Here is a 72,089-nt window from a genome sequence, read left to right on the forward strand (position 1 = left end):
CATCAATTTCTTTACCTCATATTGTAATCCGTAGAGAAATTGACTCACAAGTGCGGCATCATCCCACTTGATATCAGTTGCAAGTTGTCGAAATTGCGAAGCATATAATGTTACTGATCGATTGCCTTGTCGCAAAATACGGATCTTGTTGGTTGCAACACGAATTGCATCATGTTCTCCAAACATGGATCGAAACTCCGCCAAAAAAGCCTCCAGATTATCCAATATTGGATCTCGTCGTTCAAGAAAAGATGAAAACCATGACAATGCTGAACCTGAAAGGAGTGTACCAATGAATCTAACTTGTGACCCTGGAGTTGGATAGCTCTGGGGTTGAAGTTCAATTACTAGTTGGACCTGATTGATGAATCCTCGAAACTTGGATCTGGTACCATCAAACTTCTCGGGCAAGGCAACTCTCGGTTCTCTAACACTCGAAGGGTGTTCCATTCTGGGAGAAGGGACATGGTTTGGTGTAGATGTTGAAGCAGCCCCAATCATCTCTATATCTTCACTTCCTACCATTCTTGTTGCTCCTTGTGGTGGTAAATTGAGTTGATGCATCGCAAGCATTAACTCCCTCAATTGCTCTTGCATCTGTGCCATTGCACTCTTCATTTCAACAAGCTCTGCCATAGTAGCACTTAGAAAAGAGAAGATGTCTAATAACGCTCAAAACAAATAGAAGAGAGGAATTGATAACAAAGAAAATACTAAGAACAATATCAGTTTAAAAGAGGGTAATCCGCAACTTCTAATGCGCTTATGTCTTATCAAGAAAAAGGGGTAATCCACTCTTAATCAAGAAAAGACAAAGCTCTGATATTGTAAGTGTACTCTTGTCAATCTGTCAAGGACAAGAACTCGATGAAAGCTAAAGAGTAAGTGAGACTTTTCTCAAAAAGAAATAGGACAAAATAGAAATATGTATATTAAGAAAGAAACTGGAATGGCTATTGCCAAAATACAAGAAAACTAGAGACCCTTGAAACTTAGACTAGAAGCAAGAAAGGAGTTGACAAGAGTGAAGAGGGCTTCACTCTTGCCTCTATATATACTATCTAACTAGAAGCCACGTGGCGATGTTCTATAAGACCTCCAATATATGTTGACTTTCTAGGCCACATGCCTTTGCTTGCAAGGCAAGTTTTCTATGGATGGACCACGTAGTTAGCTTGTTCTTTAAGCTTCCAACATGTGTGGCACATGGCTAACTTGTTGACCAAGTTTCTAACCTAAAAGTCAACTATAGACTCCTATAAAGTCAAAGCAGCGTCTATGAAGCTTCTAAGAAGCTTCTCTAGAAGATATTACACAATTAACCTACTTTTATCTACTTTTACATACTTTTATCTATTCATATAGGTAATTATATGTATGTCCGTGACACAATAGACGGTCATGATAGCTACATAGCTTTTAACATAATTAAATCCTCGTCTAATCCAGTTATTTTAGGTTTATCCTGGCTAGAAAAATATAACCCTCAAATAGATTGGAATTCACGTAAACTTGACTTTTTCCAGAGCGTTAGTAATAGTTCTACCAAGCAAGTAAAAAATTATAAGTCTAGTATAGTAAAACCCGTACTGATAGGTGCAAAAGCATTTATACACGCAGCAAAAGAAGGATCAACTTTTGCTATTTATGCTGCACCTATTTCTGAAAACGTAAAGACTTCAAGTGGCATTCCAAGTCAATATCAGGAGTATCAAGACGTTTTTGAGAAAAAGAATGCAGATATTCTTCCTGAGCATCGTCCATATGATTGTTCAATCGACCTCAAGGAAGGAACTCAGCCACCATTTGGACCAATTTACAGTTTATCGCAAGATGAGATGGCTGAACTCAAGACATATATTGATGAGAATTTAGCAAAGAATTTCATACGCCATTCAAAATCTCCAGCAGGAGCTTCAATTCTATTCGTAAAGAAAAAAGATGGATCTTTACGAATGTGTGTTAATTATCGAGGACTCAACAAGATCACAATTAAGAACAGGTATCCATTACCTTTGATATCAGGACTCCTTGACCAGTTGAATCAAGCTAAGATCTATACAAAAATAGATCTAAGAGGAGCATATAATCTAGTACGGATCAAAGAAGGAGATGAATGGAAGACTGCGTTTCGAACCAAGTATGGACATTTCGAATATAATGTCATGCCCTTTGGACTCACGAATGCACCAGCTGCTTTTCAACATCTCATGAATGATGTATTTCGTGAATTCTTAGACAATTTTGTCGTCTGCTATCTAGACGATATCCTGATCTATTCTAAGAACGTCGAAGAACATGAAATACATGTTCGTCAAGTATTACAAAAACTTAGAGATGCAAGATTGTACGCCAAGATGGAAAAGTGTGTATTTCACACTACTCAAGTTGACTTTTTAGGATACATCATTTCAAATGATGGTCTCATGATGGATTCTAAGAAAGTCCAAACAATCATGGATTGGAAGATTCCAAGGACAGTAAGAGATGTCCAATGTTTCTTGGGATTTACCAATTACTATTAGATCTTCATCAAAGATTTCTCACGAGTTGCAGCTCCACTTACACGCTTGACTAGTAAAGATAAATTCCAATGGAATCAAGAAGCGGAAGCAGCATTTGAAGCCTTAAAGACATCGTTTGTCTCTGCACCAGTCTTATATCGTGTTGACTTTTTCAAGGCATTTTTTATGGAAACAGATGCATCAGATTTTGCCTTGGGTGCAGTTTTATCACAAATGGGATTAGATGACAAACTTCATCCGATAGCTTTTCATTCAAGAAAATTCTCAGCGGTCGAGATCAATTATGAGATCCACGATAAAGAACTTCTTGCAATCGTGGATTCCTTTCAAGAATGGTGTCATTATCTAGAAGGTGCTTCTAGTCCAGTCACTGTGTATACAGATCACAAGAACCTCGAGTATTTCATGTCAACACACATATTGAATCGTTGTCAAGCTCGTTGGAGTATATCTTTGTCAAGATTCGAGTTCATTATCACTTATCGGCCAAGAAAACAACAAGGTTTGTCCGATGCCCTATCTAAACGTTCTTATTTTGCACCAAAAAAAGGAGATGCAGCTTTTGAGCAACAAAGAACGGTCTTCTTGAAACCGGAGCAATTTCATCTCCGAGCAATGAAATCAACATTGACTATTGATTCAACTTTTCTCAAGCAAATTCAGTCGAGTATGCCCTCAGACCCTCTTGTTCATGATATCATGAATAATTCTTCCAAGTCTCATGATCCTTCTAAATTCGAGTTCAAGAATAATCTATTATATTTTGAAGGACGCCTATATGTTCCAGAAGGAGAAGCACGTTTACATGTTCTTCAAGCACGTCATGACTTTCCAGCAGCAGGGCACTTTGGATATAATAAGACTTTGGAACTCATATCAAGAGATTTTTGGTGGCCACAAATGTGGAAGTCAATCAAAGACTTTGTACAATCATGTGATATTTGTTCAAGATCAAAAATTCCTCGTCATCGACCTTACGGACTTCTTCATCCATTACCTATACCAGAACAACCATGGTCTTCTGTTTCTATGGATTTCATCACAGATCTTCCAAGCTCAAGATCTTATGATTCTATATTTGTGATAGTAGATCGTTTCACCAAAATGGCACATTTTGTGCCATGTACAAAATCTATCACAGGTGAAGAAACAGCTAAGCTTTTCATTGATAATATCTATCGCTATCATGGATTACCTAAAGATATCATATCGGATAGGGGAACTCAATTTGTGTCAAGATTTTGGAGGACCCTTTTCAAGATTTTAAAAGTGGACATAAAGCTATCTTCGGCTTTCCATCCTCAAACTGATGGACAAACAGAGCGCGTAAACCAAGTCTTGGAGCAATATTTAAGGTGTACTATCAACTATCAACAAGATGATTGGACAACCCTTCTGCCATTGGGAGAGTTTGCTTATAATAATACGGTACATTCTTCCACGCAACAAATATCTTTCTTTGCCAATTATGGCTATCATCCACGACTTGATACTTTTGATTTTTTAAAAGTTGATAATCCTGTGGCAGAAGATATGGCAAATCGGTTGTCAGAGTTATATGCAATAATGAAGACGCAATTGAAGGAAGCTCAAGAACGACAAAAGATAAATACAGATTTATATCATAAAGAGCAACGACAACTCAACGTGGGTGATAAGGTATGGCTACTTCGTCGCAATATCAAGACTACTCAACCTTGTGACAAGTTGGACTATCGTAGGCTTGGCCCCTTTTCTGTTTCTGAACAAATCAACCCAGTTGCATATCGGTTACATCTATCGGAGTCAATGAAGATCCATCCTGTATTCCACGTGTCTTTTCTTGAATCATATAAGACAGTGGATATACAAGGAAGAAGACAAACGCCACCGCCTCCTATAGAAGTAGATAATAATGAAGAATTTGAGGTGGAAGAAATATTAGACTCAAGGCGGCGCCGAAATAAGCTGGAATATCTTGTTCATTGGCGCGGATATGATATTAGTGAACGCACATGGGAGCCATCCAGGAATCTAAGAAATGCATCAGCTAAAGTCAAAGTTTTTCATCAACGACACCCATCAAAACTAAGATGAAAATCTCTCTTATAAAAGAGACAAGATTGAGGCAAGATAATATTCAATTTTCTATCCTTGTTTGTAACTTCTTTGCATTTGTGACGCTAATTAGATGGAGAGCCAACAACCAGCGGATTCAACTCAAGAACCTTCGTTTGCTGACCTGCCGGACGAGACATTATGATTGTGACAACCTTCAAGATGACGCAATCGAGATGAAGATCTTCAAGAACGACATGTTCTTCCTTGAATAGATGGTAAGATACAACGCGTTTGGTATCACGATTTGGGAAGGGACTCCCGATGTTTGGTGATTTTGCTAGAGGTAGGAACAACTCTTGATGGTGTTCCAAATATTCTATTCGAAGGAAGTTACGAAAGCCTCAACAATGATCAAATAACTGGGTGGTCTTTCCGCCCTGGTATGGGACACTACCGATGGTTGAGAGGCCCTATCAATCATCTTCGAAGAGAACAGAGATCAGAGTATGTGGCGAATACAATTTGTCGCATCATAGATTTTCTCAACATATGATGACAGCTCCTCGTGGAACTCGTCTCTAGAAGGGGGGGTAATGTCATAGCCATAATTATGTAAGCTAATAATTACATATAGAAATAGGTAGAAGTAAGTAAAAGTAGATAAAAGTAAGTTAATTCTATAATATTTAATATAAAAGCTTCCTAGAAACTTCCTAGACACTGCTTTGACTTCATAGGTATCTTTAATTGACTTTTTGGATTAGAAACGTGGTCAACAAGTTGGCCATGTACCACACATGTTGTTAGCTTGAAGATCAAGCTAATTATGTGGCCCACACGTAGAAAAACTTGCCTTGTAAGTCAAGGCATGTATCCTACAAAGTCAACAAATATTGGAGGTCCTATAGAACGTCGCCACGTAGCCCTTAGTTAGATAGTATATATAGAGACAAGAGTGAAGGCTTCTTCACTCTTGTCAACTCCTTTCTTGCTTCTAGTCCAAGTTCAAGAGTCTTTAGTTTCTTGTCTTGTGGCAATAGCCATTTCTGTTTCCTTTTAATATACCTACTTGTTTATATTTTGACTTATTATATCGAGATAGCCTTTTTGTGTATATTTTCCCTCATCGAGTCTTTGTCCTTGACAGAAGGTCAATTGAGCAGTCATAGGGACGATGTTTTGAAAGACTATCCACATTTTTTCCATCTCAAATACATCTTAAAATTCTTGATATTAGCTCGGAATATCACTTGAAGTCTTCGCATTATTAGAAACAGGTGTGGCATAAATAATATAAGGTGATCCTTCTTTTGTAGCATGCAAAAAAGTTCTTGCATCTACAAACATAGGTTTAATTGTAGTAGAATTATGACTTTCTATGGGATTAATTTTACTCTTAATTATGCTTTTAGAGAAGTCAAGGATATGAGAAATCTAATCTATGCAAAGATTATACTTATTTAACCATGATAAATCTAAAATGAGTGGATTAGATGGAGATCTAATTATATTAAAGATTATGCAACTACTATGATCATTTATTGCTACATCTATAGGAAGTGTTTTATGAGTAACATTTCTAGAAGACAACGGACAACCATGTATGACTTCTACATGAATAGGTTTGGTTTTTTGTACTAACTGTATATTATGATTTTTAAAAAATTCTACAACTAAGAAACAAGCTGAGACTCTTGAATCTATCAAGGTGGAGGCTTTATTATTATTAGATTCTAAATGTAAATCTATTATGAAATAAAGAGAAGGTTGTGAGGAGAGGATAGGACCTTTATTAAAAACTGTACAAGATTCTAGCCGCACGGTCCTTATTATAGCTGGACAAATTTGTTTTATGATACATTGTCTTCTTTGACAGTTGTGCTCCTCATTTTGTGATTTCATTGCTTCTTTGGACAATGTTGATTAATGTGTTTAGATTCTCCACAATATAAGCACAATCCTTTTTGACAGCAATGAGTCTTTTGTTCCTCAATAAGAGGTTTAAAATGTACTGTATAAATTTGTATATCTTCTACTTGTGAATGTATGTATTGAGGAGATTTTGGTATTGCCATCGAATTGTATTAACATCAAGTCCCATTTGTGTGATTCTTAGATCAAAATTCAAAAAATCAACTATCGTATTTCACAATAAAGTCAATTTATTGATTCAATGTTTGAGGATCAAATAAATTGAGCATCAATTTCTTTACTTCATATTATAATTTATAGAGAATTTGACTAATATGTGCAGTATCATCCCACTTGATATTAGTTGCAAGTTATCATAACTATGAAGCATATAATATTATAAATCAATTACCTTATTGTAAAATATGGATCTTGTTGGTTGCAACATAAGTAGCATCATGTTTTTCATATATGGACTGAAATTTCACCAAAAATGCCTTGAGATTATCCAATATTGGATCTCGTCATTCAAGAAAAGATAAAAACCATGATAGTTCTAAACTTAAGAGAAGTATATCAATGATCTAACTTGTGATCTTGGAGTTGCATAGCTTTGAGGTTGAAGTTCAATCATAAGTTGTACTTGATTGATAAATCCTCAAAATTTAGATCTTGTACCATTAAACTTTTTGGACAAAGCAACTCTTAGTTCTCTAACACTTGAAGGATGTTCCATTGTGGATGGAGGGATATGATTTGGCACAAATATTGAAGTAGCTCTAATCATCTCTATATCTTCACTTTTTGCCATTCTTATTGATTCTTGTGGTGGTAAGCTAAGTTGATACATTGCAAGCACCAACTCCTTGAATTGCTCTTGCGTTTCTGCCATTGCACTCTTCATTTCAACAAGCTTTGCCATAATAATACTCAAAAAAATATCTAATACCACTCAAGATAAGTAGAAGAAAGGACTTGATGACAAATAAAATATTAAAAATAATATCATTTTAAAAGAGAATAATCCGCAACTTCTAATATGCTTATGTCTTATTATGAGAAAGGAGTAATCTACTCTTAATCAAGATAAGACAAGGCTCTGATATTGTAAGTGTACTCTTGTCAATCTGTCAAGGATATGAATTAAAAGATGATGCATAAATCAATGAAATCTGTGTCAAAGAAAGAGTAAAAAAATAGAAATAAAGAAGTACATATATTAAAAAGAAACTGTAATGGCTTATTACCAAAAGACAAGAAAACTTGAGACTCTTAAAATTAGACTAGAAACAAAAAAAGAGTTAACAAGAGTGAAGAGGGCTTTACTCTTCTCTCTATATATTCTATCTAACTAAGGACTACATGGCAATGTTCTATAGGACCTTCAATATGTGTTGACTTTGTAGGGCACATGCTTTGACTTACAAGGCAAGATTTTCTATGTGTAGGCGACATAGTTAGCTTCGTCTTCAAGCTAACAACATGTGTGGCACATGGCCAACTTGTTGATAACTTTTTTAACTTAAAAAGTCAATTATAGACACCTATAAAGTCAAAGTAGTATCTACGAAGCTTCTAAGAAGCTCTTATTGAAGATATTATAGAATTAACTTATTTTTATCTACTTCTATTTATTTCTACCTATTTATACAGGTAATTACTAGCTTATATATGTATGTCCGTGACATATAGTTACTTAGATAAGAATAATTAAAAGTAGGTTAAATTGTTAATATCTTGTTGAGAAGTTTTTTAAAAGATATGTGGATTTTATACTTCTTTATAAGTAATTATCATGGATATAGATCAGAAATAATAAAATCTTAAATATACTCTTATATCCCTTGAAAAGAATAGATATTCATTCAAAGATAATAATATATTAGAACTAAAATAGCTGTTGTCAAAAATAATAAGATTTGAGACTTTAGAAACTAGAGAATTTAGATTTTAATACCAAACACACTAAATCTCACCATCTATTTGAAAAAGAACATGTTCTTTTTGAAGCTCTTCATCTCTATTATATCATTATAAAGAATGTGACAATTTCAATGTATTGTTTGATAACTTAGCAAATAATAGCTCTTGAATTAAATTTGTTAACTATTCATTCTTCATCTCTTTCGTGCTACAAACACACAAAAATTATAAACAAAGATTAAGAATAAAATGTAATTTCTATTAAATCTCATTTTCTTTACAATAATAATGAATTGACTCTTCATCTTGGTTTTAATAGATATTGAATAATAGATATAAATATAGATAATAAAAAGTATTGAGCTTCTTTTGTGCATTTGCAAGATTTTTAGATGGCTCATGTGCATATTTAATAATATCATATCTATGCTAATATTCAAGATATTCCAACCTGTTATAATGCAGTCTTGAATCTAAAACTTCTTTGATCTCAAATTCTTGATTACTATCCACTTTTATAGAGGAGGTGGCAATTTTTATTCTAAAATTTTAAATTTTTTTTCTAGTATATCCATTATTTTAAATAGCTTAAAAAAAATATATGGAATATAGGATGAATCTTTATAAACTTTGATAAGTGTAGTTAATATACAACTAGATGTCAAAGACATAAAATTTAAAGAATTAAAAGATCAAGATACTCTTGTGTCACTCAAAAAGACTAAATAATTACTCAAAAATAATATAATATTAAATTAAAATAACTATTACCAAAAATAATAAGACTAAAAAGTCTTAAAATAAGACTAAGAACTAAAAAGGCATTGATAAGAATAAAGAAGGCTTTATTTTTGCCTCCTTATATACTATCTAACTAAAAACTATATAGCAATGTTCTAAAGGACCTCCAACATATGTTGAGTTTGCATAACACATATCTTAACTTGTAATGTAAGTTTTCTATATGTATGCCACATAGTTAGCTTATTCTATAAGCTATCAACATGTGTGATATATGATTAACTTGTTGATTAAGTTTTTAATCTACCAATCAATTACAAACATGTATAAAATCAAAATCACATCTATAAAGCTTTTTAAAAGTTTTTTTAGAAAATATTATAAAATTAATCTACTTTTACTTATTTTTATGTAATCATATAAGCAACTATTGGGATAAATATGTTTGTCTATGATACTAGATTGATCTTTTCACAAATAAAAAATGGTCTAAGTCTAATAATTTAATTTTTCATAAGATCAATTAGTCTTGATATTACAACAAAGTAATCATATTTTATTTTTTATATAAAATTTAAGTTATTTTTAAAAATAGATATCTATATTGATACTTTCTTATTCTTGAGCTTTCTTTAATTATGCCTTCATTTTTGCATTTAGCTCTGATAAATAAATTATCATATCTTTTGCCATAAAATTTTTAACTTTTAAGAAGTCAAAAACATCAAGTTGTAGATGATAATCATAATTTGCATAGAAAGGTGTTTGTTGAATAGAAGAATATATGGTGTTATTATAAATAAACTTTACAAATGGCAAAAGAGTTATTTAGTTGTCTTGATGGTGCTTGATGGTACATCTCAAATACTATTCCAAATATTGATTCACTTGTTCTATTTGTCCATTACTTTAAGAATGAAAATGTGAAAATAATTTTATTTCTATTTTTAAAATCTTAAAAAATATTTTTTAAACCTTAATACAAATTGAGTCTTTATATTCAATATTATATCCTTTGATAATCCATAATAGCCATAAATATTATGAAAATAAAATTTAATTATTTTTTTACTTGTGATTTATTTTATATATGATACAAAATATGACATCTTGATAAAATGATTTACTATTATAAATATGGAAACATAAAAATTTGATATTAGAAGATTTATGATAAAATTCATAAAAACAAAAGTCTTTAAAGTCAATAATGATGAATTTTTGATCTTAAATAAATATTACATGATTGTACAAAGTTTTTATTTTATTTTACATTTGAAGCCATCAAAAATATCTTCATATAAGCTCTAAAACATTTTTTTATTTAAAATATCATGCAATTGAAAAGTTGTAATGAACATCAAGAGTACATAATTATATTTTATCTTATAGAATATATAAATATTTTTTGAAATATATTAGATTATTTTTAAACTTGAACTTTAAATTTTAATGAGATTTAAATAGATTATTCTTAATATCATAAATATGAAGATATAAGGATATATTTAATTAAACTTGTTTAAAAAAACTTGAATCAATTGTCTATTGACTTAACTACTTGACGATAAAAGAGCTTTGGCTTCAAAAGAATAATTTTTTGTTGATCAAAAGCTTCATTTTTTTCTTTTGATACAAAATAAGAGCATCTAAAAAAGGCATCTAACAAACCTTGTTATTTTTTATCGATAAATAATTTTGAATTCAAATCCTCACAAAGACATGCTTCAATTGACTTGATAATAATTTTGAACATGTATTGACATAAAATATTTGAGGTTCTTTTTATCAATATACATAGTGAGTGGAATATAAGCACCTTTCAAATAATGGTGCCATTCTTGAAATGAATCTACAATTATAAGAAGTTATTTTTTGTTGTAAATTTTATATTTGATTTTGGTTGCTAAAATATTTTTCAAATAAAAAGCTATTATGTGAAGTTTGTTATTTGTGATAATACTATAATAAAAGCAAATTTTGATGTCTTTTTTTCTATAAAAAATGCATTGAAGAAATCAATATAATACAAGGTTGGTGTAGAAATAAAACTTATCTTCAAAGCTTCAAATGCCACTTTAGCTTCTTTATTCTACTCTACTTTGCTTTTACATACAATACAAATCAAATATATAAGCAGAGTTACAATTTAAAAAATGTTCTTCATAAAGATCTAATAATAATTGGCAAAGTCTAAAAAATATTGAATATCTTTTATTATTTTTAGGTTCTTCTAATCTATGATAATTTGAACTTTTTTAAAATCCATTATAAGATAATCATTTGAAATGATATATTTTAAGAAATTAACTTAAATTATGTGAAATATACACATCTTGGTATATAATCTTGCATCTCTAAATTTTTGTAATATACAACAAATATGAAGTTCATACTTTTATGTGTTTTTGGAATAGATTAAAATGTTGACTAGATAATAAATAATAAAATTATCTAAAAAGTTTTTGTAATATATAATAAATATGAAGTTTATAACTTTATGTGTTTTTAGAGTAGATTAAAATATTTTCTAAATAAAAAATAACAAAATCATCTAAAAAAAATTAAAAAATTATTTATAAGATATTAAAAAAGAGTTGGTACATTTGTTAATCCAAAAGGCATGATATTATATTCAAAATAACCATAACTAGTTTAGAATGTAGTCTTTTATTTATCTCATTTTTTATGTATATCAAATTATATGCTTATAATAGATCTATTTTGGTATAAATATTTAATTAATTTAATTTATAAAAAAGTTTTAAAATAAAAATTAGAAGATATTTGTTATTGATAGTAACTTTGTTTAGTCCTTAATATTTCACACATATCAATAGTGTTCCATCTTTTTTCTTCACAAATAAAATAAGAACTCATATTAAAATTTTAAAATATTATATATAATTATTAGTCTAATTCTTGTGAAGGTATATCTTTAGTACAGCCAACTTATTTTGTGATAAGCCATAGATTGGTCCAAATAGAAATTAAGCTCTTGCTTGAAGATCAATTGAACAATCATACGAACAATGCTTTGGAAGAATTTATGCATTCTCTTTTTCAAAAAAGTCTCAATAATCTTAATATTGGCTTGGAATGCTACTTAAAGTTTTTTATCATATAAAATAAATGTGGCATAAATAAATAAATAAATAACCTTCTTTTGTAGCATACATAAAAGTTCTTGTATCTACCAATAAAGATTTGGATGTATTAGACTTATGTCTTTTAACTTAAATAATAAAATTTTGAATTAAGTCACTTAGCTTGGTTTAAAAGTATTTTGATAGAACTACCTCCAAACTAAAATTAATAAATGAATGTTGTTATATGAACAGTTATCCATAAAGATGAGATTTGGGAAAAAATTGTCCCTACCTATTGCTCTCAAAGCTCACAAAACAATGTATAGGGACTAAAACAATTTTATGTGGACATAAGTCAAGATTAATTAGATATTAACAAATACTATAAATTATAGTTAGCAAGGTGGATAAGAATCCTCTCTCATAACGACTCAAATCTGATCTTGGATATTGGCAATTCATGTTGATTTGTGAATGTTGTTTGAACTCTAGCATAGTCACTTGGGCTCATCTCTCTTAGGCTGCCACGATCAACAAATACACCAAAGGATTTTGGATCTGCCCCACATTTAAATTTGGATGAGTACCTACCGTTACATTCATCCGCACTTGCATTCAGTATGTGGTAGTCTCTTGCTAGTCGTCTGACAGCCACCGCGCGACCAGACTAGCGGCGCTGAAACTGAGAGCGGGAGAGAGACAGGTGCGAGGCCTCGGCGCTACTGAACGATTCTTGCACAGGATTCCGAGCACCTCACCAGACGACGCGCAGATCCCCTCTTCTGCCCCCGAGCACCATGTGGGTGAAGCACGCCATCGCCCTCTCCACTCTCCCTCTCTCGCTTCCTCGCTCTGAACCCTCCGCTCTCCTGAATCTCGCACTCTTGCTCACCAGTTCGAGACCAAGTCGCCGCTTTATTCACTTCTCCCCCTATTTGTTTTTGTTTCATGTACTAGCTAATTTGGTCCCTACTGGTCACCCCATATTGTATTTTCCCCTTCTCTGCATTCTCTCCACGCTTTCACCTTGTTTCTCTTCTTCACCTACATTTTTGTAAAAATTCAAAATCCCAAGCGGTTCGAGGTCTGCTGTGCGATGTGCGAAGTGGATTGCCTTTGTTGCAGCTTTTGAGGTATGGTTGCAGCGATTGTGACGAGGGGTGTGAGGAATAGGCTGCCGATTTCATGGATCTCGGAGGTTGCCTGTGGGGATGGTTTTGATGTGGTAGCGATGTTGTAGTCAAGGGGAAGAGGGGAGGTCTGGGTGAGAGCCCAGAGGCCGGACAGATGACATTGTTCTGTGGCATCTCTTGGGGTCGAGTGAGTGGAATTCGCTCCAAAATATGAGCAGGCGAGGTGAAGGCGGTAAGCGACGATTGCCCCGTATAGTTGCCTGCGAAGCCTGATCCTCTTCGTTCTGAGGGACATCGCTGGTTTTGCATTGGTGCTGAGAGGATTCTGGGTTCACGATGAAGATGCTGTCAATGATACTATTGGCGGCATTCTTTGCCGTCGCAAGCTTTTTCGTGTTAATAAACTGGGACACAGGAACTATGGGCATGGAGACCATGTCGTTGCCGTCGGGCCAAGGCCACCGGGTGACGTCGGTTACCGACTTGTCTGACGGACGCGGCTTCATTCTAGACCTGGAGGTGATCGAGCAGACCACTCTCTTCGGCCCCGACATCAACAAGCTCCGTATGACTGTCAGGTGGGTGTTGCATCAGTGTTTGAACCTTGTTTTTGTGGAGAATGGCACCACGAAATGGCTTTGGTTTAAAATCAGGTTTAAAATGTTGGAATAATCTGTCGAAGGGTCAAGCTGGTCTTAATTGCCATTGAGTGCATTATCTCGACAATATTGATCTCAAGTTTCAAATTTCTGAGACCAAATTTTGCCTACAAGCTCCATCCAATTCTGTGCAGTCTCGGTTGAGCTCAGACGTGTAGTATAAGTAAAAACCTGCCGTCCATTTCACATTTTGGGAAATAAAGGACTATGATTGATTGACTACGATTCTTCCCACTTGTTATCCCCTAGAATTAAAAATGCGTTTCTAAGTACTCTTTCGGATGTCCAAGTGGGGATGATCTAGAACTCCTTTCATGTATAACGCCCGTAGTGACATCAATTCCAAGTCAAGGTGGTGAAATGTTTTCTTGTTGCTAGTAGGGGTCATAATCCAATACTGCTCTTGCTTTTCAGGCCGATCAGGTCCATTCTTCCTTTTGCGTCGCTGTTATTGGTGCGTGATCTATAAGAATAAAACTGAAGCAGAATATGCTTCGCAAGAGATATATCCTCCCGGTGACATTTTCGGTTGTGTCTAGCTTAGAAGCCTCCTATTCTGGATTACGGAGAGTGGATAGGCATTGAAATCGGAAGGACTGATTCTCAGTTGCTTGAACTAGGTTTATCGGAAGGATGTGGAGAATTCAGTGCTTGGGTTGGTTACGTTTCTCAAAACCAGCTACAATCTGTTGTTTGCAGAATAGAAGGCCAATTCCGAGTTCACGTGCAAATCTCGGACAGCAGCAAGCCCCGTTGGGAAATTCCCCTCTCTCTAGTCCCCCGCAATGAGCCCCTCGCAAAGAAGCCCAACAAGGACAAGGTCGAATTACCTGAAGAGCCCCTCATCAAGCTTACATACACTACCAATCCGTTTGGATTCGCAGTTACCCGCCTCGCCAACGATGAGGTGCTTTTTAACTCCACCCCGAGTGTCACGACCTCCATCGAAGGCCCCTCCTTCACCTCCTTCAACACTATGGTCTTCAAAGACCAGTACCTTGAAATCTCGACACGCCTCCCGAGTTCGGCGAAGTTGTTTGGTCTAGGTGAGAGCACCCGGTCAGATGGGCTACCTCTCGTCAAGGGAAAGACTTACTCCCTGTGGGCTACCGACATCGGTGCCATGAACGCGAACGTGGACTTGTATGGGGCTTACCCTTATTACATGGACGTGCGTGGGGGAGGGTTAACCCACGGCGTACTGCTGCTCAACAGTAATGGCATGGACATCGAGTACGGTGGCGATTTTTTGACCTGGCGCGTGATCGGGGGTACCTTTGATTTCTATTTCTTCGCTGGGCCGACGCCGCTCGACGTCGTGGATCAGTACACCCAGCTCGTGGGCCGCCCCGCACCGATGCCATACTGGTCTTTCGGTAAGTCTGCGGATTAGGGTGTGGTTCTAGGCGTTGCGAGTAATTAATTATTCTGCCTAAAATTGACCACTTAAATGCTGATTGTTGAGAGTTTCGTGCTGGATAGGTTTCCATCAGTGCAAATGGGGCTATAAAAATGTCTCAGAGCTGAGAAACGTGGTGGAGAATTTCAAGAAGGCCAATATTCCCCTGGATACTATATGGAATGATATCGATTACATGGAGAACTACTTGGATTTTACTACTGACCCTGTTAACTACCCTGAAGATCAACTGAGGGGATTCATTGAGGAGCTTCACGCCAATGGGCAGCAGTATGTGTTGATACTGGACCCAGGTGTGTACATTGTCGAAACCTTGCAGATGTGAATGACTTGCTCAGCTTTGGCGAGCTAATTGACATTTGCACGTTCTAAGGGTTCTTGTAAATGTCAAATAAGCGTCAAACTTTCTATAAATTAAGATTATAATGTAATTTTCAATCGCTGGCGCAGGAATCAGCACAGCGTATAACAATTACACCACTCTACAACGCGGGCTGGCACAAGATATTTTCCTCAAGGATGAGCAGAACAAGAACTACCTGGCGCAGGTGTGGCCTGGGCCTGTATTCTTCCCAGATTTTCTCAATCCTAAAGGGAAGGCGTGGTGGACCGAGGAAATCGCCGAGTTCCACAAGAAAGTTCCTTTTGACGGCCTTTGGATCGACATGAATGAAGTTTCCAACTTCTGCAATGGCAACCGTTGTAAATTCAGCGGCGTGGTTTATCTTAATAAGAACGAGTGCTATCTGGTGTGCAAGAAGCCGGCATCGCAATGGGATGACCCACCTTATAAAATGAAGCGTCAAGGCTCGTATGAGAACATTGGTGACAAAACCATTGCTTTGAGCGTCAAGCACTACGACGGGACTCTAGAGTACAATTCTCACAATCTTTATGGATTGTCTGAGACCATCGCCACCAATGAGGCACTCAAATCCATCCAAAAGAAACGTCCTTTCATTCTTTCAAGGTATGCAACCTATTGACCCCCGACCTTTCATGAATGATCACCTGTTCATTTGTCTAGTTCGTAATTAGAATCAAATTTCTTTAGCACAAACGTACCCTCACCTCACAAGGTTCACAAGTCATCTTGATGTCCAGATCTACTTTCTTGGGCTCTGGAGCACACACAGCCCACTGGACTGGCGATAACGCCGCATCTTTCAAGGATCTTGAATATTCCATTGCCAGCATGTTGAACTCTGGTATTGTAGGATTACCCATGGTAGGGGCCGACATCTGTGGCTTCGCCGGCAACACCACTGAAGAGCTTTGCAATAGATGGATACAGCTGGGGGCGTTCTACCCCTTCTCTCGATCTCACAGTGTCATCGACTCTGTCCCTCAAGAACCTTACGTCTGGCCCCAGGTTGCCGCATCAGCGAGATCTGCACTTGGCTTGCGGTACTCTCTTCTTCCCTACTATTACAGTCTCATGTTTGAGGCTCACAACAAGGGCGCCCCCATCGCCCGACCTCTTTTCTTTGAGTTTCCGGAAGATCCCAAAACTCTACATATAAGCAACCAGTTTCTGCTCGGAAGCGGCGTCATGGTCACTCCCGTCATCCAACCCGAAGTGACCACAGTGAACGGCTACTTCCCCAAGGGCACATGGTACAGCCTCTTCAATTATAAGTCTAAAGTGGAAAGCAACGGCAATTTTTTTGACGTCGCCGCCCCCTTAGATTCCATCAACGTCCACATTCACGAGGGCACAATCTTGCCAATGCAGGAGAACGCATCGACCACAGCTCAGGTTATGAAGTCCCCATTCACTCTCCTCGTGGCGTTCCCTGCTGCCAAGCCCTCCGGTTACGCCACAGGTAAGCTGTTTGTGGACAATGGCGATGACATTGAAATGGTGATTCGCAAGGGCAGGTCTACATTTGTGAGATTCATCGGACAGCAGTCGGAGGAGAGAGGCGTTATAAAAACCAAGGTCGTGAGCGGGGACTACGCTAACCAGGAAAGATTGGCTGTGGAGGTGATGATCATCTTGGGAGCCAACAGTGCACCCACTGAGATCAAAATTAACGGCGACCTGGTACCACCATCAGTTTCATCGACGTTCGATGCCGCCGTTCCTTCTCTCACCATTTCAGGTCTAGCCCTGTCTGTCGGTGATGATTTTGAGCTCCAGTGGTTCATGGATACCCGTTTGAGTAGCTAGAGATAATTGAACCTCGAGACTCACAGAAGTTTGGAACTTTCTTTTTATTGGCCATTCGTGGGAGTGGCTTGAAGTTTCTTCAGCAAGGTACTCAGGTGTAAATTGTAAATTATAGTACACTATTCTACAGCATTGTATGGGCTCGAACTGTATTATGACTTACATCACGTGTAATCCAGTGTATCGATTCATCGATCCAATGAGTCAATGCACAGTAAGAGATGCCGGGGGATTGCTTCTGCTGCAATCGAGCAGTGCAAGAGGCCAACGAATTGTAGGCAATACTAGTGCGATTTGGGTGCGATGGAGATAAACAGGATTGAACCTTTCGCTTCTTCGATCCGCATATAGCGAATTCATGTGGACTATGCTGCCACTATTATCAGACAAGAGTTTAAACGTAGTGAAATTTAGGCACTTGAGCCAATCGTATGCATCTTCACTGATTGCTTCTGGATTGTGTGGAGATCGCCAGGTCAGTGTACCTGGAGGTGCATGCAGTCCTAAAGCTGTTGGTTCAATACATCTAAGCTCAGGGCTGGCGGTACCATCACATGAGAGTGAACCAAAATCTGTTAGGAACTCTGCAAGTATTCTTTTCTGAACAAATTTATTTGAAGCTTAAGTGCGGTTTATTGATCAACTACTCCAATAAAGGGTGGCAGAGTCTGGAACAATGATTTCGAGGTAAGATAGGCCATGAAACACTAAAGGTGGGTGAGAGCTCAGATTGTATTTCAAGAGGATGTCTTGTAGATAGGTGTATCAATAGACATTTGTCCTATTAAAGGATTTGGATACGTCTAAAATCTTTCAGTTTATCTATGTTTCTTTGTTAGTTGATGAGCCTACAAGCGATAAGCCAAAGTGCAGGATATTTTGTCTCTGAAAAGTAGGAATAGGGGGAGAAAGGGAACAGTAAGTATCAACATTGACACTAGGAGCCAATTCAAAAACCATATTCACCATATAAACACTAGTCAATTGTTTATGCCCCTTTTTGAGGATTTAAAGTGCAAAATCGTACAAGGACATTGTTCATCCACATCACACTAGTTACAAGGTAAACACAAATTTTGTCAATGTGATGAAACACTTTATAGACATTTCCATTACTCATTTTATTACCAAGCCTATGTGGATGAGTTGTTGTAGTGAATTTAATGTTAGTATAATTGATACTTTTTTCAATATTGGTTGTGAATATTTCCAATTGGAATATGTTTAAGACTAAAGGTGTACACCTTTTTGTACACATCTTGGATGTGATTGTGTGATGTCAATAAAAGAATTTAATATATTGGTCTTTTGTTTACATGCAAAGATTTATATAATAAGTTTTTTGATACGCCTATCTATCAAAGACTTCTGTCAAAAGTTTCCTGCATTGTAAATCTTTTAAACGTGTTGGGTACTGTTAGAAATCCGTTATTTTTCATAAATGTATGTATGTATGTATGTATGTATGTATGTAATAGTTTAGAAATTCCCAGAGGTATGTATACAAAGAGTACGTAGTATAGTAAAAAACTGTAAGAAACATATTCAAATTAACCATTGCTTGACATTTCATTATTTTACTCAAAATTGTGAAGTACACATGGTTATGACAGCTGCAGAGCATGCTTAAGAATATATAAATTCAAAGTGTGTCTAATAATGACATTTGCATCTCGTAAGTTTGAAACCTCGTTCAAAAGAATGTGAAGTTATATGTATAAATTCCAGCATTGAGTTAAAAGCCGAAGTGGAAAAAATGAAACACTATGAATTAACATTAGATGTATTTGTACTTGAAATCCTTTCCAATGTCCCAAATGTGAATTCCACAGTCAAGTCAACAGTGGATGAAGCTCAGGTGGGTTCAATCTGTGAAAAACTTAAGATTTCTAGTTATCGAAAGGGACGTCAAAGAGATTCTTCAAACCTGAGTATTATTGAAAAAACTAGCATCAAACTCCAAAACAGTACCAACCTGAAACCCTAATCCAGACCCAGCCCTAACACTTTCGACTGCCTACTGGGACAAGAAGCAGAGATTATCTCTATACCTCGACGATCCCATAATCATTGCTGAAGTCCAGAGGGACTTCAAGTTACATAATACAGCTCGGATCTCTTGAGATATCATGTCTTTGAATAAACCCAAAGACTGCAGCAAAGTAAAGATATACTATTCCACGGGTGATGACACTTGGACCCAACCGGCTTCCCATATGCCGGATCCAACACCCTACAGTCTGACGTGGACCTTTCGACACAACACCGTTGTTCCGCACTGCCACTGCCACAGGTCTGTACGGCAAGCTGCTGTTAAATCCAAGTAGAGGCCCAACGTGACGAGGGTCATTTCACGATTAAGCGATGCGCCGGGCCAGTGTTGGCGTGGGAATCATCGCGCTACGACTTCTGTCACGATGTCTGTTGTTGCACGGTGTCTGAGATAAAATCTTCACCGAGAGTAATTAGCTGGGGATATTTGTACCACAATCTTAGGCGCCGAGGAAGTGTCTTCTATGCATCTCTAGCTGTGCCAGTTGCTGACCATTTCAAGTATGTGCTTTGGTATGATGGGTTTCCAACTATACAATGCAATGCAATGCATATTCCCGCTTCGAGGTGTGTGGTTCATGACGATCTAGATATCATGAGTGTGTGAGAACAGTACTACTGGAGATAACCTCTTGTTTCTTTTCTGTAGCTTTATTGATTGAGGTTCCCGTGTTAATGGTCAGATTCTGTTCGTCCTTATTCTAACAATTTAGCCTACAGTCTCTCGAAAGTTGCAAGGGGTTCTAGAGTGACGGGCGCACAGATTCCTGGCTTTGCTTCTCTTTTGCTACAAACTCGTGATGCCGTTCAATGTGCAATATGTTTACAAGCGCCCGAATTCTACAAGAGCCAGATCGAAATTGGTTCAGGTTGTCGTTGTACAGACTATGTCCGTGTCCTTGAATAAGGATTCCAGGATTATATGCAGAGATGGAGGCTGCCATTGTGGAATTATGTGTGGCTCAAGAGTCGGGTAAGCCTTGGTTGTGAAGTGGGTTATAAATGAACTAGTCTGGACTGGTTTAGAGCTACTATTTGTAGCTCAGAAATGGAGGCTGGGAAACAATGTAAAGTAGACGCGTGATCTGAGGAGGCTCCCCTTAGAATGGCTGTTTCTGATTATTCGTATTCCTTGATAGTTGGAACCAATGTGAGAAGTTCTTCTCCCTCTCTGAATGAAATGCTTGGATCGGAGGCAGTTGACAAGTGACATTTGGTTCAGTTTGCGTGTGGATCTATGATGCGATTCTCATTACCTTCAAGCAACTTGAATATTTTGCATATGATCACTGACTTTGAAAAGTAGTTGCTACCATTTTATGAATCAATACCTTAATTCTCTCGACTGTTTTTTAGCACTGTTATAATTGCATAGAAGCTTTCCCAACCGGGATACTCATATCAGTATTCTGCAAGCTCGAGCGTGCAAAGTCGCTCTTATTCCTCGTGAATTTATTGATTCTGATTCTTCCACCACGAATCAACAAATTCACACTCGGTGCCAGATGGTATAAATGCTTGCACTGTTTCGGGAACTACGTGAAGCTTGGGAGAAAGGTACAGCTATTTCTTAACGTAGGTACGGCGTGCAGGACATAAATATTCACACAATGTTAGACAAGCAAGCAAACTGAGGGCCACGCAGGGCACTGGTCACCGATAAAGCAAGGGCATCGTCATAACAAGATCAGACGCATCTCTTGTCTTCTACGTCCCACGTTCCTACTTTCAAATCTAGATAGTGAGAAATCAGGGTGTCGACGGTGTAGGGAAGCTTATTGATGTGGTTTTGACTGAATTGCATCCACGTGTTCAAGTAGGTGGGTCAATCCACTGGATCAGGTTGTACCACCACACAGGATCAGTCTGCACAAGACTAGTTTCAATTTTGGAGTTCATAAGCAACTCACCTCTTTGCTTTTCTTACAAGAGATGTGAAATATCCGGACCCCACTTTATCAAATCCTGGATGATTTGATTATAACACTAAAATACCTCTGGAAACTCAAATTAATTCGAATTTATTCAATGTAATTTATCTTAATGCAGGAAAAACATGTGTGTTCATGTGGATGATCCTCTTTGACAACAGTGGACAGCAGAAGAAAGCAAGAATGATTGATAGAAACACTCTTCAAAACCCATCATGCTTATTAAAATAAGTGAGTTGATGTTGTATTAAGTATAATTTCATGGTATTCTACATAGAATTAAATCATACAATGTTTGTATCAAAATTCTACAATCACATAGATTCGTAATTTGGAATAATTATTATATAAGCAACTTCAAGTTTTACATAATGCATACCTTCAAGTTTTATAATGTTATGTAATCTAAAATATATTGATGCTTAAACATATAATTATATTCATGATACTTGATTTTTTCAAAAAACACATTAATTTAGTGAAATTTTTAGTGTATTTTCTTGAAATGTGTGTGTTTAATTTCTAAATATACTTTTACTTCTATCAATAAATCAATACATATTTAATAACTTTGAATACTTATAAAAATTTATTATAAAATAAATTTCTTAATCTTCAAACTTGTATCTTTTTATAATACTAATTATTCTAAATTATTATTTATTTAAACATTTAAGAAAGAGTCTTTGTTTCCTACATCTTAATTTATATAAAATTAAAATTTTTTGCTATTAAGTAGTTTCTAAAAGGTTAGAAATATTCAAAAATAAATAAGTGAATAGAACATTCTTTTGAATTTTAAAGTAAAATAAATAAAAAAAAACATATCTAATACAACAACATAAGCTGATTCTTTAATTATTTCTTGAATTTTCTTTTCTTATTTCAGTTTCTACATAGTTGGAACAATACCTATTATCAGACTAACCAATTTAGTTTGTTAGTTTTTTAGTCTCATAAGAAATCAGTACATTAGAAAAGAAGTATAATTATGAATTACACAACTTAATACAATGATATTTAAAATAAGATTAATTTTCTTAGTAAAATGTTTCACTTAAACCTTGTGATTATATATTAATGTGGATTAATTAGATTTATAATATCTTTTATAAATGAAGATACTCAAGACTCAACTTATTTAACATATGGTAATATTTCTTCTATTACCACATTCTATTTCTTCTATTACCAGGTTTGTAAATAGGTGTACATAAGTTACAATTACCTATTTAACCATCTATTTGAATTGAATACAAACTTTCTCTTATTGTATGAGTCACATTCTTTAGCCACTAAAAATCACATTTTGAGTTTTTATGGACAATCATACAAAGTTTTAAAAGATTCAATTAATGTTAAATGTCAAAGATTATAATATTATTTATTATTATTTATTATTAATTCTAATTTACGTACAAATATATGATTATTATTTTATTTTTTTAATTAATGAATTAAACATCTCCTTTGGTTGTATTTTTTAAAATAAATTTACTTTTACATCATCTTATATGCAATAGTTTATACCATTATTTTATTTTTTATTCTCTTTTCAAAATAAATAATATTTTACACTAATATATAATTTATACAAGTAATAATTTAGATTATTTATGTATTTAACATATTCTTGGTTGTTCCACATATTAAACAATGCATCCATTTGTATAAATCCATCATCTTTAATTAGATTATTGTAGCAAAATAAATTTTATTAGACATAAATCTATTATCATATATTTTGTGTACATAATAGAATAAGTAATTGTAAGTTTTTTTTACATCATCATAAAAAAAATCTTAATCTTGAAAAAAGATATGTGTAATACATAAGGTTATCGCGATTTACATTGAGTCAAAAAGCTCTATATTATACATTTGACTAGACCTTTACATATCCATGTTATTTCTTTTTGAGTGTGTTTTAAGTTAGAATATTTTTGGAATGTGTTTTATTTTTATTCAGTATATGAGATTAATTTTTTACATATATTTTCTTTTGATACTTACTAAAGATGTAAGATTAAATGTGATGAAGACAATTGATAAAAAAAGATTTAGAAAAATGACTTAAAAATAAATACTTATATATTTTAGTTATTCTAATATTTTAATTTTATCTATTAGTATTGAGATTTTATGGATTCATCATTAAAAAATATTTTTTAGTTTCATTTAATTCTAATATTTTAAGTTTATCTATTAGTATTGAGATTTTATGGATTCGTCATTAAAAAATATTTTTTAGTTTCATTTAATTCTAATATTTTAATTTATTCTTTAGTTTTGTAATTTTTCTAAGCAATTATGTAACATCCTATTATCAATGATCAAAGTTATTTTGGAACATTTTAATTCTAATCTAAAGTGCATTAATCTAAGTGCATAGGTCTTTGACAAGATTTAAATAAATAAATAATAATAAAGGATATCTTTTTTAATATAGATCTAAAAAAACTACCGAATTGGTGTAAAGTTTTTCTACTTGTTTGTATACAATAACCTATACTACATATAAAAGATATGAAAATTTTGAATTAAGACTATTGTATGCAAAAAACTAACAAGATTAAGAATAGCTTTAATTTTGTATTAATGTACACTAGCTAATTCAAATAATAATGATAATAATAATAATAATAATAATAATAATGTGGAAGCTTCCAAATAACAATGAGACTCACATACTAAAAATCAAAGTTGTGAGAATTTTTATGATATCTTTTTAAATATAGATTTTTTTTAAAAAGACATTTCTATAACTCTATTATACATCTAAATATACTTATAGATCTATTCTATATTTCAAAAGCTTCTTAGATGTTTCTAAAGTAAAATTTTATCTACTTAAATTAGTACTATCTATTTCTATTTACTTCTATTTGTTTAAAAAGTCTAAGTATTTGCAACTACTTGAAGTATTTTATTTTTTATTTTCAGAGTTTTATAACTTGATGTTTTATAGAAATAATAGAAACTCAAGTTTTTTATTAATATATTTGATAGATATAATAAATCAATAATATTAATTTCTATTATTACTATAAAAAGTGAATTTACAATTTTTTATAGAAATATTATTAAAAAATTACATGCCATCTATCATGCATTGAAAAGAATTCAATTAATAAGTTAAGATAATAAAAATATCTTTAAGAAGGCTAAAATTTTAAGTTTGCAAAACATTTTGTGATAAAAAAAAAATTATTTCATATTTAGTGCAAATATTATTATCTGATATAATTTTAATAATTTTAATAATTTTATATAATTTTTATATTAAATATAATAAAATGTAATAAAATATATAATAGATATTTAAAATCTAAGATATTTTAAACTTTAAGTTTTTGATTTTTATCTAATTTAACTAGAAGTATTATTAATTTTTTCTTTTGCAAGATATTAAAATTAAATAATAATCCAATGTTTGATTTATATACTGAATTTTTCTACTACTTTAAAGATTAAAAAAACAACAATTAGATGCCTGTATTTAATATTATTAAGAATTGTTTTAGTTCTTTGATACAGAATAGAATCTCTAAACACCTATTATGTCAATCAAAAAAACCATAATATTATTAGATATCATCAAAAATATCTTCACTAAGTTTTTTATTAATGATAGTTTTTGATGATACATAAATATTCTATTTTGGTTAAAGAATCTATAGTTACAATAATGAAGTTCTAAAAATATTAATTTTTGAAGGAAAATAATTAATTTATTTTGATCTAAAATGGGAAAAAGTAAAGATATCTATATTGCTAAGTGGACGCCTTGTTTTAATTGCATGGACACCCCTTGTATTATTCACCCTTCATTCACATAATGTAACTTTTATTTAAACTAAGAAGTCTTAATGTATATTTATAGCAAAGTATTCTATAAATAGAACTAAAAAGATTTTAAAATTAAATCAAAGAAGTATATAAAAATTATTTTATATAAGAATTATAATAAAAAAATAAGATAAAACTAAAGAATGTGTCAAAAAATCGAATTTCAATGATTTCCATGTTTTTTCTATCTTTCTTTTAATATTTAGTGTTAAATAAGATATACATAGAAAATATGATGAATTATTATTACTTCTAATAATTATATATAATTTTCAAGAATTTCTATTTTATTAATAAAAAACATTAAATCTTAATTATTCTAATTTATTATAGGATTAATTTTTTGTTTTTTACAAAATAATTATACCTTATAACGAGCTTGGAACAAAGGCTGGTTTTTTTATCCAAACATGACTAAATTAGCTTTTTGTTATTTTTAAACTTCTTATTGTTGTGTTTTTATTATTTAAATATAGCATATATTTTCTACTTGTTAGTTGTTTCATTTATTGTGCTTTTAACTTAATTTGAAATTCAAACGTATCAAATCACAGATAACAAAATTAATTAGCTAAAAATATAATTTATTGAGTGAAAGAGGAACTTTTTTACTATAAAAAAATCCACTAATAAATAAAATAAAATAAAATAAAATAAAATTTTAACTGACTTAATAATACATAATGATAGATTAAAAATCGTTTTCAATTATGTAATTTTCATGTTGCTTTTTTTGTAGAATTAAGAACAGAAAATTAATGATAATATCACATTAAGTATAAGAGTATTAAAGATCATCTTTAAAAAAAATTGACACTGGTTATTTGATATAATATCAATTAAAATTACATAATACTAATATAAATATATCAGAACAAATAAATAAATTATAAAAAATAGCCTTTGTATAAAATATAAATTTTTCTGTTTAATTAGATAACCTAATATTTCAAAACCAGATTTATAAAATTCTAAAGTTTTGAGATAAAAAAAAAAATCCATAAAAGTTAAAAATATGGTTTTTTAAAAATAATTAAAGCTTAAATAATTCTACAAGATCAATAATATCAAATCTTTGTCGAAGAGTAGGTTTCATAATATTAAACAATTTTCTTTGATAGGTTTATACATCTAGAACTATAAAAATCTTTAAAGATGTGATCTAAATCTTTAATGAACTTAAAAGTTTCTAGTTTTTAGAAACGTATGTAGTGCTTGACCTTATAAATATATAAATATATTTATAATAATAATAAATAAATTTAAGATTATATTTTTTTGGAAATGTTACTTTTATTTTTTTCTATGTATGTATATATATATAGATATATAGATATATATATATATATATATATATATATATATATATATATGTATATATAGGTTAATTTTATAAAAATAAATAATTTCAATCAAAGTTATTGATTTTATGGCTCAAAGTTACTAATTTTTATTATATGCATCAGTTTTTATGTGGTCAGAAATGAATGTCAAAACCTACAAAAGAAGAATTATTTTATATATATATATATATATATATTCTAAAAAATATTAAAATTATTTATAATTATTATAAGTCTTAAATATATGAAAAGAAAATTTAAAATGATAATGTTATTTTATAGATAAAACTACATTAGTAAGTATTTTTTATTTTAGATTTAATTATTTATCTTAATACTTGAAAATTCCTTTCATTAAAAAGAATTAAATAAAAATCTATCATTTTCATGCATACTTAGTAAAATTAAAGCTAATGCAAGTTTTGATATATTTGATTTGTAAAAAAATATTTATAAATGTTAATACTATTGATAGTATAAATAGATGACTCATTTTGAAAAATAAATAATAAATAATAAGCAATAGTTTGAAATTCCTAAAAAATATTAAAAATTCTATGTAATTTATAGATTTTTTTTATCTATATTAATTTTCATCTTCTAAAAATTTAATTTTAAATTATCTTTTGAATTACTATTTCTTTAAAATTCCACTTGAATTTTGTAAAATACATATTTTTATCTTAACATTCATTTGTGTATTTCAAGTTTTCTATAATACAAGGCAAATGTGTTATTATTTATTATTATATATTTTTAGAATAAATGATATTTTATTTTATATAACATGTAATAAAAAATCAAAAATACAAATTTATAAAAAATATATCATTGCTTGAATTTTAAATTACATTTATAAGATTGAAAAGTCCAAAAGGCATGACATTATATTCAAAATAGCCATATAAATAATAAATTTATAATAGCCATATGCAACATAATTTTATAATAGTCAGAAAAAATATAAATTATAATAGCCATATAAAGTTCAAAGTATAATTTTTAATTCATATTTTTTCTTAATTAATTACAGATTATAGGTTCTTATTAGATATATCTTAGTGTAGATCTTAAGGTCACTTAATTCACCAATAGTCATAATATTGAAGACAAAGAGTAACACCACTCATCAGTAAATTTGTTAAACTCATAATAATTTTGACAAGTTTGCAAGGATATATATATATATATATATATATATATATATATATATTTGACATAAATTTAAAAAATCAAATAAAGAAATAACATTATTTCAAAAAAAAATTAATACGAATTTTTGCAAATAATCTAAACAATGGTTGAGCACTTTTTTTTTAAATATCTTTAATATTCTACTATAATCTCTACTTAAATTGTTTTTTAGTAAAACAAATTGTACTACAAAGAAAAAAAATATATTTTTATTATTATTATTATGGCTTATATAAATGTTATTGCTTTAAAAATTAGAAGTTTGAATTTTGTAGCAATAAAACATACTTCTCATTTTCATATTTTACTAGATGAATCAAAAAGAAATTTTTGACTACATGAAATGTAATCTATTTAATAGTTTTATTTTCAAACCATAATAGTTATAAAATAATAGAAATAGTTTAAAATTTTATAATATTAAATTCTAATAAAGTTTAGTTATCTTTTACAACTACTTCTACTAATAGGAATTTATAAGTGATATTTCTATAAGATAAAAACCAATCATTCATAACTTCTAAATATATGGATTTATTTTTTTGATCAATAATATCTTTTGATACTTAATAAATTTGAAAAATATATATATATAATCTTTTAAAATTATAATCATTCTTTTTTAATTTTATTTTTTTCAAAAAATATTGAATAATATTTTTTAATTAAATATAATATAAATACATATTTTCTTATTAATATTTTATTTTTTTATTATAAGAAATATCAATTATAAACCATGAATTTATATATCTTCTGTATTAATTTATGTCCAATGGTTGGGAGCAATATTTGTTATAAAAATATACAAGCATCGGAATGCTATTATATTACTTTCTAAATAAAACTTTAGAAATTATTTATTGCAATCAACAAAAAAATCAATTGTTTGCCTTAATACTTTAAAAATTATACAAGTTGGACTTTTTAATAATACTCATTAATTTCTAAAGACATAAAATAACAAGTATACCATCATACTACTTGATATTAAGTATCAATTATCAGAATTATAATGAGTATGCAAATATATACCAATTTTATTGTTGTACAATCTAAATTGTTTTACTTGAGTTCAAATTTCATCTTGTTTTCTATACATAGATTCAAATTATACTAAAAATATCTCTAAGCTCTTCAATAAAAAATCTTATTGTCTATATAATAATTGAAATAAAGAAAAAAACTATAGATTTGTTGGAAAAAAACTCTATAAACTCAATTTAAGATATTTAGATTAGACAAATATATTATTGACAAGTTATACTTGGTTGATAAATCTTAAAATCTAATTTTAGCAATATCAAACTTTTCCAAAAGAATGGCTATTGATTATCTTAAAAATGCAATTATGCTTCTATGAGTCATTTGAGATGGTATGGGTATTGAAGTAGTTTATGTGTATATATATATATATATATATATATATAATAAAAACATAATTTACTACTACTGATGTATTTTGATATTTTTAGAAAAAATAAGTTATTCATTCTTTGTTTATTCTTATTTTAGTCTTAAAAAATACATATTTATGTATGAACAAAAAAAATCAAACTGGAGAAAAATAAAGATATATATATATATATATATATATATACAAAATATAAAAATACAAAAAATATAATTGTTTAGTATAAAGAAATAGAGAGACTTGAACTTAGAATAGAATATAAGACATGAATTGAAAAGACTAGCAATAGCATTAATCTTACATCTACATATAATAGCTAAGAAAAATGCTATATAGGAAGTTTTTAAAAACCATAAGATTTGTAGAATTTTTATGTATATTATAGAATGCTTCTGTAGTATCTTCCTATCAATAGAAAAATAATTTTAAATTTTTTTAGAAATTCTATCATATTTTAAAATTAAGAAAAATTTTAAAATAAATATAAAATAATAAAATCAAATGGTCATATGGGCCAAAAATATAGTATATTGGTTGTGGAAGAAATAATATAAATATTCTATATTACACATATTATATCTGATACTCTAGATTTTGTTATAATATAATTTCTTTATTTGCAACTATAGTAAAGATGTGTTTTAACATTTTTTTTTGTCATATTTGAAATTTTCATATAATTGATATTCCTAAAAAAATATTTTATGTACATATATTCTAATTAAAAAAATCAAAGTATAAATATTTACATGATTCTTTATTATTTTATAGTTTTAAAAAAATTGCAATTTAGAAAGTAAAACTTATTATATATTTTTACAAAATTTAATAATAGATAATATGTTGGCTCTAAAATTGTGAATATGATAATAGTTAACTTAAAATAATGTTAAAAATCTAGATGAGTTTGATGTTTGCATAGAGATTTATATTTAAAGGAACTGAATCTATTTAAAATTAATGAGATTTTTATTTTAGATACAAAGTAGCTTAAAGTTAATTTAAAATAAAGCATAGAAGTACTTCTTTTTATATATAAGATATAATCTATTTTTTTAATATTCATCAAAACATAAGCTTAACTTACCAAAATAGATATTATTATTATTATTGTAGATACCAAAAATACCCAAAATTATTTTAAATATATAAATTATATTTTCAAAGAAAATTTTCTCATCTTATAACTTGCATATCTTGAGCTTTTTAAAAATACATGGTTACTAATTTACAAAAACCATATTCTTGACATTATGATTTCAATAAGAACTATTAATATCAAATTAATAACTAAAGATAGATGTATTGTTTCTACTAAATAAAATTTATTACTCTAAAATATAATAAATACTTTGTAAATATTTTGTCTATTTTTAAATTGTAAATCCAACACTCCACTTTTTCTTTTCCTTTAAATATTGTAAACCAATAGCAGCAGTGCGATATTAGTATGATAACATTGCCTTCCAGTACTAGGTCTCATTTTCCAGTCTATTTTGTCTGTCTATGCTCACAGGCATGAATCTTTCTGGGGGAGGCATTTTGAAAGCTCATGCCCTTTGCCATGCAAACCCAATCCAAATCAATAATAAAATAAAATAAAAAATAATCTACCAATCACCCAAAAGCATAAGATATAAAGAAGAAAGGTAGGGAGGTGGAGCTTTTATTGTATTATTTTCCTTCCTGAGGGGCAAGTGGGTGAGGCAAGGGAGCATCATGTTTTATAATACAAAAGATGATTGAAGATGGACCCACCCCAACCCTAACCCCACCCATTTCCATGTGGAGTGAAGTAAACCCATTCTAGGCTTCTTCATCCTCAATCTGGTTGCAGTTTTCACCACAAAAAAACTCTCAGGTGGACATGCAGGAAGGGCCAACAAAACCAAAAAAAAAACTAGGGCTAAATTACCACAAAACCGCATGTCACCTCATCCACCTCATCCTCCTGTGCTGTGGGCTTGGGACCTGGAACATGTGCCCACCCCCTCCCTCCCCCAAAAAGGGACTTCATTCCCACTTCTCTGCCCATCCCTCCCTCTCAGCAATATTACCGTAAAACAAGCCATGGAATTGTGCCCACAGGTTTAATGAGACCTATAACCGTTATATTCTGCTTCTGGTGGGCCAGGCTGTGTCTTTTCCTGCCTTTAAAAGGACCCCACCCTCCCATTCAGCAGAAATAGCTACAAAAGTCATGGAATTGTGTCCACAAGTTAAAGGGGACCTGTAACCGTTCCCCTTGATATCAGCGGGCCAGGATTTGAGGTCTACTCCTCCCTTTGAAAGGACCCCTCCCAATGGAATTGCCTTTTGCGATCCTCCTCTTCTCTACTTATGAACTTTATTCCTTTTCTTTCCACCTCAAGGAGAGAAGGAAAAGAAAAACCGAACATCAAACACCCTTCTTCTTTCTTTCTTTCTTTCTTTCTTTCTGCCTTTTATTTGTATTAGTATTATTATTATTATTTGTTTGTTTGTTTATGTTTCAGTTCATGATGGTGGCATGATGTCTGCAGTTTTAGAGAGTAGTGGTGTGTCAAGTGACTTTTTTGTTTCCTCCCCCCACCAGAATCCTTCATTGGTTCTCCACTGCCCAGGCTAAATATATTCCAGAATCATCTGCTTACTACCAATTTTGTGGAAATACCCAAAAACAATAAAAACAGCAAAAAATGAAAATAAATAACAACCATCAGTCTCTTTGCCTTCTGACCCAGAATTAATTTCTGGCTCTTCCTGCTCCATATTCACAAGAATGAACCATGATTCTAACATATCCCATGCACATAATGGTACTACTGTAGTTTTCAAAAATGCTTCTAACACCCACATGTAATTGTTATTATTATTATTAGTAGTAGTAGTAGTAGTAGTAGTAGCATGTGGGCAGGCTTTGTTGTCTCCTCCCCCTTGAATGTAGTTCAAATGAAGAGATATATGGTTATTATGATTATTATTATGATACAGTCTTTCTCTATCATTCAAAAAAATACGAGCCAAGCATTGGAATCAGATTACTCTTGGTCCAGTTACAATACTTTGAAGGGGTGCATCTCAGATGGCTCCAATTGTAGATACACTGGCATGGGAATAAAGAGGAGGTGGAGGTATTTGAGTGCCATTTATGAATAGTATGGCCATCCATATGTTGAGACACACACACACACACACACACACAAGCCCATTAAAAATACATTTAAAAGGTCTCTTTCTCTCTGTGAATGTGGTACCTTTGGAATCATTTTTGATGTCCCCAGTCTTGAGGCTGCCCTTGGGCTGCCTGTTGGGGGAAAAAAAACCTTGCCATCACCATTAAAATGTGATCTTGAGCCCCATTGGTGCCACTAACTAGATTCTCAACATCACACAACACATGCCAATTTCCAAATCATTTTTGGAAAGAAGTGTGAAAGGTAAAAACATGTTTGTATAATGGTGCAACTTGACTGTTGAATTCACAAAGTGAAAGAAAGAATTCTATTGTGAAAAAGTTTCCAGCAGAATTAAATATATACAAACTGGTGTCTGTGTTGTATAGAGTTTTTATTTTATTTTATTTTATTTTTTGGCCATGGAGTGTCCTCCTTTCTCTTGTGTTCTCCCTCTTTTTATTTTTTTAACTCTTTGTGAGAGTGATGATGTGGTTGTAAAGAGAACAATTGGTTGGTAGAGTCCTAGATAAATAGACAAGAATAAGCATGTCATCAAGGCTAATCTAAACATTGTTTGAATGAGTCCATTAGTGTGATGATATTATTTTGTGCACTGCAAAGGTTGGACCACAAGCCTCAGTGTTTTCCCAAATTGAAATTTTACACTTGAGGAGCAAAATGCTTCAATATATTGATGATTTTTATCTATTACCTTGAGGCTATTACTGAATGATATTAAAGCTAGTGAAATGTGATTAGGACATGATGATTAATAAAAGTGATGGAAAATAACGTGTTTATAACTACCAAAAGAAGCGTTTAGTTTAATTTTTTGTCATTTTTCTTTTAAAAAAATAGTTATATTTTTTAAGATTTAATTGGTCTTTCTAAATCAAGTAACACCATTGTATCATAAAATTTAATAATAAAAACTTAATAAAAAATTAGACTAAATCAGGTGTTCAATATATTAAAATAATTTTGCATTAATTTTATACATTTTGTATTTTTTATTTTTTTTAAAAAAAATAACTATAGATAAAGAAGTATGAGAGAAATAACATTCTTGGTTAGTAATAATATTAGATACAATTCTAAAAACAAGAAAATATTTAGATTTTTTAAAAATTTACAAGGGAAGTACTAAGGTTATTTTTCTTCATCTGGCCAGGTTTTCTCCAATACAGCAATTAGTTCTTTTGAAATCTTTAGAAAAATATTTTCAAAGATTATAATATCTCATTATTCTTGAGAATTTCCCATGAATTCTTTCAAAACTTAGTAGAAGATTATAGAAGCTTTTAGAATATTTTATATTTTAAAAAATTAAAAATAATCATTATAGAAAAAGATGTTCATACAATTAAAAATGAAAACATGATTTCTTGGTACAATTGAGCTCATTTCTGTAAATTTTTAAATATTAGACATTTAAATATCTTTAAAAGGTGGTCATTTAAAAATGTATTTTAATTTTTTAAACTTTTATTGATATAACCAAGACTTAGGCATATTTTTTTCTTTAAATTAGTACCAAAGTTATTTATTACGAGGTTGTACTTGATACTCACAAAGCCACACTTTGACTTGTAGGTGTTTAATTATTGGACCAATTTTAACTATTATTACGACTTTTATAATTATAAAAATAAAATAAAAAATCAAGTTTTTAATTTGTTTATATAAAAAATCCTCTAAATTAGCATATTAAAATCAAATAACATGGCCAAGATATATATATATATATATATATATATATATATATAATCATTCTACTAATATTCTTCAAGACACCCTTTCCTCCATTTTATGCAAGTCTTGACAATAAACCACTATCTAAAAGCTATTTTGTTGATATTATTTGCATAGTACAATTTTAAAATTTCCTACAGTTTTATTTTTATTTTTATTCCTGAACATACCATAGATATATATATATATATATATATATATATATTGACGTAGTGACATAATGGTTGGTTTAAGTAATGGCTATAGAAGCACATTGAAAAGTAAGATTATTGTTGTTATTATTATTAATATTCCAAATGTTTTCAACACTCTAGCATTTGAATTGTAAATTTAAGATTTTTATCATCCTCAAAATTTAATTTTCTTCTTCACTTGCTAATAAAATGAAGTATACATTTAATAAAGTACTTCTTACTTAAAGATGGTAATAGATAAAAAAATAAAATAAAATTATAGAATATGTGACTCATTATATTACTCTGATATATATATATATATATATATATATATATATATATATATTTGATAATTTGTAGGGACTTAAAATATGTTCATGGTATATTTATTTTTATTTTTATTTTTTTCTATATGAGTACTTTTTAATATCTAATAGTAGTCCAAGTTCGACTATGGTCAATTTTTGCATGAATGATGAGTTCGTTCCCTACTTGGTCATCTATTCGAGACCCCCCCTCCACTCTAAATATGAATGGGGCGAGAGAGTGAGTGAACGAGTGAGAGTGAGAGAGTGCTCATGAACGAACCGTGAGGGAGGGAGGGACCAGGCAGGCAATACGACAGGCAGGGAACTCCGTTCCCAAGCGGGAGGGGGCGAATGGGAACCAGGTGCCCCTCCGCCCCCATTTTCCTTTCTGCCATTCTCCAACTACCAGTTGTAGCATCAACAGCCGCGAGTCCACATCGCCGCGGCCATAGGTCATGCTACAGACAATACATGCGACATCTCCACTCGTCACCACCGTCCTCCACCTCCATGCTCACTCCTCGTTGTCGCCATGTGGCAATCTCGCGCCACGTTGCAGCTCTCACAATCGCCATCCCTTGATTGTGCAGCCATAGTAGATCGGTCTGCCAGACGGCGCTCGATATTCGAGCTCTGACGTCCATTCTGTCATGCATCGCAATTTCCGTTCTTTGACCGGAACCCGCACTACACTCAGCGGGTTCCCCCCCCTGTCCCGTACCCTTTTTGACTACATTTCATGGTTTCCTCCAGCTTGGCGGTGCCTTTTTCTCCATCGGAGCAGCCTTCACGGGTCTCGCTCACCGTTCATCCTCGGTCAGCCTTGTTCGTGGCAGTCTAAAAACGAGTCTAGAGCGGGTTTCACCCCCGAAGGTACAGAGTTGGATAGGAAAACTGACCGACTTTTTTCGGACCTTTCTGTCGGGCAGTCTAGGCGCCGAAGCCTCTGGAACTCAGTGGAATTTTACCCCCTAGAATCGTGCTCAGAATTTCTTCTTCTGGATATCACGAGAGAGAGGATCATAAGTGGAAATGTGTGCGTTGATGAAAAGGTACAAGTAGACAGTTTTTTGGGCGCTCTGTGCCTTCATCCGCGCAGAGTTGAAGAATTCATGTTACAGGGACCCTTGCTGTATTTTAGTTAGTGAAATTCGCGATCCAGTTGTGGTCATGGACTTTGAGCGAGTCTCGGACTTCCGCGGGGTGACAGTAGTCCCTTGATGTTGTTTACCGAGAGATCTTGTGAAGGTTTGTTTGTGGCAGCAGTGCAGGGGACTGACTGTACATTCGACAGCTACACAGAGTCAACGAATCAGTTTCGGTGTAGAATTACGCAAAAGTGGCACTAGTTCGCTTTAGAGCCATTCTTGATCGAGCCACAGTTTTGAGCTGTCACATATCACGCCGTGACTCAGGTCATTACAGTGTACTGTAAATTCGTTGACAATCTATGATCCTCAGTTCGTCATCATCGGTTCATTCCGTCTCCATTTCACTACAGCTCCGCTACCTCTTCGACTCTGTGCTCATTCAGCACAGTTAGCAACGTATGTGTTTACACAAGGGAGTTGAAGCTTTTCCGCCGTGACTTCAACATCAGAATGAAGGACTAATTGTCAGCTGATGTCTCCAAGCTTTTCAGTCCACCTTGTCCCTGAAGCATTGATGAAATAATTTTCAATTGAACAAAGTCCTCTGTGTTTTTTATTTTTTATTTTTTATTTTTGAATCTTTCATGTATATTCCCAGTGCCAATCCACACTCTGTGTTAATCATGTACAATAGTATATAAAAATCTAGTGTTTGGTTATTATTTGGTAAAAGGTCGGGTTTTGTGACGTTATTCAACAAATTGATGAGCTCTCATTCTTAAATTCTTTTTTCAAAAACACCAAAACATGTTTCAACTAACTGTCATTAAAATAATCTATCATCACATCCCAAAGTTTGGCAAACCGGTTTTTTTTAGATTTTGATTGAACCAGTAATAAAAAAACATTGTATATGTGTTACTAATCATGTTCTCACACAGACATAGTATATTCATTGCCATGTACTTGAGAATCTAATGACACATTATAAATAAGCGAAACATTTCCAATACTGTTCGGAATAAACCAAGAGTTCTCTCCATGTATTCAACATGAGACTTAGAAAATCAATTTGAAACACAATTATCACCTATTCTAAATAAGAATTGACGTGACATACATTGCAGCCACAATACTTATACTCTCCAGTAGTGTCTGTTAGAAAACACCTCGTACGTCACAAAAAAAAGCAACTAAAATAATCTACCAGTTAAGTTTACGTTTAAGGTGTTTTGAAAAATTCCTTCCAGTACCAGCATCCACGACTACATCAACAAAGAGAATGTGATTTGTTGATTTCTTCATGAGTCTCCGCTTTCCATAGCTTCCGCAAGAACCGAGCAGATGAGTCAAATGTACATCGAACACGGTTCCCCAACGCGAGGATTTAGATGGGAACATGTTCCCTAGACACGGATGCTATCACCGAGAGAACAGCAGTGGGAAAGGGAAAGGCAAAGGGCGAGCGAGAGAGAGAGAGAGGTCATGGGGGTAACAAAGGATATTAAGATTCCATCGCCCGTCCATCGCTTCCTTCTGGGCCGGATTCGCTTCCACCCGTCATCTTAGCAACCCTCCCCGCCTTCTCTCTTTTACTACACAAATTCTCCAACTACCAGGTTCGGGACGGTGCGGGTCCCACATACCCGTAGAGGGGTCTCGCCTTGGTCGAAGAGCCCACCATGCGTCCCCAGCCCGGCCGCCTTCTGCACATCTATGCCGCAATACGGTGTCACTGCATGGGGCTCCCGTTGCCATCCAACGGCAACGATGTCGCCAACACACTACCCGCTCGTAATCGTGCGGTCATGACAAATGATGATCCCAGGTCCATCCATAGAGGAGTAGGCAAGGATCTGACGTCCGTCCGTCCATGACAGTGAGCATGCTCTGCACTGCATCCTCACGCGCTTCGTTTCTTCTTGGACCGGGAACCATACCAAACGGGTTTGTTTCCGCCCCGTTTCTTTTTTACTATGCATGCTTCTCACCAGGCGAGGCAGTGCCGTTTCTGTATCAGAGTAGCTTTTTTGACGGGTCACACTCAGCGTTTGGCCCCTGGTCACCCCGAGCATCAACGAGTTCGGAGGCAGTTTCACTCCCGGTTTGAGAGTTGGGATCGGAAACCACCAACTTTTTTCCGACCTTGTCGTTGGGCATTCCAGGGTCGGAAGTCTCTGGAACTCGGGGGAATTTTACCTCTCTCGTATGTCGTCGTATTTTCTTGTCGGGGAGTTCACGAGGAGTGAGCATTTATAAGTGGCGAGGCTTGCATTGGTGAAACGGTGCAAGTAGACACAGTTTTCTTTGTTCTTTGGGCCTTCATCCGCGCAGTGTAGAGGAATTCATGTCATAAAGATCATTGCTGTATCTTAGTCGGTGAAGCTCGCGATCCTGTTGTGTTCACGAACCTTTGAGAGAAAGAGAGAGAGAGAGGGAGAGAGAGAGACTCAAACATTCGCGAGGTGACGACTGTCGTCCCCTGTTGTTGTTTACCGAGAAGACTTGTGGAGGTTTGTAAGTGGCAGCAGTGTAATTAGGAAACAAAAACTAGGTTCACATTCGACGACTCAATTAAGTCCACGAATCGGTTTTTGTGTAGAATTACGCTAAAAAAGCACTAGTTCGCTTTTGAGCCATTCTTGATTGAGCCACAGTTTTGCGCTTTCACGTGTCACGCAGTATTCAAGGTCATTGCGGAGTACTGTAAACTTGTTGGCAACCTGTGGAGATTCCCACTTCGCCATCACTGCTTCATTTCATCTCTGTTTCATTCAAGCGCCGCTATTGCTTCGACCCTGTGCTCATTTCGCACAGTTTGCAACATCTCCATTTGCGTTTACACAAGGGAGTTAAAGCTTTTCCGCCATGACTTCAAGAGTCAGGATGGAGGACTAATGGTCAGCTGATTTCTCGGCGCTTTTGATTCTGACTTGCCTCTGTTGAGGCTGCGAGTGTGGTGCCGCGGGAAGAAAATCTCCTCAGCCTTACCGCCAATTACTGTATGCTTACTTATTTCGACCACCTTCTGAGCTATCACTTGTCCCTTGGTAAGCCAACGATCTCAGACTTCGCCCCTCGGCTGTCTACTTACTGCCCAAACCTCCATTACGAATGTTAAGCTTGATTTTATGCACATTCCACAGTGATTGTCTTGGCCTTCCGGAGACGCGAACTTCTTCTCTTTGATTTTCTCTGTTTGCATTGTGGACCTGAATGTGTAATTCCGGAGGATGGTGTTGCTGTTCTCGTGACAATGTCCCCTTGCTCCCTTCGTGAAAATCGTGTTTTTACACTGGCTTGCGTGGAGCCAGGAGTAATTCACATACCGCAGGCTGACATCTTTCTTTGCTACCGTGCTTAAAATGTTTTGCCTCTCCGACTGTGGCCGCAGCTGTAATGTCGACTTCATTTTCAAAGATTTTAGTGAACTCTCTTGTTTATTGTGAGCTTCTGTATTTTCAAACCATAAGAGAACTGCTGCTGACTTCGTTTGGTTACAATATAGCTTCGATTTGTAATGAATCCTACCGGAGACCGTTCTTGTCCTTGTTGGCTAGAGTCGTAAATTTCCTTGTGTATTCCGAATGCCGCAGCTATTGAGGATCATTTAGTCTCCATGCACATCCTTAAGCCACCCATTATTTCTTAGGATTACTCTGTCGTAACAGAGATCATAGATTCTGGCTTCATTGTAGATCGTAGTTGGAGCTACTCGCCTTCTGTTGAGTCACAGTTTTTGCTAACTTGATTAGCAACATAGGTTACGTGCTAACACGAATTAATGATGGAGCAATTCATCGTACACAGGAGGCTGTTATGTTGGATAGGCATTTGATAATGACTACCGGATTCGAAGTTCCAAGATGGTACACGTGGTACCATCTATCCGCATGGCATGATACGCCTGTGAGAGAATCCCAACCTCCTTCCTTCCCAAATCCTGCCCTCACCCTCCCCTCAGAACACACTTGAACTCCAGTACCTACTAGCGCACTTGTACCAATCCAATTCGTTATGGTTTACAGATCAGTATGTTCTCATTTCCACGTGGGGTACAGATGTGAGTTACCGAAACAGCTTGTATTGAGTACCGTAAGATGTGAAGGAGCCAACTGTCCAGCAGTCCGAAACTTTTAATGTTTTGTTCACGGTTCCTGAGTATTGGTTTAATCGCTAACTTTTTCATGATCAATAGTGTGGGCAATCCTCCTACATCGCTCTCGTGAGGCCGGATCCGGGAAGATGCTGAAGGTCATGGCTTTGGGGTGGGCGTTGTTTCTGCTTACCCTGGTGTGTTCGATGGTCTCTGCTACCGAGGACCTCAACAGCGCAGGATACCGTGTGATCGAAATCAACGAGCTTGCGGATGGAAGCGGGATCGCGGCCCACCTCAAGCTAATCAGTGGGTGTGCGACTTACGGACCCGACTTGGAAGACCTCAGACTTATTGCCAGGTAGTTTTTATGGCTTAGTGCAAGGGGTTTTTTCTGACACTTCACTTCTTATTGTGACGTATTATTTGGAACTTGTCCTTCTGTTATTGTTTCGGCAACCGTTTCGCTTGTGCAGTGGTGAAATCAGATAGAATACGTCAAAGACATTGCTTGATTGTTCTTCTATGGTTACCAGGTATGAGGAAGGCGGCCGTGTGCACGTTCACATCACTGATGCATTCCGCCCGCGGTGGGAAATTCCTGACTCTCTTATCCCGCGCGATCGCGTGCAGCATGTCAGCGTTGGGCAGTCCACTGCATCGATTCAGGTCTCCGAGAGCTCCTTCACGCTAGCGCACGAGAGCTATGCGATTTCCTCTCATCCGCTCAAAATCATTTGGACTAAGGACCCTTTCAGTTTCGCCATCATTCGGAGATCCAATGGAGAGATTCTGTTCAACACACTTCCAGAAGCCGAGGGCAGCCCGCACGCCTTCAACTCTATGGTGTTCAAGGATCAATACCTGGAGATTTCTACCCGTTTGCCACAAAACTCATACCTCTACGGACTTGGTGAGTCCACTAGTCCGGATGGAATGCGCCTCTCACAGGGACGGACTTACACCTTGTGGGCGACGGATATCGGTAGCTGGAACGTGGATATGCCTTTGTATAGCATGTATCCTTTCGTACTGGATATGCGGAAGGGCGGGACAGCACATGGTGTGCTACTCCTGAATTCCAATGGCATGGACGTTGAGTACAAGAAGGGGGATTCGCTCACTTTCAGAGTGATAGGCGGCGTGTTTGACTTCTACTTCTTTGCTGGACCGTCGCCAATGGCAGTGGTCGACCAATACACGCGGCTCGTCGGGCGCCCTGCACCGATGCCCTACTGGTCTCTCGGTAGGGCTTTTCCTATGAATTGCATTCCTTCAAATTTTGTATTGCATAGTGGTTTCGGATTAGGTGGCGGGTTTACTGATGAAAGGAATAAGTCTCGATTGACTGAGTGTCGATTGAAATTGGAATAGGTTTCCATCAATCTCGCTATGGGTACAAGGATATAGGTGAGCTGGAGACAGTGATGGCGAAATATGAAGCCATCAATTTCCCTGTTGAATCGATTTGGTCCGACATTGACCACATGGACGGGTACAGAGACTTCACCTTGCACCCGGACCACTATCCCGAAGAGAGAGTGCGCAGTTTCGTGAAAGGTCTTCACGAGCGGGACCAGAAGTTCGTCATGATCATCGACCCAGGTACGCAATCAGCCAATCAATCATATGACTGCTCCTTCACTGTAACATCGTGGCACGGGCTTCTAGAGTGTTGATGAATTCATAGAATCTGCCGATGCTTACGTGACTGCTGGCACTTGCATCGACAGGAATCAAAATTGATGAGAACTATGCAACATTCACACGAGGTCGAGAGCTTGGAGTGTACCTCAAGAATGGAACTGGGGATGGTTATTACATTGCCCAGGTATGGCCGGGATTCACCCACATTCCTGACTTTCTGCATCCCAACGCGCTCGACTGGTGGACCAAGGAGCTGGAAGAGTTTCAAAAGACTGTTCCGTATGATGGTCTGTGGCTTGACATGAATGAGCCCGCGAACTTCTGCGGTGGATCCAACTGTTGGTACGATCCTGCTGTGAAATGTACCATCATCGACGTCTGCTGCATGACTTGCGACAACCACCCAGATGTGCTCACACGCTGGGACAACCCACCCTACGCGATCAATGGCTATGCAAACAAGTTGCCAATTTACAAGAACACTGTGGCTATGACTGCTGAGCACTACGATGGCAGTCGAATTTACGATACTCACAATATTTACGGCATGACGGAAGCGCTCGCCACTTACAATGCCCTGAAGAAGGTTTGTGGACTTGCAGTGCTTGCAGTTAGTAGATGACATTCGTTCTTTCCATATTTGTAAATTAGAATGTGCTGTGTACACTCAAATGTGAAATTTCGGAATGCAGATATCAAAGAAGCGGCCGTTCGTGTTGTCCCGGTCATGCTTCGTGGGCTCTGGTTCACACTCTGCACATTGGACCGGTGATAATGGTGCGACATGGACCGATATGAAATACTCGATCGCCAATCTCCTGAATTCTGGCCTATTCGGAGTGCCCATGGTGGGCGCCGATATATGCGGGTTCTATTTCGAGACAAACGAGGAGCTTTGCCAGCGCTGGTCTCAGGTTGGCGCATTCTACCCCTTCGCCCGCTCTCACTCCGACATCCACACAGGCCCCCAGGAGATTTATCTCTGGAAGTCCGTCACGGAGACGGCGTCTAACGTCTTCAACTGGCGGTACCGCCTCCTGCCCTTCTTCTACACGCTGCTGTACGAGGCGCACCAAAGTGGTGCCCCGGTGGCGCGACCCCTCTTCTTCGAGTATCCAGAAGACGCCGAGACGTGGACCATTGACACCCAATTCCTTCTCGGAAGTTCAATCCTCGTCTCCCCGGTCCTGGAGCGTGGCGAAACCTCGGTGCACGCTTACTTCCCGAAAGGAATTTGGTACAACCTCTTTGACACTTCTAAAATGATCCGCGCCGTGGACCACGGAGTCTGGGAGCACCTTCCAGCACCCATGGACACGATCAATGTCCACATTCGCCAAGGTTCAATTATCCCAATGCAGGACTTTGCCATGACGACCACGGCCGCTAGGAAGACGCCCTTCTCCCTCCTGGTGGTATTCGCGCCCGCCTCCGACTTCGCTGAGTTCTGTGCCGCACCTTATTCGATTGTGTGTCAAGGCAGCGATCGCGAATACGCCACGGGACACATCTTCCTGGATGACGACATCCAGCCCACCATGGACATCACTGAAAGGCGCGCTTCCCACATCAAGCTGGAGGCAAGTCGCACCGATGGGCATTACGTTCTTCGATCGATTGTGACCCAGCCGGACTACGCCATTGATCAGGGGCTCGTGATCAAGACTGTGTCCGTGCTTGGTGTGCAGTCTCAACCGTTCAGTGTGCGCGTGAATGGCCGACTTGCTGCTGCCCATGTCAAAGTAACTGCGAGCGCCTCTCTCATGGAGATATCAGAGCTGAACCTCCCCTTGGGTGAAGAGTTCGAGCTGATCTGGAACACAATGCCAAACGGAAGCAGTTCTCATTCAAGCTAGAGACAACTGCAGATTGAAATCCTAGCTTAAAACAATCCAATTGTGTACCATAGACTTCCATTTGCCAATTTATGCTTCGGCTGACTAACACTGATTTCATTCGATCTCCTTCTCTTTAGTGGATCAATTACAGATTGATTTGCCGAGCTTTTCTTAGGTAACCCAATCGTGCTACTAGATCATAGCCCGCCGCTTGCTGATCAATTCGACGTAACAGAATATCTATCCTTCTGAGGCGCAGACTGATAGCAAGTATTTGTCGTGGCAGCGCTGGCTTAACATTTTATTAAGAAATAAAGATCGAAACATCAGTTTTTTTTTTGCTGAAATCTTTTTTAAAGCTAATTTGGCATTAGCTTAAGAAATTAAGAACGAAACCTTAGGTGAATTGGCCCACAATAAAGAATTTCCAGCTCTGCCTGAAGGAAAATCTAGCACGGAGATAATGATTCTCTGATGTTTCACAAAAAAAAAAAAAAAAAAAAAAAAAAATTGGTAAAGTGGAACTATCTTTGTATTTTTCTAGGTAGATTAGAAAAAATTGACCTTAACTGGTATAGCAAAGCGCGGCTGCAATTGTCTTGTGCCCAGAAACTGATGTGAAAGATTGTGAAGAATTTTAGGATGAGCTTTCACTCGGTTATGTTGTCAACAATGAGCAATTCATCAATATGGTGATAGTTGAATTACTTTCAGGGATGTTGCTTTGGATAAGGTAATGTCAATTCAGTAGCAAACTCAACTAAAAATTAATTACCATGAAATCTAAAATTTGTGCAATGGGATTGAATTGATCAAATTTACAATCACAAAAGGTGAAAAGAAATAAAAGAGGAAAAACATATGTAAGAAATGAATCAATAAGCAAATTGCAATAAACAAGTCACAGGCTTGGAGTCTTTATATTATTATTTTTCCTATGAGTACCATCACTTTGGGTGGTTGATTATAACATTTTGCATTGATTCTATGGCTTTAAAAGATTGATTGATTTCAAAATAATTTGTTTGGATGTAAACAAAATCCTAATTTGTTTACATAAATTTTGTCTAAACAACAACTTGTTATTTAATTGTCATTTTTATCAAAAGAGATACATTACATGATTTTTCAACATGTATTTTAAATATTTTTAATGTTTTTCTTATATTCAAATAGTTTTAAAAGTTATTAAGAGTTGTGATTTCTACAGAAATCATTTCAAATATAAAACTTCATACCAAGCTTTGTATTTTTCCATTATCTGCCAATTCTAATGAAAGATGATTTTATTAATGTAAAATGATTGTCTTGAAATCATTAAAAACTGTATCTTATATTGAGAAAATAAGGTTTTTTTATTTTTATTTTTAAAAAATAAAACTTAGTACTGCAATTTTTGAGACAACAGAAAGTACTTATCAAGGTTTCAATCCAAAGTTGCCCCTCTTATTTATGTAGCTCTATTTACATTCACATTCTCTATTCACATTCAATTATGTCATATATGAAGTCTAATATAAAACAAGTAAGACAAGTTGTGTCCTATACTTCACTATGGTAGGACAAAATTTCCAATGTCCTACATTAGAAGGGTGTAGTCATGACACAATAGTAACAATCATAAATTTTGTGTGTCTTTTATTACTTATATATTTTTTTCATGACTTTGTTTGTATAAGATATAAAATCAAATCCACATCATTTAAATATAAAATAAATAAAATATTATTTAAACATATTACGACCAAACAAATGAATCAAATATATATATATATATATATATATATATATATATACTAGTAGAAACCCATGCAGCTAGCCACAAAAAGGTGGCCAATGGCAAATATTTCTTAGTTTATTGATTTGTTGGGAGTTCCATGCCTAGTGATCTCACAATGCTACTCTTAGCAATCTACAGCAAAAGCAAGCAGATTTTGATATTTGATTGATCAAAATTTGATTTATTGCTTCACTTTTGATGAAAACAATGAAATATATAGCTAATCAATTATGGTTTTTATTTATCCAAAATTTTCAAAACAAAAATTCAATAATAAAAACAATGAAATACATAGCCAATCAATGATGGTTTTTGTTTCTTTAGAATGTTCAAAATAAATATTCAATAATAATAAGAGAGAATCAAAAAAGATTTAATCACATTTTTTTGGCATATCATATCACATGGCATTCTAATTTGGAATGAAGGAAAAAGAAAAGAGTAGAAGGATGTCACCAATTAGGGTTTTCAGGCAACTCCTAGTGAGAGAGGCAGCTTTTCCACTATTTTTCTACAATCTTGATTGGCGAGATTGTTGTCAAGCATCGTATTGACATCACTCTTGTTTGCTTTGCTTGCTTTCTGTTGAGAGCATTAAATGTCACTTGTACTCTCAATGCTACTCATTGTAGTCTACAATATTTATTATAGCTATAGTGTTTGGAATGTAGTGGGGAGATATTATTTATCTTCTCCCCTTTTCTTTGTATAAAAGATATAGCCCTATCAATAAACTCACTTTTTATGTGTGTGTTTACATATGTGTGCATATTGTTAAGAATGTTTTAGAAAAAGAGAGACAATAGTAGCAAGAAGTAATATGCCCACATATGTAAATACATACAAATAAGAAGTGAGTTTATTGATAGGATTATATCCTTTATTTGAAAAGAAGGGGACAAGATAAATAGTATCTCCTCACTACATTCCAAATACTACAGCTACATTAAATACTATACACTACAATAAATAGTATGGAAATTGTCAATTATATTTAATGCTCTCAATACTCCTCCTTACTCGTCATAATATTTATATGTATAGAATTATGATCTATACTTTTTTGTAATCTTATAAGATCAGCAACTGCTGCCTCATTAAAACCTTATCTAGAAAAACCTTATTATATTTAAGAGCAAAACCATAGATGAAGGAAAAAGAGTACAACACTATCTCAAGAGTTCATTAATTTTCTTACTCTAGAAAAGCAAGTCTCCGCATGCCAATACCATAAGTAAGTAAGTGCTGGTTGTACAAAGGAAGAGCTTTGGTGATGAGATCAGCAAGGTTAATTGCATATTCAATTTTCTTGATTTTAAGTATTTGATCAGTAACTAAGACATGGATACAACTAAAATACTTTGGATCAATATGCTTTGTCCTATCCCCTTTAATGAAATCAATTTGCTTCTATGTAATACAAGCGCTATTATCATCATACAAGATAGTTAGAGAATCATCATATAAAAATTTACATGTTGTTTGAATGAATTTATTAATTAATCGCAACCAAATATAATCCTAACATGCTTCATGTAAGGCAATAATTTGATTTATTATTAGAGATTTTGTCATTCATATAAGCTTCTAAACCATCAATACTAATTAAATCTATTAGATGCATCCATAGTATGAACTTCATAAGCCTCAACTCAAAGTTTCTTATTTTCTTAGAACATTTGAGTAAAATATTTTGAAGTATGGCATGTATGTGCTAAATGTCCAATCATTCTACATTTATGGCAAGAATACATCTTTGATTTTTGTTTTTTATTATAATTAGTTATAGAACATTTAATCTTTCCATATAGGCAGAAATGGTCATGACCATGAGTGATCTAGTGCTTATGAGCATTTTTTCCATGTTTATATACTTGTTTCTTAGACTTTAGAATATTAAGTGAATGAGATTTTGGAATTGTAGATCCAATAGGACGAGCTTCTGCATTACGTAAGAGTAGCTCATTTTATTTCTCTACAAGAAGTAAATAGGACATGAGATCAAGATGACTCTAAAATTTCATATTCTTATATTATTGTGCAAGCACAATAGATGCAAGAAGAAATGTAGAGAGAGTTTTTTCAATCATTTCTTCTTTAGAGATGCTTTGTCCATACAATCATAGTTGTGAGATAATATGATATATTTCATTGTTGAAAGCATTTAAATTTGGAAAATCCAAGACATGTAAATGTGTCCAATCATGACATGCACATGGAAAGAAAATGGTCTTTTGATGATCAAATCTGGATTTAAGATTCTCTTAGAGCTTGGCTGGATCTTCCATTTTTAAATATTGATCTTATAATGCAGGTATAAGATGTCAACAAAGGAGAAGAAGTGCTTTCCAATGGATAGTAATAAGAATTGAAGTACTTACAGTAAGAGATTCTTCAAATAGAATTACATTAGATAATTGTTCTACAAATAAATTTACTTTTGCTATTTTTGTCTATAATAAATAATTATTTCCATTAGTAGCCAATGGTGGAAATAGAAGAGCTTGAAAATATTGGGATGTAATGGTGTTAGTTGGAAACATAACAGAGGAAGTTGGAAGATGTTGAAGCATTCATTATAAATAAATCTGTGAAGAAAAAAATAACAATTCAAGTAGATAAGATTGAATAAAATGTACCTTAGAATGTAAAGCCAAATAGAATGATAAAATTGAAACTTGAAATCAAAATGTTAAAAAAAATTAAGATACAAATATATATTTATATATATATATTTTCTACAAAAATAAGGATCTACGTTGGACTGCAACAAGGTATGGCAGTCGGTGATAGGATGTATCAGTCAATGGTAGGGCACGGTAGTCAACGACAGTCGACAGTTGTTGGCGGCAGTAGGCTATAGTTAGTGGTAGTCAGCGATAGTCAGTAGCAATCAACGAGAGTCATTGGCAATTGGTGGTAGTCAACAACACTCAATGGTAGCTACAGCAATAGTTGGCAGTAGTAGCACAACAGCATTAGCAGCAATAACAACAACGGCATAGGACTACAACAGCAGCAGCACAACAATAGCAGCAACAATAGAGGACAAGAACAACAACAGTGATAACAACAACAACAACAATAGCAGCATTTAATGTAATGCTACTGCTATTGTTATTCTATGTCACTACTGTTGTTGTTGCTGTCCTATGTTGCTACTGCTATTGCTGTAGCTACCATTGAGTGTTGTTGACTACCACCAATTGCCAATGACTCTCGTTGATTGCTACTGACTATCGCTGACTACCACTAACTATAGCCTACTGCCGCCAACAACTGTCGACTGTCGTTGACTACCGTGCCCTACCATTGACTGATACATCCTATCACCGACTGCCATACCTTGTTGCAGTCCAACGTAGATCCTTATTTTTGTAGAAAATATATATATATAAATATATATTTGTATCTTAATTTTTTTTAACATTTTGATTTCAAGTTTCAATTTTATCATTCTATTTGGCTTTACATTCTAAGGTACATTTTATTCAATCTTATCTACTTGAATTGTTATTTTTTTCTTCACAGATTTATTTATAATGAATGCTTCAACATCTTCCAACTTCCTCTGTTATGTTTCCAACTAACACCATTACATCCCAATATTTTCAAGCTCTTCTATTTCCACCATTGGCTACTAATGGAAATAATTATTTATTATAGACAAAAATAGCAAAAGTAAATTTATTTGTAGAACAATTATCTAATGTAATTCTATTTGAAGAATCTCTTACTGTAAGTACTTCAATTCTTATTACTATCCATTGGAAAGCACTTCTTCTCCTTTGTTGACATCTTATACCTGCATTATAAGATCAATATTTAAAAATGGAAGATCCAGCCAAGCTCTAAGAGAATCTTAAATCCAGATTTGATCATCAAAAGACCATTTTCTTTCCATGTGCATGTCATGATTGGACACATTTACATGTCTTGGATTTTCCAAATTTAAATGCTTTCAACAATGAAATATATCATATTATCTCACAACTATGATTGTATGGACAAAGCATCTCTAAAGAAGAAATGATTGAAAAAACTCTCTCTACATTTCTTCTTGCATCTATTGTGCTTGCACAATAATATAAGAATATGAAATTTTAGAGTCATCTTGATCTCATGTCCTATTTACTTCTTGTAGAGAAATAAAATGAGCTACTCTTACGTAATGCAGAAGCTCGTCCTATTGGATCTACAATTCCAAAATCTCATTCACTTAATATTCTAAAGTCTAAGAAACAAGTATATAAACATGGAAAAAATGCTCATAAGCACTAGATCACTCATGGTCATGACCATTTCTGCCTATATGGAAAGATTAAATGTTCTATAACTAATTATAATAAAAAACAAAAATCAAAGATGTATTCTTGCCATAAATGTAGAATGATTGGACATTTAGCACATACATGCCATACTTCAAAATATTTTACTCAAATGTTCTAAGAAAATAAGAAACTTTGAGTTGAGGCTTATGAAGTTCATACTATGGATGCATCTAATAGATTTAATTAGTATTGATGGTTTAGAAGCTTATATGAATGACAAAATCTCTAATAATAAATCAAATGATGCGCTCTTTGATTTTCCAACAATACATACTATCCTATAGCAGAGACATTTTTTTATTGAAAAATCTTCAACATGACAAACTAGAAATTTGATGACTATGGCTGGAATGAATGCGTTTTGTTTCCAAGAGGGAATAGCAATGGCAAAATTACATGCGAACTCTATCATAAAATGTAAACATGCAATTTTTGCATCCTCAGCACTTTGAAGTCTGATCGAGATGTGCATGCCCATGGTTATCACCTCTCAATTCCAATTCTAGATAGGTGAAAGGATTTTGGTTCTTCAATACAATCATAAAGTTGTAGAAAAAGCCTTTGCTGCGACAAATGGTTTATATTGGCTTGCAATTCGGCCTCTTATTATATTTAATTTTGCATCATCTATAATAGAGAGCTGCATTTTTCTTTGGCATAGACGATTGATACATCCAAGATCTATATTATTTTGAAAGATAATTCCATGTATAACTAGGTATAATTTAAGACCTGCAGATATAGATTCTATAGAATTATGTCGTGCATGTATGTAAGATTAGAGGATTGTTTGGCCTTCAATTTGAAAACTTTCACAAGAATTACCAACAATGCTTGAAAGATTGCATGGTAATATTTGTGGTCCTATTAATCCAATATTTGGACCATTTTGTTATTTTTTGGTCTTTATTGATGCATTGCCAAACAATCACATGTTTCATTATTATCATTTCAAAATATGGTATTTGCTAATCTTACATCTATGCTTATTTTTTTTTAGCACATTTTCTTGATTATCCTATCAAAACATTATGTATAGATGATGCAAAAGAATTTGCATCAAAGTCCTTTGAAGACTATTGTACTACAACATGGATTGAGTTGATATATTGTGTTCCATATGAACATGTTCAAAATGGACTTGCAGAGTTATTTGTAAAGCATATACAACTCATTACCCGACCACTACTTCTTCATGCAAATTTACCTGCATCTATGTGAAATCATGGAGTTTTGCATGTTGCAGTATTAATATGTGTCCATCCTTCTTCTCTTGAAATTATTACACCGCAAGAGCTTATTTCAAGTCGTCTTTAAAATGTATCTCACCTATGGGTTCCAATACTAGAACATCAATGGCATACCATTGGAACTTATTGACGAGAAGGCATATATGTTGGTTTTGATTCACCAAGGATTATTTATATAGTTGATCCATAAACTACCACATTATTACATGCACATTTTTAAAATTATCGTGTTGAAGAGAATGTATTTCCATCTCTTCTAAGAGGAGTATTTAATCAACAAAGAAATATAGTACTTGCATTTGGAGCATCAGAAACATTTACAATGAATCATGATCCTAAAACATCTTTAGCTGAAAGTGAAGTTACTAAGATTTTGTATCTAAAATGGATTATAAATGAAACACATCATGGCTTTAATGATGTGCCTCGGATTATAAGAATTCCAATTAATGAGGCTCAAAATGAATTTGTTCAAATTGTAATACCACTAGCAAATATACCTCAAGTTAAAATATCAGTAATTAAAAGGACTTATAGACCAGATAAGCAACCACGAAAGAAGAAAGCTATAACATGTGGTGATTCTAGTATTGTTTCTATGGAAGTTCCTACTAAACATATGAGACCATCAATTAGTGATAATATGTCAATGCACATTATACCTTTATCTCATGCTATAGAAAATTTTAAAATTAGAAGGAATAAAATCAAGTTGAGTACAAAATTATTTGTTCTATATTATATTACAAATAACCTTTGGAATAGACCATCTAATATAATAAATGAATCATTTGCATTTATGATGGCAGAAGTTCTTTCTTATGAGAAAGAGGATAGTAAACCTCAAAGCATTTACGAAGTGATGCGTCGCTTTGATTAGTTAAAATAGAAAACTGCCATCAAGGATGAGTATGCTTCTTTGCGTAAGAAGAAAGTCTTTGGTCCAATTATAGATACTCTTACTTCTTACCTTGTGGAATATAAGATGGTATTAATATGCAAGCAAGATGCTAAAGGTCAAATAATCTGCTATAAAGCTCGTCTTGTTGCTCAAGGATTTACCTAATGGTTTGGCATTGATTATGAATCTACATATTTTTCAGTCATGGATTCAGTTACATTCCGATATATTATTAGAATGGCAGTTCATGTCACCTTTAAGATGCATCTCATAGATGTGATAATTACATATTTGTATGATTCACTTGATGCAAATATTTACATGAAAGTTCCATCTGGTTTGGAAACAAGAATTCCAAAGGCACCTGCTCCATGATGATATTGTGGTATTAAATTACATAAGGCCTTGTATAGTCTAAAATAATCTGGATGCATGTAGTATCATGGTTTCCATGATTATTTAATTATAAATAAATTTATAAGTGATCTATTAATCCCTTGTTTATTTATCAAATGAGATAAAATTAGTTTTGTGATCATTGTTGTATATGTTGATGATCTTAATTTAATAGGTATTAGATCTACATACATTGTAGCTATTAACCTACTTGTACGTGAATTTGAGATGAAAATGCTAAAAAAATAACTTTCTGCATTGGACTTTAGATTATGCATCTCACATATGGTAGCATTTTTTTCTATCAACTAACATATATTAGAAGAATCTTACAGAGATTCAATATGATTGATGCTTATCTATTGTCCACACCAATAGTTGGATCTCGTCATGATGGTCATGATTCATACTGTCCATGCGAGGAGAAAGAGAATATATCATGAGAGTAATATCCATACCTCATAGTGATTGGAATACTTTTATATTTAGCCACATCTACCAAATCAGATATTACATTTGCAGTTAGTGTTCTTGCAAGATACAGTGCATGTCCAACACTATGATATTGGAATGGCATCAAACATTTACTACATTATTTAAAAAGCATTGAAGATTTGGGATTATATTATCTACAATCTACAGATCCAAAATTAGTTGGATATTCTAATCCAGGATATAAATCTGATATTGCAATAGCTAAATCTCAAATGGGCTATATATTCTTAAAAAATGGAGCTGTAATATCATAGAAATCAGTGAAACAAACTATAACTGCAACTTCATCCAACCATGCAAAAATTATTGCCTTACATGAAGCATCTCAACAATGTATTTGATTGCGATCAATTGATAAATTTATTCAAATAACATATAGATTTTAATGTGATGATTCATTAATTATCTTGTATGAAGATAATAGTGCTTGTATTAGTTAGATACAAATTGGTTTCATTAAAGGAGATAGGACAAAGCATATTGATATAAAGTATTTTAGTTATACCCATGTCTTAGTTACTGATCAAGTACTTAAAATCAAGAAAATTGAATATGCAATTAACCTTGTTGATCTCCTCACCAAAGCTCTCCTTTTCTGTAACCATTGCCGACTTACTTATGGCATTAGCATGTGGAGACTTGCTTTTCTAGAACAAGAAAATTAATAAACTCTTGAGATAATGTTGTACTTTTTTTCCTTCATCTATGATTTTGTGCTTAAATATAATAAGGTTTTTTCTAGATAAGATTTTAATGAGGCAACAGTTGTTGATCTTACAAGTTTACAAAAAAATATAGATCATAATTCTATACATATAAATGTTATGACAAGTAAGGGAGAATGTTGAGAGCATTAAATGTAGCTGATGATCTCCATACTATTTATTCTATTTATTTGTAGCTGTAGTGTTTGGAATGTAGTTGAGAGATATTGTTTATCTTCTCTCCTTCTCTTAAAGGATATAATCCTATCCATAAACTCACTTCTTGTTCTTAAGTGTGTACACATATGTGTGCATATTACTTCTAGCTACTATTGTCTCTCTTTCTCTAAAACATTCTCAACACTTTCTAGGCCGTTTCTGGTCTCGTTCGCTTGGTGTTCGCTCCTTTCTCCGACACTCATGGTCCTTACTGGTTCACTATGCCAGGGTTGGGAAGAAATTTTGTTTAATCTTATTCTGAGCAGTTTTGAGGTTTCCGAGCTATCGTTTTTCGTAGTGTCACGGAGTGAGGGTTGGGAGCTGAGTCGAGTTGAGTTGGTGGTGCTTGCAATAAATTAGACGCGATGTCGGATGACGAAATGAAGGAGGAGAAGGAGCCCGACCTGAGGTCGCCAGATGTCGTGACCAAGTACAAGTGCGCGGCAGAGGTTGCTAACAGTACGTAGTTTCACAGCCTAATTGATACGTTGCACATCATAGCTCGGAGGAAATGTTGTGAAGTTGTCGTGTACAGTCATGAACTTCATGCAGCTACTGCGCATGATCATCAGTACCCCGAGCTGCGTGAATGGCGTGAGCTCACTCTTTGGATTGACTGTAGTTGCGGGGAGATGGCATTGGGACCTTTGAAGGTATAATTGAAACTGTTGTATTTGCTTGCATGGTAATGTTTGTTATTAGTGGTCGAAATTATATTATAGAAAGGGGTCATTTGGGAGCTTATGCTTTGGAGCGAATGGTCCCTGCATAGGAGTACGTGTGCGGGGCTCTGCATGGTTCGAGCAAAACTGCTTTGATGATTCCTTAGATTGGAGAATGACTTTGGATTATTCGGTTCCGTTGCTACTGTAATTCCGCATAGGCCTTGCAAGCAGTGCTCGCAGATAGCTAACCGGGAGCGAAAATCGTTGACCTTTGTGAGAAGGGAGATTCTTTGATTCGCGAGCGTGTCGATTGGACCAGACTTGCTCCTTGTCCTGCTTCCTCCAATTTGAATGGCTACAAGAATGGATACTTCTTACTAGAAAATTACTATGTCACGTAACATGTGTGCACTATGGCCATTAGATGCAAGCCACTGAAATGAAGAATCGAGTTATTTGTCTGTGTGAATATGTGACTTTTGGACTATGTGGTTCCTTTTTGATCTGCAGAACTCGTTCGCTCTGAGCTACCGTTCTCAATTGTCAGCTTAGGCTGTATTCCTGCTGAGAAAAGCTCTTTACTGGCAGTCAAATAGCTCTAATATACAAAAACTCCAAGAAGAAAATTGACAAAGGAGTTGCCTTTCCCACTTGCGTGTCTGTCAACAACACTGTGTGCCACTTTTCGCCCTTGGCTAGCGACGAATCTGTTCTTGCAGCAAATGACATTGCAAAATGTAAGATAGAGAGAGGTGGAATTTCAATTCATTTAATTTTTGAAATACTACTTTTATTGAAAACTTTGATTTAAAATGGAACAGTGTACACAGTTTTCATGTGCGAAATCAGCGCCTCACCTTGGGCTCACAATCCATGACTCTTTGTGTCTCGCTCAACTTCTACGCACAGAGTTGCCGTTCCAGCCAATACAGAGTGTTTTGCTGTTTGTATTAACTAGGACAGATCAATTGAATCAGTGGCAGCTTATATATCTGGATTCGTTGGATTAGGAACTCCTTACCTTCAACGGTCTGAGTAGGTTACGTGTGTATGCATTATTGAGCAGAACTTTGTTGGTTTGCAGAGATATAGGCTGCCATGTCGACGGATTTACAGCCGTTGTCGCACATACACATGTGCTTAGCGAAGGACCTGTTACAGGTTGTGCCGCAGATGTTTTGGCTGCCGCTCATACAGCTGTAGAGGTTGCCCTTCGTCTAGTGAGACCTGGAAAGAAGGTCTGTCCTTGATTGTTTCCCTTGATACTAAATTTACAGGTTCAGGATTTCGCAATAACCCACCCTCGCTTTTATGGTACTGATGATGAAATAACTTTGTTTTGCAGAACAAGGACGTGACAGAAGCTATTCAGAAGGTAGCGTCGGCATACGACTGTAAGATTGCTGAAGGTGTGCTGAGTCATCAGCTGAAGCAGTTGGTCATTGATACTAATAAAGTAATTCTGAGCGTGTCCAACCCAGAGACGCGTGTAGATGATGCTGAGTTTGAGGAAAACGAAGTGTACGCAATAGATATCGTGACCAGCACTGGTGATGGAAAGGTAATTTTCTAAACATTCTTTTCAGCGATATCAACTTCTACCATATACGGTTACTAGGAGCATTTTCAACTGTTGTTTGAACAGAATGAGGTTTTGCTTCGTAGAATATGGTGCTCAGTTCGCATTTATATGTTGCATATGTTCTTTTGAGGGGAGCCCGTATGTTGTAGTTGTAAAGGAACATTGTGATATAATAATATAGTTTGCATGGCGTGGAACGTTTGTCTTCGTGCACAACAAATTTATGTCTGAATTCTAATTGGTAGTATCGTGCTATTTTGAGGTCCCCTAGACAGGTTTGTTACAACTATGAGTATGCATTATGTTTCCTGTCACATTGTTTTTTTTTCCTAAATTTATATCTTTGTATACGTGGTTTACTCTTTAATTTATACATGCTACTAACCCCTACACGTCGTCGTTATGATAGAATCCAACCAGAGTCTAGACAGGTTAGCTGACCGTCTTGAAATACGAAATGTTTAGCACACTTTCTTTCTTTGTTTTACCCTATCGTAGAGTCTGGTGATAACCAGGTATATAAGAGATATTGATCTTACAGCTCCCTTCTGCATACTTGTCCAAACTCACTGATATATTAACATTCAGCACTTCTTCGTTCTTTGTGTTGTTTATGCAGCCGAAATTATTAGACGAAAAGCAGACCACAGTGTACAAAAGAGCTGTCGACAAGAATTATCATCTTAAGATGAAGGCGTCAAAATTCATCCGCAGCGAGATTAATTCTAGGTTCCCACTTATGCCCTTCACTGCAAGGTGTGGCTTCCTTCGTGCTCAAAGAAAACTTATTTACTGTTATCACATATTTTCTGGGGCTTGGATGTCTCTGGATATTGAATTGGCCGATGGGTGCACTTTGAAATTTCTGTGTATTTCAACCTCTTATCTCCGTTCTTAATTGTTCTTTCTATACCTTCAGCTGGTAACGTGTGCTGTTATTTTATTGACATAATCAGAGCTCTAGAGGAGAAGCGGGCTCGTCTTGGTCTTGTGGAGTGTGTGAATCATGAACTGCTTCAGCCCTACCCCGTTCTTCATGAGAAGTCTGGTATAACTATTTTTCACCAACTGTAGAATAATCGAAGTTCTCAAAAATTCCATTAGCGAGCCTTTGGAAAAAAAAAATATATATCCTCATATGCTTTTTCTGTGGATGTGTTTTTTTTGCTCTCTTTTGTTGCTGCGATTGAAATGTAATGTGGCAAATTTATCTGACATAAGCCTAGTTCATTAATTTTGACGGGTGACTTCGTAGCTCGCATCAAATTTACTGTACTACTCATGCCCAATGGCTCCGACAAAATTACTGGTGTACCACTTCAAGAGTATCAGCAAACCAAGGTTCCAGATGACCCAGAGATTAAGGCCTGGTTAGGCATGGGGATCAAGTCCAACAGAAAGGGTGGTGGCAAGAAGAAGAAAGGCAAGAAGTAGCTTAGGCATTCCACGGACGCATTTACTTAAGCTCAGAAATGAGTCGACAACTTTCAGTTTCTTCAGGTGCTAGTAGCTGTGCCACTGACTTTTGGACACAGTAATTACGGACAATGTCTGTACATGTCGAATTCTGTTACACCAAGTCGAAGGTGACAAGTCATATGAATGATCAGTGAGTGAGAATGTTCAAACACTGCTGTAACATGATTTCTCAAAGGCCTCTGAAAATATTTGATTAACAACAATTTGATTGGTGAAGAAGTGCTATTTTCTTATCAATTATAGAGTATCAGATGTTCTGTATGATCTGAGAACCTCCACTTACCAAAAGTACATTCTCGTACAATAGTTCAGGAATGTTTGCCAATGTTGACTACATTTCCCTTTGAATTAGAAACCATAGAACATATCCTATTCAAATAGCATGGCTACATTCACCGTTAGATCCTAGTTTTCTTGTGTAGGATCTGGTCGACAACGGGCTTGTCTTTACCGTCAATGAAAAGAGTAACTCTGCACTACGAATAAGAATAATTACAAATAAAGAAGATCCCCAGTTTCTCTAAATCTCGCATTTACTGGGGCTGGCTCATGCACTAGACACAAGCCACACCAGTGTGCACGTGGTAATAATAAGTCCTCAATCATGATCATTTGAAGAGATTGCAAACTGGAAATGGAAATCTAATATCCTGTGTAGTTGAATATTACCGACATGGTTGTTAGGATCCTCTGTTTTGGAAGCCACAAATTATCAATCCTCAGATACGAGTCAAGATTATAAAACCGATGGCTGTTTTGCTTTTCTATTCTAGCATAAATGTGAAAGACTCCGAGGTTGCATTTAAGGAATGACCACTAAGACTACAATCCATCTGTCATAGCAATCCAATCACTATGAGTAATCCTGCAAGAACAAGCCAAACCATGTGCACCAGCTGCAACGACTGAGCCGCGTGCAATCCCAGATTTGCCTTGGTACCGCCGTTCCATATGTCACAATAGCCATCGTGTGCCACCTCCACTTTGGCGCACTTGGCTTCGGCCACGCCACACCAGTATGTAACACCATCAGAGCCGCAAACACTACACAGGAAATAGAAGAAGAAATCAGCTTTGTGCTGGAATTAGATTTCATTTCTGTTTCTATTCAAGAGCAAAGAATCCATCGAAAATTTAGGTTCACTTTCTAATAAGAGTGGACCATCAATTTGGAATTCATTACTCTAAAGAAGATGAGACTATCCACCAAGATATTTACATTGAGAGTGAAGGCTTCACGTTTTTAATTAACGCCCCGTTTATAACTTTTTTAAAGCACTTAAGTAAGGTTTAACACTAGGTTTAGAGTACATATTGTCTAATTTTTTCAAGCCAGCTCTCCACCTTCACATTGGGACATCCCTGAGCCCATTTTAAAGTTACATCAAATTGTCCATCAAGCATCTGATAGCTTAAAAGTTCGTTTGGTCATCAGCACTTAAAGAAGGCAGTACGTATGAAAGGACTTAAAGGCCTTCGAGTAATGTGATCGTATAAAGAGCGTTCAACTTACGGGTCAGCTCTGAAGCAGTTAACCGTGCACAAGGGCTCCTTTTCAATCGGTGGGTCACCTGTGGGTTCACCCAAAACAGAGACTAAATCGCATGAGTCGGATTCTGAAAGTGATTTGTGGGCTAACTCAGGCTCTCAACACATTTCAGAAAGACTCTCATAACCAGTGTCTGCAAGTTTTTGCGAAGTGCAAATAAATTACAAGTCGAGATCTACACCTACCTTCTGAAAGGATGTTAAAATCAGCTTCAAGTCCGCTGCTTTTAAAGTTATCCCCTTTCTCTTCTCCACATACCTGAAACCAAAATATTCATCAGTGATATGATCCTACGACGAGTTGCTCATCTCCATTCACAAGTGAAATAAATCAGCACTAAAGCTTCTACCTTGGAAACGAGCGGCAGTGTAAGTATGAACGTTTCATAACTTTTTTTTTAAATCCCAGAAATCAAAAAATCAAAAACAGAAAAAAGAAACCCGGTGACCAGGCAAGATTGTCAATGTTGCTTTGAAGCGGTTCGTGAGGACCAGCCTCCGTCCAGAGAGACTCGCACACAGTAATCACTCAACTAAATTACCGATCTGCGGTTTCACAAGCCCTTGCAATGGCAGTGTTGTTGTCAAGCCGTCACACCAAAGAGCTTAATTTCGTTACGGCACTGTTTTAGTGTAGGAATGTTACAACCAGCTCCATTATAATACTCAATCCCACATTTCGAACCGAAATGACATGAACTATTTCTCGCAAGAAGCTGATTGTTCGGCACCACCTTCGAAACTATACCAGACAATCCACAACATGAAGATGGAGGACCAGTTCGTGGTAGGAAGGAGATTACACACCAGAGAGAAGTGATCGCAAGGGGCGGCATGTTGCAAGGGGAGTTCCCATGCAGATCCCTGGTTCGGCTTGCCAAGGAAAAGCTCCTCTGCCGACACGGCGAACATCAAGCTCAGGGCCAGCAAGAGTAGAAGAACGGAGGACGGACACTCACGCACAGACTCCATATCTTCTTTTCCACCGACACCAAAGTCGAGCGCATCAGAGCCCCACCCGCAACCTTTCTGATAGCCTACATCAATATCCGTGCCTGCAGATCCATTACCATCTCGACCTGCGCATTCGTGGCGTCTCTCCAGCTCCCACGCAACTTCCTCTACAACTGTTCCTGTCGCCAATGCAGAGATACCATCAAGGAAATTTCCCCCCGCTCATTGAGAAATCGAGGCACACTCCACTTCATCACCAAAAGTATGATTTTTTTGTTCTTTCTGGGCTGTCAATATCTCATATTTTCAAAAGAACCAGAACCTACAGGAACACAGACTGCCCACCCGACTGCCGCCGCTGGTCACATCCAAGACACCACGCAGAAGACTATCTCAACATGCTCCCTTGCACCCCCAACAGCAAATAGGAAAGAATCCAACTGCTTAGTATGATGGCGCAAAGACGATTCAATTCCCGCTCGTCGACCTCCACACTCCGGAAGGCGAATCCAACAAAACCCTCTACCCCCAACCGACACTGAATCCCCGCAGGAGATTCAAATTTGAGGGGAGCCAAGAAGTGACTGACGCAGACAGAAAGAAGAGAAAATAAAATAAATAAAATAAAGAAGCAGGCAGGCAGAGGGAGATTGGGTTCTACAGGCGGGGATGGATCAAATCGGTCCCCAGCTCCTGCGTGACGCAGTGCAGAAGCTGTGAGGCAAGTTGAACCTATCCGCAATGTGCACCCAGGAGTGGGTGAGTGAGTGTGTTAGAAGAGGAGGACAGGAGAGCACTGTGGAACACAAGAATCAGCAAGTGTGGATGGTTATTTTGGCAAGAGGTGGGGGGGAGGGTCGGGGGTCGGGGAAGCAGGGGGGAGGTAGATCTAGCTTCCCTCTACTTTAGAGGAACTGCTGCATCCTTTTTATGACCTCCCCCAGCAAATGCTCCCCTGTTTTGGGCTCCATTCGCCCACACCCAGCGCTACTTGCCGCAATCCGGGAAAACCTCTTCCCTTCCCACTGACTGGGCCGACTGCGGCGGCACTCTCTCTCCCCCTTGCTCTCTCTCTCTCTCTCTCTCTCTGGGGGGAGCTGGCGCTTTGGCAGAACACCTCCCCGGGCTCGGACCGGCTGTGGGTGAACGAGAAAAACCTGGCCGCCACCCTGTGCGCGTGCGTGACCACTCGGAGAGGCGCGACTCCGCGACTGATTTAGGCTTGAGGAAGAAACCAGCGATGCAGTAGGGCGGGTAATAAAATACACAAAATCACGGTCACCCTACCATTTAATAACTCCGGTTTCGGCGGTCCACATAGGACTGGAGTTTCATCTGGAAATCGGGGCCCCATGGTGTGTGTGCATCTGGATGAGGAGGGGAGGGGAGGGCGAGGTGCGGGGCGTTACTCGCATCACCCCCTCTACATATCCAACTATCCAGCCAGCCAACCAGCGAATGAGCCAACAACGGAGCGAGTACGCGAGTGAGTGAGTGTGAGTGAGTGGGTGCGTGAGCTTGCTTGCTGTGGCCGTTGCGAGCAGGACAGAGCAAGTTGGGTTCCGCCTTGGAAGTTGCACCCAAGTCCCCCCTCTCCTTTCTTTCCCTCTTTAGTTTTGTTTTCCCTCTATTTTTAAAATTTTGTACTGCTGCTGGGGAGGTGTGTGACCTTCGGTGAAAGGACAGTGCTGACTCCACAACAACAACAAACAAGCCCCCATTTCCCTTCCCCTTCCCCTTCCCCCTCTCTCCCTTACCATTTCCCTGTTTGATTGAATGAACTCTGGTGACATGGCATTGCAACCAAATCATAAAGAGGAAGGAAAAGGCACAGCAGTTGGGATTGGATGACGTGGCATGGGATTCTACTACTACTTGCCTTGGTTTGGCTGCTTGGTCACAGTGCCACCAGATGACAACAGGCTGCTATTAATTGGTTAATTAATTAGTCATTGCTTCTTTCTTCATGACCCCGTGTGTGTGTGTGTGTGTGTAAAAGTAAGCTGTTTTCCAATGATAGAATTGTTGATTCAGCATTTTAATTGTTTTATTGTGAAAATAATGGGAAGGAAATGGTAGGTTTTGAGTATGCCTTGATTTTCAACCTTGTGAAATTGACATCTTGCATTATATATGGTATTTTGGATTGAATTGAAATTGAGTTTTCAATGACACATGCTGTGCTTGACATGAAATGCTGGCATCCTGCAACATCCTCTGAAACAGTTCTCCAGTTGACTGAATTGAACAACGAAATATGTATATTTTATTAAATGTGGAATTTCATCATGACTATCCATCCTTCTCCCCTCACACATGATGTCTTTTTTTCCTTCTTCTTCTTCTTCTTCTTTTTTTTTGCCTCGTCCTCCTTTCTTCTTCACTTCATTGTAAAAACACATGCCAAATTATTTTGATCATGACCAAGTGTCTTACAATGTTCACATTGTTTTGTCACTAAAATATAAATATCATTTGTGGAGAAAAAAATATTCTAGTTTAAAATCATACAAATTTAAATAATAAAAATATATTTTTTATTGGTGTATCCCACATGACTTATTTTAGCTTGTTAGATTTTGTTCAAAACATGGATAACATAAATGCAGTGGTCCGATTCCTATGATACAAAACTGCCAACCCACTACCATATGGAATCATACATTGTCCAAAAAAACATCATGTGATGAAGGTGGAGCAAGGTTCCTCATGAGTGGAAGTACTCAAAGGGATGTGGCAACACACCATAGTTGTAACCCGGAAAAGGAATAATAAAGCCTGTGATCCTACTTTATATTTAAATGGATAAAAATAGAATATACTTTCAACAAATATATGGTAACAATCTGGTACTCATATTAAATCTCGGCGAATAAAACTCCGATTTAGAATCCACCCGTGCCCTTCTGGCCTGTCGGCCCCCCTTCCTCTGCCGCCCCACCAGTGCTATCGGTAATACTACCCTCCCGGCACACAACAAGTTCGGGTCCGGAATGGCTCCCTCTCCACGTGGCGATGCCAACAAGGACAATGCCCTTTTTTAGGCGGGAGTCATTTGCTCCCAGGGACTGGGCGATGCGCTGGTATTCGCATTTACTTACCTACCCGGGTACCTCATACTTACTTACCTGGCCTAGGTAGTAGTCGGGTTCTCGAACGGCGGACGGGGATCAAATATTTAATAAGGTTAAGGAGCCAATTACTGTGTACATAAATGCTATGACACGTGTCATGTACCTCAGGGAATGGATCCTCACCGTTCCCTAGGTGGGAGAGAGCGGACGGTTGAGATGGGATAGTCGGTTTCTGACACATCCGTGTTTGACTCAGCTCTTGACGGGGAAGGAGAAGAAGGTGCCAAGAAGGAGACATTCGCGGGAGTTTAAAAGGGGAACCACCTTGTGTGCAAGAGCTGCTGTGATGAACGACCACATGGCGGTCAGATGCTCCCGCTTGGAAACGTCCGCCTCCTCCGACCTAGAACTGAGTAGGGGCCGACTGGGGGTCGGATTTCATGTAATTACGTGGAAAGGACGGACAGATTTGTTATTCAACCATGTGTCGTGTGGGCGTCATTGAATTTTTCATCCAAACTATGGACGTCATTCAGGTTGTCTAAAATTTCTATATTATTATTTTTGACATTCTTGGAGTGAACCAGTTGCATGGATTAAAGAGTTGTAGTAGTAGAAACCCTAAGTATTTTTAGGACATTGCCACTATTATGGCACCAATGGTTGTGTAAGTTGCCCTGACCTTAGAATGAGCTCCACCATGGCCTGTTCCATGGCCTCAACCAAATAGTGCATTTCCTTAACAGCTTGTTGTGGATGGAGGCCACTCTGGGCAGTGCTTCATGAGCCCACAATATCCACTTCTTGGTTGTCCCCATTGGTGCCAATGAGTGGCAATGCTCTTAATACTAATTAGGGTTAAGAAGAAAAATTATAAACAAGTAACAATACAATTTACTTATTGAGATAAATTGATGCACAGTGTAGAAAGATCTAGAGTAAATTCTATATTTCTTTTTCCTTTTTCCTTTCTTAGAATGTTGTTTGCCATCCAAGTGCTTTCCCATTGTCTGATAAAAGGTGGCTTCAAACCTTGGGTTTTCTCTTGATTTTCTTCTTGGTTTCTACCTGTACATTATATATATATATATATATATATATATATATATAACATCAAAGAGCCTAACTACATGAAAGTGCTAGGTGTGCTATTCAATCCATCTTTCCTACTTATGAAACATGTGCATTCCTCCTTGTACAAGCAAACACCACGTGGTAAAGACTAGATGGATTCAAGGTTGTTAAATCTGAAAGTCAGATGCACAGCAAACAAGAGCATGTGTGTCCAATTATAAAAGGGTTTGCCATGGACCCTCCCTTCCCCTCATATTTGGGCTAGTTGCCAAATTGTTAGATGGTGGGTTCAGTTTGTGGATACATACAAGCGTAGAAAAATGCAGGATAATTACAAGAATGCATAGTTAATGACTACCCATCTATGATGAATGGAATTGGTGGGATATTTGTTTTTGTTCAAGATATAGCAAAAATGAAAGGGCATGTGCTGAAATGCCCATTTTTTCCTGACACAACAACCATTCATACTGTATGTTTGTGTGTGTGTGTGTGGTATTCACTTGACTATGGCCACTACTTGGCCTTCTAAAAAGTAGAAGATACGATACCCAAAAAGGATCATATAGGGGAGCCACAAAGGAGCATTCATGCATGAAATGGTGGAGATATCAATCAGCATTGCCAGCAAAGTCCTCTCCATCTGCTCCCAGACATACAGCACATTAGATTTTTAAAATGATTTTTTTAATGTTTTTTCTACCATGATCTTTCACTTTGCGACAAGGTTTCTCTGAAATAATAGTACCAGTAATAAATGCAGTAAAGAAACAAGTAAGGAGTACTGGTGCTTAATTTGGGTCATATTGTAATAAAAACAAATTTAGAGGGTAAGATTTGTTGTGATGGTTGATGTTTTGTGAACAGCATTTTGTCAGATAATTGTAGCAAAAAAGGAAAAAAAGGAAGAAAGTATTTAAAAAATATGTATTTATCCATTGTTTTATAAAACCCAAAGTAGCATGTCTTTGTACAAATATGTATTAAAAATAAATAAAACAATAATAAGCTTTGGACCACCATTTAAGAATGTTTCTTATATTTACAATGAGCCTTAAAACAAAACATTTTTAATTCTTTTTTATATCAACATTGGAGCAAGAAGGATTTTTAAAGTCATCTGTGGTTGTTTGCACCAAATTCTACCCACAATGCATACATATCTTGAGCTTCTAACAATGAGTTGTTTTTCATTGTAGGGGTTTCTATTTTTTGATGCAAGAGAACCATTTTTCATGTGTTCATTTAAAATGTTGATTGCATTTTATATGCAAAATGGATATATATATATATATATATATATATTTTTTTTTTTTAATAATTGGTTAAACATACTTACACCTCTTAGTTTCTCACAGATCAAAATTTATAAGAATTCAAATACAACATCAAGCGATATCCACATACAATGAATTTATTTTAAGTTATTCATTTATTTTTGTGTCAATTTGGTATTGGGTACTTTGAGTACAGCATTGTGGGTTTGACATGACTTTTGGTATATCCTTTTAATAGAATGACATGAAGACAAAAGAGTGACACTTAAGTGTACAGCATTCTGTTTGTGATATCAATGTCATGCATTCATATTAGATTATTTCAGTTATTTTGTATAATGTATTACTACACAATATCTTCCTACTCTTTAACTAGCATATATATATATATATATATATATATATACATATATATATTTTGAGAGAGAAAAATATTTCTAAAATGACATCTGTTATGATTATGAACAGGAAGAAGTACTCAGTTGGTGTAAAAGTGATAAAAAGAAATGTCAAATTATACACTCAAAATTGGAATTTAAGGATTATCTTTCTGTTTGATGAACTAACTCAATAGCTGATTTCATATGTAACAAAGTATGAAAGAATAAAAGAATTGAAACTAATGGGGTATTTGTTCATTGTAAACACAAAAGCACAGGCCAGCAAAAATTGATCACTACCAAAATAAAATTTCAGAACAATTATCTAACTAAAAATTAAAACAAAAACAATTCACTTAATTATTCAATCTTTTCAAGGACTACCTGTTATTAGCATCGTTTAATGGCAATCCTGGTTTAAAAAATCATCTGTACAATGTTTTCTGCAATTATTTTCTCAAGTTTGTTTGCAGCTTAACTTAACTAATGTTTCCTCAAGTTTTGGTTGTTGTCATGGATTATGAAAGAATCACATGCTATGTGTACAATTAACATTTAATCAACACCTCTATTTCATTAACCTTTATTCAATATATATATATATATATATATATATTTGTCCTTTTAACAACTTTTACCAGTTTGTCTAAGGCTACCTGCAAAGTTTAATAATGATGCATCACATCCATGATTTTAATCACTTGGTAACACTGTCATCTTACAATTCACTAATCACAGTGATGCTGTGTCTTTCACATGGAAACATGAAAGTCATTTATAGTGTGAATGGAACAAGTTAAAACTACTTTATTCAATATTATCAATACTTAACAGCATCATTTAATGCCAATCAAGCCACTAATCATCCTTGTATAAACATGAACACTCTATCAACTCACTAAAATTTGAAAGTTGTATAACTCATTAGCATTTTCCACAATGTCATGTAACTCTTTTAAGTTCTATTAGTAAATTTTTGGAATAACAACATATATACATATATAGGAGAATGATAAAGCAACCTAAATTTTTACTAAAGTGACCCATTCTATCTTAACCATCATTGCACCCCTCCATCCTCTATTCTTCACGTTCTCCTTGTTTTCAAAGCCTATCTCGACCCCCTTTTTGTTTTTAGTCCACATGTTGTGAATAATTGTCCTTGCTGGAGTCCCCTCACCTCCCAGTTGTGATATTTGATTCAAATCTCATTGTGAATGCAGAACATATTACCACACTCCGCATCTCAACAATATCATTCTATATAGTTGTCACTCCAGTAGCTCTCTCTTTAGCTTCTTTCATATTTTGCAATTCTATGACCACTTTCTAAAGTTCAGCTTTGGTTGCAACATACAACTCTATCATTTTTTCCTCCAACTACCATTATTGCTTTAAGAGACTTTGCTTCTAAACGAAAATCTTCAATAAGCTTGTTCAATTCCTATTCAAATTCTATGACTAATCTAAGAGTAATATTTAGAGAGAGCAACCTCTCATTGGTATCAACATCAATCTTTGAAATTAAATAGAGGATATATTTGAAGCATAACCATTGCAAAAAAGATTTAACAATCTACAACTACATTGACACAACCATGAACTTATCGCAATACATGTGCTATTGATTATCATCAAAGTATATCTAATACATAATTTTTTTAAATTTAGCAAACAAAATTGATAAAAAAATTATAATTGAAGAAAGAAAGATAAAAGCTGATTATTGATTATTACAATATCAAGATATTTTGTATACAAAAGACTATTGTAATGAGCTTGAATTGGCCATCGCCAAGATATAGCTACTTTTATGTAACTTTGCTTATCATTTATACTATTAGTTCTATCTGACATAGAATAGGTGTTGATCACCAGACTTCATCAATCTACAATTTTAGTAAGGTCTAGTTTATCAAAGTGACAAGAAGGTCCTAGATTCATCAAATGCTAGTCTATGATGTATCTTCTAGCTTTTGGATTAAAATGTTCAAAAAGAGTATTGCAATGCAAGTTCAATTGTTGAAGATATTAGTCTCTTTCTGGATGACTCAACATAGATTTCATCTCGAGATTGATACCATGCAGATTCATGAGGTCCTTCGGGGGAGCTGAAAGACAAAGTTCACAACTGTGCTCATCTTTTCATCCATCTGGAAAATCAAAATAAGAATGTTGGCCATGAACACTAAACTTGACTGCCTATGGTTGATGAAAATGAAATTAACTTATGGCATAATTGGTCTATTAATATTATTAGTGACAAAAAATTAAATAGAGGCAAAACTTCAGCCAGAGATTGAATACAACTTTGGACTAGGATGATAATAGGGATTGCTTTCAACATAACTTCGACTATGTTCATCAGAGTCACAATGATGCCTCTCAATAATATCTTCAATAACAACAAAGTTCTTGATACCAATTTGGACTTGACAGCCAAATGTATGTAGAAAAGATTGAAATATTAGTTAGTTGTAAAAAGCAAGAATGAGGAGAAGTCTTCAAAGATTATTGCCAATATCAATAAAGAATTGATCTCTTTGAATACTGCTCTTGGATTGGTCACAAAATTTGAATAGGAATTGATCCAGCTTATTGATGATCTACATGTAGAAGCAAAGTTTCTTGAAAGAGCGATGGTAGTGAAAAGAAAAAATAAAAGTTGTATGTTGCAATCAAAGTTGAGCTCTAAAAAGTGGCTGCAAAGTTGTAAAACATTAAAGAAGCTAAAAATAGAGCTATTAGAGTGGTATCTACATAAAATGATTTTGTTGAAATGCGGAGTATAGAAATATGTTCCGTATTCACAACAAGATTTGGATCAGATATCATAACTATAAACTAAAGGAACTACAACAAGGATGATTATTCACGATAGATAGACTAAAAATAGGCAAGGGGTCCAAATAAGGTTTGAAAACAAGAAGGTGGGAAATGGGGATAGAGGACTTGGGGATAGAGGACAAAAGAATGCAATGATGGTTAAAATAGAGTAGATTGCTTTATCATTCTTCAATATATATATATATATATATATAAATGATTTGATAAATTTCATTAAATTTTCAAGAAGTTATACAATTATAATCATCAGAAGTCATCATTATATTTGGTTAATTATAACTTCTTTCTTTCACTTCCAAGTTGTGACATCTTGGTAGAAAAATAAACATTAAGAGACATACATTGTAGCAATACAAAACTGTTGTGTTGAAAATATGTATACAAATTCCTGAAATCACTTTGAAATCCTATTAGTAAACCTAATATCATATATGCCTTAAAATAGAAATATACAACACTGTACAATTCATGCATCAGTTGTCTGTATTGAGAATATTTTAGAGAAAGAAAGACAAGAGTAGCTAGAAGTAATATGCACAGATGTGTAAACATAGACACATAAAAAGTGAGTTTATTGATAAGGTTATATCTCTTATGCAAAGAGAAGGGGAGAAAATAAACAATTTCTCCCCACTACATTCCAAACACTGTAGCTACAGTAAATAGTGTGGGGAGTGCTAGCTACATTTAATGCTCTCAATAGTCTAAGCTCCAAATGATGAACAGTATCTCAAGTGAAAATGTTTTGTTGCCCTAATCTTTGGAATCTGTGTATTTGAAGTTTAAATAAAGTTGTGGATCGGTCCAGAACATATGATGTTTGACTGATTGTATCTGATCTGAATTTCATGGAAGTTAACCAACTGTGGGTCCCAAAGTCACAGTAACCATTTCAAACAGCAGACAAAAATTCTTGTAAGTCCTTCACTTCATTCCAGGAAATGAAGACTGAAACATGTTTCTTTTCACCATTTTAAACGCTTCATTGTTTGCACACAACCTCGCCAATCTTGATTACAAGCAACTTTATTTGGTTCTAAACTGAAAATAAACTAGACCCTGCACAGGAAAGAGGTCTAACGAACATTAAAACATATAAAATAATGAGACCACAGATCATCCTCAGATGATCTACCGCTCCGGAATCCTCCCACAGACAAAGCATCCACCATCGTTCAAATGGTCCTCATCAGCAGGAAGCAAACAAAAGCCGTTGTTCTGCAGGCAATGGCACGAAAGCAGAGCATGAGGCACATCCGAGGTCAAGTTCAAATGCTGAGCTCAGCACCAGAGCAATACCATTAAATATAGGGTGCAAATCCCGTACGGTGTGCTGCTACGTAATGTCTAGCTTGTCACCTTTTCCAATCGAAGAAAAAGCTGCGTTTCACCAGCTAGGCTCCAGGAAGTGACTTCTCGATCGCTGCTTTCGAATGGGTGCTGCTGACCATTGAAGACGGTTTTTGTCCTAGTGATGACGCACACACAAACATACACACCGAGTGAGAGAGGGAGAGAGAAGAGGGCAACGGGATCCGTTCCCCGACCAGAGTTGCCGTTTGACACCGTAATGGTGGGGTAAGCAGGAAGTTGCATGTACTTGTTCTTTGAAGAGTCGTTGGAGTCATGTGCAGACAGAGTAGTCGGAGCTTGGGGCCTTTGAGGTTCAACGACTTTCAAACTAAGATATCCAGCTGCTGAAACTCGTGATTTTCCCCACGGTTTTCAGAGGTTGAGCGTTGTGTTTTATTGTGACAGAGTTTGTGACAGTTTTGTGATTATCTGTGCTTGGGAACCGTGACCCCTAAGGGCATAAATCACAAGAAGGCAAAACTCGCGTCGCCGTGTAACAGGTCTTAAGTTCTATGAGGTGGAGTAATTAGGTGAAGCTTTTGGACATTGCCGAAAATCTGAGATTGATGATCACCAGTATTTTACACCAGAGTGAAGGCACCGCAAGAGATCGGCGAAGGTAATACCACAACTAACAGAGTATATGTGACTGGCATCTCCATTGCTGTTATCGGGGCATTAGCACCACACTGGTACGAATCAGGCAGCCGCATAGCGTACTCCACGAATCAACTGATCTACTTTTCCTCAAACATGTCTAGATCATGTTCATTGCCATGAGAGTAATCGCGCTTGCTAAATGCAGGGTTATGTCCAGGCTCCGACTGGATCTCATTGCTAATGGTGGTGGTGTTCATAAACGAGCTTCACATCAATGACGCAACTAGATGAAATCAACCGGGTGAGTTTTTCAGCAGTTATGTCTATCTGGTGCAGCTCTATGAACGAGAATCGAGGATCTGAAAAGTGGATTGATATGGAGTAGAATATTTTTGGGAAGTCTCAGCAGTGTCATAATGTCGAGTAATGCAGAGGCTAGACCCATAAGATTAATCACAGGCTTGTGGCCTGCATTGTCGCAGATAAGTCCTGTCAATGACTCCGACATTCACACGATTCATCCAAAGTAAGTCTTGTCCATCTCAAGCTCAGCTCATCATGAACACACTCGCGATGGCCTTCTCCCAAGTGTGGTGACTTGTCTCTGAATCCCCCCCCCAGAATACAGAATCATCACTTCTCACTACCCTCATCAAGTCACAATGCAATCTACCAAGATCTGCAAATCCTCCACGAAGGAATTCTTTTGACGGGCACGGAGCGGCTGGTATGCTCTTCAAGCTTTAATATCAATCAGAGTGTATAACTGTGTCCTCGACAACGATAAATTGCTACAGAACTGTGGCGATTTAATTCGACTATCCTGTAACTTCCTCCAACAGACTTGAGGGTTCTGGTCCGAGTCTTGCAGCAGCAGCATTGCCCAGAACCTCACAAAACAACATCCGTCGTATTGTAACCCAATGGCAGACAACCCTCAACTATGAAAGACAGACTGCACCATCGACAGGATGACCACCGATTCGAAGTAAGGCTCCTGATGACACCGCGACGGGTACGAAGCAGCATTTAAGACTAAAACGTGGCCAAACAGAAGCTTCAGAGACAGTGAACACAACACCCATCTCAGTCCCAAATCAAGCGCAGTAAAAATTCCAAGCTCTTCAGCAGACTTTGGCCAATCCAAAACCTTGCATTTGTTCCTTACTCTCATTACCCAACTCTTCAGATTGCAACTTCATCAAAACAAGGATTAAACCTCTGCAGCTTCCAACCCCCCGAAATCCGCCGAAAACAGGCAAAATCCATGTCTGGATTAAGAATTTGCTGCTGTTGTGATTCGCTGTCTCAAAGGTATCCCATACTCGATGGTTTCGGATCTTGTTCGTGACGCCAAGTATGGGCTCTTTTGCTACCATTTTAGGAAGATGACCCAATGGATTTTGCATTCTTCAGTTGCAATGCCCTTTTTTTCAAACTGCTGCAAGTTTAGGTTGTTGCTCATTTGTAGATAATATTAGCAATGGAACATTGCCGTGCTTTTAATCTTTTCTTAAAAAGCTTTGAGACTTGCTTCTTTACAAGTATGCAGCTAATATCTTAGTGGTATAAAAAGATGCCGTTTGTTATATTTTGATGTTTTTCTTATGTTTTTGTATCTAACTAAAATGAAAATATACAACAAATTCATGATATGATATTTGAAGGATGAAATAGCATGATATAGGAGTTAGCTATTTCATTTTATGTTCTATCT

At 35.4% G+C, this 72,089-nt stretch overlaps 4 protein-coding genes and 1 long non-coding RNA gene across 5 annotated transcripts; 4 read left to right on the forward strand and 1 right to left on the reverse strand.

The window, feature by feature from the left end:
* Positions 1-12,893: 12,893 nt before the first annotated feature.
* LOC149988150 (alpha-xylosidase 1-like) lies at positions 12,894-18,031 on the forward strand. Its single transcript, XM_090254292.1, has 5 exons — positions 12,894-13,940; positions 14,721-15,397; positions 15,504-15,734; positions 15,892-16,411; positions 16,546-18,031. Exons 1-5 carry the CDS (start codon positions 13,699-13,701, stop codon positions 17,612-17,614), a joined length of 2,739 nt encoding a protein of 912 aa, XP_090110418.1. The 5' UTR covers positions 12,894-13,698; the 3' UTR covers positions 17,615-18,031.
* A 19,951-nt stretch (positions 18,032-37,982) lies between these two features.
* Positions 37,983-43,810, forward strand: LOC112289055 (alpha-xylosidase 1). Its single transcript, XM_024533990.3, has 6 exons — positions 37,983-38,932; positions 40,081-40,339; positions 40,515-41,224; positions 41,353-41,583; positions 41,712-42,211; positions 42,318-43,810. Exons 1-6 carry the CDS (start codon positions 38,887-38,889, stop codon positions 43,479-43,481), a joined length of 2,910 nt encoding a protein of 969 aa, XP_024389758.1. The 5' UTR covers positions 37,983-38,886; the 3' UTR covers positions 43,482-43,810.
* Positions 43,811-53,904: 10,094 nt separating this feature from the next.
* On the forward strand, positions 53,905-57,468 carry LOC112289092 (ERBB-3 BINDING PROTEIN 1). The gene is made up of 8 exons (XM_090253994.1): positions 53,905-53,998; positions 54,092-54,192; positions 55,026-55,147; positions 55,271-55,442; positions 55,550-55,765; positions 56,406-56,542; positions 56,743-56,834; positions 57,042-57,468. Exons 1-8 carry the CDS (start codon positions 53,905-53,907, stop codon positions 57,218-57,220), a joined length of 1,113 nt encoding a protein of 370 aa, XP_090110120.1. The 3' UTR covers positions 57,221-57,468.
* Positions 57,469-57,891: 423 nt separating this feature from the next.
* On the reverse strand, positions 57,892-61,023 carry LOC112289017 (uncharacterized). The gene is made up of 5 exons (XM_090254293.1): positions 60,925-61,023; positions 59,621-59,940; positions 59,000-59,072; positions 58,779-58,836; positions 57,892-58,309 (listed from the first exon to the last, which is right to left on the reverse strand). The coding sequence occupies exons 2-5, from the start codon at positions 59,783-59,785 to the stop codon at positions 58,102-58,104; spliced, it is 504 nt and encodes a 167-aa protein (XP_090110419.1). The 5' UTR covers positions 59,786-59,940; positions 60,925-61,023; the 3' UTR covers positions 57,892-58,101.
* An 8,742-nt stretch (positions 61,024-69,765) lies between these two features.
* LOC112288445 (uncharacterized) lies at positions 69,766-71,963 on the forward strand. Its single transcript, XR_002971560.3, has 3 exons — positions 69,766-70,391; positions 70,578-70,673; positions 70,855-71,963. It is a non-coding gene; the product is annotated as an uncharacterized LOC112288445 (long non-coding RNA).
* Positions 71,964-72,089: the final 126 nt, after the last annotated feature.

Source organism: Physcomitrium patens, chromosome 11 (genome assembly GCF_059467195.1).
Source record: "Physcomitrium patens ecotype Gransden chromosome 11, ASM5946719v1, whole genome shotgun sequence".
NCBI classification, from domain to species: domain Eukaryota; kingdom Viridiplantae; phylum Streptophyta; class Bryopsida; order Funariales; family Funariaceae; genus Physcomitrium; species Physcomitrium patens.

Excerpts from the sequence above, each read along its gene's own strand:
- LOC149988150 (XM_090254292.1), top strand. The coding sequence starts at position 13,699 with ATGAAGATGCTGTCAATGATACTATTGGCGGCATTCTTTGCCGTCGCA. Across the intron at positions 15,398-15,503 it reads GATGCCATACTGGTCTTTCG|GTTTCCATCAGTGCAAATGG; the intron begins GTAAGTCTGCGG and ends CGTGCTGGATAG. Across the intron at positions 16,412-16,545 it reads CGTCCTTTCATTCTTTCAAG|ATCTACTTTCTTGGGCTCTG; the intron begins GTATGCAACCTA and ends CTTGATGTCCAG.
- LOC112289055 (XM_024533990.3), top strand. The coding sequence starts at position 38,887 with ATGCTTACTTATTTCGACCACCTTCTGAGCTATCACTTGTCCCTTG. Across the intron at positions 38,933-40,080 it reads GAGCTATCACTTGTCCCTTG|TGTGGGCAATCCTCCTACAT; the intron begins GTAAGCCAACGA and ends CATGATCAATAG. Across the intron at positions 40,340-40,514 it reads GACCTCAGACTTATTGCCAG|GTATGAGGAAGGCGGCCGTG; the intron begins GTAGTTTTTATG and ends TATGGTTACCAG.
- LOC112289092 (XM_090253994.1), top strand. The coding sequence starts at position 53,905 with ATGTCGGATGACGAAATGAAGGAGGAGAAGGAGCCCGACCTGAGGTCG. Across the intron at positions 53,999-54,091 it reads CGCGGCAGAGGTTGCTAACA|CTACTGCGCATGATCATCAG; the intron begins GTACGTAGTTTC and ends AACTTCATGCAG. Across the intron at positions 56,835-57,041 it reads CGTTCTTCATGAGAAGTCTG|CTCGCATCAAATTTACTGTA; the intron begins GTATAACTATTT and ends GTGACTTCGTAG.
- LOC112289017 (XM_090254293.1), bottom strand. The coding sequence starts at position 59,785 with ATGGAGTCTGTGCGTGAGTGTCCGTCCTCCGTTCTTCTACTCTTGCTG. Across the intron at positions 59,073-59,620 it reads CTTGCGATCACTTCTCTCTG|GTATGTGGAGAAGAGAAAGG; the intron begins GTGTGTAATCTC and ends TTTTGGTTTCAG. Across the intron at positions 58,310-58,778 it reads AACTGCTTCAGAGCTGACCC|TGTTTGCGGCTCTGATGGTG; the intron begins GTAAGTTGAACG and ends TTTCCTGTGTAG.